At 35.9% G+C, this 72,089-nt stretch overlaps 1 long non-coding RNA gene across 1 annotated transcript; it reads left to right on the top strand.

Annotated features, from left to right (window-relative positions):
• Positions 1-30,242: 30,242 nt before the first annotated feature.
• LOC120225566 lies at positions 30,243-57,458 on the top strand. Its single transcript, XR_005526832.1, has 3 exons — positions 30,243-30,376; positions 46,897-47,089; positions 57,317-57,458. It is a non-coding gene; the product is annotated as an uncharacterized LOC120225566 (long non-coding RNA).
• The last annotated feature ends 14,631 nt before the right edge of the window (positions 57,459-72,089 follow it).

Raw genomic sequence — 72,089 nt, 5'->3', positions numbered from 1 at the left:
TGCAAAAGGAAAGTTTGCTCTTGGGGCAGTTGTTTTTTACACTTACCCAGTCATGAACACAATACCCTTAAATTGTATGAGTTTTGAGTCTTTCTGAACTGCCATCACAGATCCACCAGGATTCTTAGATCTTAAGAGACTCAGGACTACCATATGCAGATAGGGAGACAAAGAATGGCAGTGGGCGCAGATGGGATATGTATCCCCTCTGCTCAAATGCATTTTCCTTGTCCCATTAGACTTCACTCACAAAACACAAGTTCAAAGGTAAAATTATTAAGAATTTGAAGGCTGTGACAACAGAGCATTACACTAAACACAAAGTCTTGGGGCGCCTTGGGTGGCTCAGTCAGTTAGGCATCTGACTTCAGCTTAGGTCATGATCTCGTGGCCCATGAGTTCAAGCCTCGCATTGGGCTCTGTGCTGACAGTTCAGAGCCTGGAGCCTGTTTCAGATCCTGTCTCGCTCTCTCTCTCTGCCCCTCCCCTGCTCATGCTCTGTCTTTCAAAAATAAATAAATGTAAACTAAAAAATAAATAAATAAATAAACACAAAGTCTTACCAAGCAGAGGACCTTCTGCAAATGCCCTGGTTGGCTATCCAGGAACTTGCTTGTGCACATTGCCATCCTACCTGAGCCCCAGAAATTTTGTTGTAAAACATGGTTAGTGATTATATCTACTGGTAGAGTTAAGAGAACAACTGCTATTAAACTTCTTACAAGATGCCTATAAGTGCATTTTATTGTTGGATTCTTTCTATACTCAGACGAGAAGTACAGTATAAAATAAGGGTTCATGAGAATTAAAAATAGATAGGTGTATTCCAGTACAAAAAAAAAAAAAAGAAAATTTAAGTGGGAGAAAACAATTTGGCAATGATTAAAGGTAGATTTCAGGGGAAAGGGACACGTTTTAAATAGAAGAAGGAGAAAGAATGATTGATGGGGAATGGCTCAAGAAGATTAGAAGAATTAGAAGAGGTTGGGTCCATAAATATTAGCATGAAGTTGGCCTTTGGGATAAAAATAAATGCCAAGTTGTCCTCCAGATGGGTCACAGAGAATTACCATGACCACTAGTAGCATCTAACCATCCTTTATTTTAATAAATCTTGCCCTCTCCTCAATTGCTGAGAAATTTCTTACCTGTCAGGCATCCAAAGATTATAAAAACCACTAAGGTGTGAAGCCATGGAGATACTTACAAGCAAATGAGTCTTACTCAGATTTTGTAATGCTAGATTTACATGTAGTTTTAAGACTTATTTTGTGAATTAAAATCTTATTTTGTTAACTTTGTTTCTTACTAAATTATATGTATATATCTTCCTGTATAAAAATCTCTTTTTAATTTTCTACAATGTGTTGGTGAGAAAAATTAGTCTATGTACAATGCAAGAGGTGTTTAATTATGATATTTTAACATTAAATGGACCATGATGCAAAATTTGGCATAATTTCATTACCAGATTGAGTAGATCTTAATATAACATATTGTAGGAGGATTTGCATGCCCCTAGAATACTGGTAAGAAGAAAATAATTTATGACAAAAACTGAAAAAAGTTCTAGTCCATTTGACATTTTAAGTTTTGTAATTTTGAATATTTTCTCTTTTTTTTAAATAACTCTTTCACACCACTGTAGAATGATGAAGAAATGGTTGCCTTTTGCTTTGGCCTGTGGGTATCAGCTACAGAATTGCTTATATTGCTTGCATATTTTGACCTGACATCTATGATGAGAAGATGATATTGTTTGCAAGTATGTAGAAGTATTGCAAGGTTTAGAAGGCAATTAAAAGCAGAGTGCAACAAGGAAACCACAATGTCTATTGTACCTATGGCTGCAGTTAGGATAGAACATTGCTGAAATGAATCATGTCCAAAACATAGAAAGTGTTGGGATGAAACAATTGAAAGTGTTATGAAGGGGCGCCTGGGTGACTTTCGCTTAGGTCATGATCTCGTGGATTGTGGGTTCAAGCCCCGTGTCGGGCTCTGTGCTGACTGCCAGCTCAGAGCCTGGAACCTATTTCAGAGTCTGTATCTCCCTCTCTCTCTCTGACCCTCCCCTGCTCACGCTGTCTCTCTCTCTCTCTCCTAGAAATAAATAAAAATATTTAAAAAAAAAGTATTATGAAAATGTAACACTAATAGGAAAAGGAAAGTCATAGGATTTCAGAAAGTAAAACAGGAAGGGTTTTAGATGTCATCTCACAGAAAGTTCTAGGGTCTCTGTAGATCTTCCATGACAAAAAGTTTTTCCCTCATAAATATGTTGAATAAAGTTATCCTAAACTTGTTTCCTAAACCTGTAAGAGATTATAATACATAAGTGTGCATCAGGACTTTTCAAATATGGGGAATAAGAAATATTTGTCACGCTTCGTAGACTTCCATGTCCCCATCAAAATTTTGAAGAACACCTCTTCCATGTTGCATTTGGCAAACATTGTTTATTTTACGTGATCTTCAGGTCAGTAAGTGACCTTTTAAAAATTATCCAAATAATTAACTGCAGTGAGAGAGGGGCAAAGGATACGCATATTGTAGGACACAACTTCTATATGTTAAGCATTTGATGTATACCTTAGGCATTATTGTCCCCATTATAAATGAAGATGAAGGTTCCAAGAAGGGACACAATTTTTAGTCACAGGGCTATTAAATAGAAGAACTCTGATTTTGTTCCAAAGTTGATCATATACTCATTCTACTGCAAAACATAAAACAAAGTTTTAATTCAATTTTTAATTTAAAAGGTATATTTGGATTTGAGTTAGTAATGTTGATTAAAAAGCAGTGACAGTTAATAGGTCTATAGTACTTGCTAATTTCCAGGCAATAGTATAATGATTCTAATAGCATACATTCTATATGATTTAATATGACAACGGGGCAAAGTAAATACTACAAAAGACATGTAAGGTAACCTGTCCAAGGTCCACAGTTCATAAATATTGAAGCTGTTATTTGAAGCCAGTTTTTGTGTTCCAAAATTCTAAATACATACTGCATCCTAGAGAAACAATATAAAAAATTTTAAAAAATAAGTTGTCATACTTTGAGTCAAATAACCAAAATCAACATTCCGTAATTTTTAGAACACTTGCTATATGCCAGGCATTGTTCAAAACACTAGGGCTAGAATGCTAAACCAGACTAAGTTACTTTCCTTCATGGAGCCTACATTTTCATGAGGTAGAGAGTAAATTTTAAAACAAAATAGATATATATATAGATATAATAATAAAGACTAAAAAATATAATAGATAAATAGAGTTTTAAGAAGGGGGTGTGCTAATGCAGAATTTGTATCTACCTAAGTTCACAGGGTGCTTAGGGATGCTTCACCTACAAAGTGCCATCCATCAGAGATGAGTTCTGAATGTTGAGAAGTACTCCAACTAAAAGTCTGAAAGAGCAAGTGAAGAAAAATTGGTTTAGTAAAGACCTGCAGTAGATGATCTGGGGGGAAAAAACAGCAAGCTGGCCAATAGATTATGTTGAAGAGATGGATTCTTTTCCTAAATGAAATGAAATGAGAAGCCTTTGCCAAGACTTTGCAGAGAAGAAAAAAATTGGCCTCAACAACCAGCCCATATCCATTGGCTCTGACCACTTAAATATTCTTCAGCTGATTCAACTGCCCATATCTGCACCTCTTTGGGGTTTTCTCTGAAGTTTTGGAAGGAGGAACTGCTCTCATGTTAGTAAGCAAATGTACTGGAAATCCTGAGGCAGCCCCTAGGCAATGACTGCTGTATATAAACACCACAGTTCTCTCACCCTTTTTTGGTGGGATAACTCCAAGGAGCCATTTTCCAGAGTTTCTTTGGGAGATTAAGTTTTAATAAGCCACAGAGATAGCTGGCTTTATTCCGTTCTTTTTCCACTTTAGATTTACTTTCTAAAATGATGACTCTGGCTGCTGTGGGAAGAATGAACTGAAAGCAACGCAGGAATGATGGCCTATTCCAGTGGTCCAAGGGAAAGACGATAGTGGCTTAAATTTAAAAGTGGAGGTGGAAGAACATGGATACGTTGAGAATACACGTTGAAGGTAGGGCTGGCAGAACTGCTGATACGTTGCTTATGTACGTGACAGAAGAGAAGATTCATTAATCGCTCTTAAATTTTTGGCTTGAGCAACTTTGTTAATGGTGATGCCATGTACTGAGATGGGAGATTGGGAGGCTAGACTGCCTGCAGAACGAATTAATATTCTATTTGCAAAATGCTAATTGTAAGTTGAGTTAGGCATCCCAACAGTGGCGTCAAGTAGACAGATGTTTGAGTTTGCTGGTGTGAGGAGGAGGAGCTGTCAGGGCTGGAGACATAGTTGTAAAAGTCAGCTATGCCTGACTAGTCTTTAACTTTATGGGACTGAACAAAAGCAACGAGAAAGAGTGTGATAACTAGAGGAAACTTTTGAGGACAAAAAGGTTTGGCCAAAAGGTAAAAGGGACATAACAACAACAAAAAGTGAAAAACGTCCAGGGAGTTGAGGGACAGTTAAGCAAGAGTCCCTCATGCAGCAAGGGCTACAAGAAAGTTTGAACAAATAGAGGCAAAATGATTGGAATCCTCAACTGTGTCATATGGTGCTGACAATCCAAGGAATATTTTAAAAAATTTTGACCTTTGCATTTGGCAGGACAGAGCTTATTTGAGACTTGATAAGTCATTTTGCTGAGCTGGTAGGAACAAAACCTTAATGAAGGGAATAAAGACAAGAATTGAAGGTGAAGCAATTGATAAATAAATTATAGACCAGCGGGAGATTGTTAAGAACAATAAGCTGAGGGGCACCTGGGTGGCTCAGTGGGTTAAGCATCTGACTTTGGCTCAGGTCATGATCCCACGGTTCATGGGTTCGAGCCCCACGTCGGGCTCTGTGCAGACAGCTCAGAGCCTGGAGCCTGTCTTCCAATTCTGTGTCTTTCTCTCTCTCTGACCCTCCTCTGCTCTCTCTCTCTCTCTCTCAAAAACAAATAAAACATTAAAAAATTTAAAAAAAAAGAACAATAAGCTGAAACAGGAATCAGTATCTGGAAATACATATAATCTTCATCCCCGGGCACCTCCTGATTCCCAGTGATACCGTGTTTGCATGCTGATAGGATGGAATCATCAAAAGAAGAGGTTTGGATGAATTTTTTTAGTAGTTTGTTCAACAACAGACACTCGCACTCACACTCTTAGAGCATGACTAAAAAATAGAAGTACAGCAAAACCTTGGATTGTGAGTAATGTGTTCTGCGAGTGCTCCACAAGATGAGCAAATGTTTCTAATAAATTTTAACTTGATAAACAAGAGATGTCTTGCAAGATGAGTAGTATGTGATGCCGAATGATCACAACTGAGCCAATGGTTCTTCTCTCTCTCTCACTGCAGAAATGTGGGTGATCGTTTCCCATGCTCAGATGCTTGGTCTCAGGACACAGTGTTTGTCAGAAATCAGTGAGTTTTCAGAACACTGGAAAGTGCCTACAGTTGGAACTAGTGTATTTTTCATCATTTCAAAGCACCTATGGACAGTCCTTCGCTTTTCCACACAAGAGTAAGCATAGGAATGCTTTGCTTCATTCTAGTTCAGCCTGCCTATAATATAGACCCTTTCCTCTGATGTCTTATTGCCAGTTACATTAAATACAGTATATGACAAGAGTTTATTAATATTGCACTATAGTCAATATCCGTGCTAGCAGATATAATGGTTCCAGTGCAGAAAAAGGTTGAAAAGAAAGGTGGTAAGAAAAGGAGATGATAATGATGCAAGTTAAGAAGGAAATCATTGAGAAGTATGAATGAGGTATAACAAGTGGCCAAAATTGCAAGATTGTGTAAGAAGTTTACATCTGCATCTCGTCTGCAGAGGAGGAGGAAAAAAGGCAGAGGAATCCTTCCCTTCAAATGAGATTAAGGAGATGTGTAAAAAATGTGGGAAACAGTGCAAAATTTTGTAGAAAAGCACCACCCAAATAAGGCTGTAGCAATGTGAGCAATGAATCTGTTTAATGACAATGCAATATCACATGTCCCTGAAATCCTCCAAGGGAGGGAAAAGCAGTTGTCATTGGATAGTTACGTTGCACAAAAAGAAAAAAGATTGCATTGAGCCAGTAGTAGTGGTTCCGATAGTGATAATGAAAGTCGTCCTACCCAATCACGCTCCTTCCTCTTGACTGTCTCACACCAGTCAGGATGGTTTTCAAAGGCAATTGCAGGTCAATTTTTTAAATATATTTTGTATTTTCTTTATTTATTTTGAATTCTATTACAGTATTGTAATCATTTTTATGTGAATATTTTTGGGCTGTGGAATGAATCATCTGAGTTTCCATTATTTCCTATGGGGAAATTCGCTTTGATATACATGTGTTTTGGATCACAAGCATGTTTCCTCAACAAGGTATGCTTGTAAACCGAGGTTTCAATCTATCTCGAAAGTATATTTTGGCTGAATGCTGAAAGGTTGCATGTTAAGTCAGTGATAAGCTAAAACTAAGATTGAAGCCCAATACCTCTCTTGTTTAACAAACACCTATGATTGAGGAATAAATAATAAATTATAGTCCAAGGGCTTTGTAAGAGTGTTGTATGGTGGCAGATGGTAGGTGCACTTGTGGTGAGCAAAGCATGATATATAGTGTTGTCACATCACTATGTTGTACACCTGCAGCTAATGTAACATTCTGTGTCAGCTCTACTTCAATAAAGAATAAATAATAAATTATGCTTAGAGTTAAGTATTAATCAGATTCCATTTAAAATTATATCCACCAAATTTAAGTTTGAGAATACGATGTAGATCAATTGTCCCTCAGCACTGTCAGTGGCTAATTTCTTCCATGGTCGCTAAACTGCTCAGTGCAATGCTAAAAATGCTTTCATTTTCAGATAGCACATGTGAGAACATCACTCACCTTTTTGATACAAAGCCAAATATTTTTATTCAGGAAAAAATGTTATTCCAGTAACATGTTTTTTTAAAAGGAATGTTATACCTGGGGCGCCTGGGTGGCTTGGCCTTTTAAGCATCCAACTTCAGCTCAGATCATGATCTCACGGTTCAGTTCATGGTCTCTGTGCTGATAATGCGGAGCCTGGAGCCTGCTTTGGAGTCTGTGTTTCACTCTATCTCTGTCCCTTCACCTCTCAGACTGTTTCTCTCTCAAACAAAAATAAACATTAAAAAAATTTAAATATTATAAATAAAATAAAAGGAATTCTTTACCTAAAATTCATAGCTTGAGCAGTTCTCAAAAACCTTTGTCTTTAACTAATATAGTTATATTATAAATATAATATAAATAAAGATACATCATGTCAACAGTCATTGTTTAAATTTTTGACCTCCATAAATTCAAACTAACACCAAAAAGTCTTTTCAGAGCATGTTTGTAGAGTGTGTTGTTTTGAAATTTGGTTAGTGAGAACAATACATGTTTGGAGTGCCTCAATTTTCTCTAACATTCTCTTCTTTTGTCGTGTTCCTTATATAATTATAGTACTTGTCTAAGATGATTTTTCATGGATGTTGCACTATCATACAGGTTTTCTGGGTTTTCGTATTTGTGAGATGAAAGGTTGAAGTGACAAAACAGGTACTCTAATTTTAATTCAATCTCCGAAGCTCTTAAAAATTCCCAAACAGGATTTTTTTCATAGAAAACAAAAGCAACACAGATGGAATTAAATAGGTAAAAAATAATCATTAGCATTTTATTTTTCAGCGTTACAAATTTTGAGTATACCAACATTACAATATAATGTAATGTCTATTGTTTTGACTGAAGTTATCATTTAAGGTTTACAAGCATATTTTGACTCAAAAGAGATATAATGGACTTTCTAAATTTATTTAGCAAATGCATTCACTTCTGCTATTTATATTAACTCACATCTATTTCCTTTTTGATCTAAATACTTGCCAGCTGTTAAACCTATAATCTGTTACACATATAAGTTAATATATATGTTTAAGCTACAAACTACTTTGTGTGTTTCTAGCTCCAGATCAATTGTCTCTCCCTCTCAAAAATAAATAAAACATTAAAAAAACAATGTTTTAAAACAATGAACCAATTTATATTTTTCTATATGTTTTAAAAAAAGCAAGATATCTTGGTTATGAGCCTGAAGTCTGACAATATTTAGAATAGTAAATGCATTTACTATTATAAATATTTAAATAGATAATGCAGCTGTGCATTAATCCCTCTTGTCTAGTTAAATAAGCTCCTCTTCTACCCACATGACCCTCTCTTTTAAGCTCATTATATGTTTTCTTGAGCTACCTTCTCTAATTTAATTTTAAGTAATATTCTCCGTGATGTTTTTTAGCATTTGTAAGATCATTTTTAAATCTTGTCTAAGACCTCGCTTCTGCATACCAATTCCATAATCTCTGCTGTTCATAGCCACTTACATGGCCAAAGCTATTTTCTAATTATGTCAAAATTATCTCAGTTGTCTCTAAAGAGCTATTTATCTTCCAGATACCAAGTGACAACATTTGTTCCTTTCCACCCTTTGCCTCGCTCATGAAGAGTATCAGCATTATCATGATTATCTTCCATATTCCACCTATGGAGTAGCAATGGGCAGCCTAAATAAACTAAGACATTCCTGTGGGATTTTTTAAGATATGAAATTTGATGTGTTGTCAAATGGCCAGTATGTTATTATTCTTCATTTCTTATTGAGATGAACATAAAAGTAATAACATATTTTCCGAGTATATTTGATAGTTTAAATAATTTCACAACTATCTATTTTTATATTCTCAAGAATAATGGGGCATCATTTAATTAAAGCACACATGGCATTGTGGAAAGAACAAAGCATGACTGACTTCTCAATTCATCACTACTTACTAGTATGACCTCGAAGAACTCAAATATATTGTCATTTCACTTCCTCATTTATTATAGAGGGAGATATACTAAAGTCTACTATATGTATTTTACTATACTATTATAAGGCTGAAGTAAACATTATATGGAAGAGGACTTTGCAAATTATAAAATCATCCTAAAATTCAAGAAGACATTTAGACAAAACAAATATTTATAAACCTGTCTTGCTGGTTTAAAACTTGAGAATAAAAAGATTTAGTTGGAAATAAAATACATGTCTCTTGCATCATAAATATTTAGAATTACATCGCCCGAATTATAACACAGATACTTAGAAAATATTCAAATGCTACACTGTTTCTAAGATAGTGGGAAGAGAACTGAACATCTCAACTTAAGGTTTGGGTTTTTTTGTTGTTCTTTTTAAAAATGTGTGTGTGTGTATTAAATAATGTGGCATCAGTGCAAGTCTACATAACATAATTAATGAAAGAGAACTGTATTCTTTGAAATAGGCATATATAAGCATTGACAGAGAAAACAACACATTTTATCTATATGTAACACGACAGACAAGGAAAAAACTACAGATAGATTGTGGACTTAATGATTACAGAACAAGCTCAAAACTTTAAGAAATACAGAAATAAATATCTTGGAGATGAAGGGAAACTTATTACAGAGGTTGCAGAAAATGTTAACCATCGATTAAAGGAATCGATGCAGGGGCGCCTGGGTGGCTTAGTCGGTTAAGCGTCCGACTTTGCTTGGGTCATGATCTCGCGGTTCGTGGGTTCGGGCCCCGCGTCGGGCTCTGTGCTGACTGCCAGCTCAGAGCCTGGAGCCTGTTTCAGTCTGTGACTCCCTCTCTCTCTGACCCTCCCCTGCTCACGCTGTCTCTCTCTCTCCTAGAAATAAATAAAACATTAAAAAAAAATTAAAAAAAAAAAAAAGGAATGGATGCATTCAACTATATTAAAATTAGGATCCTTTTATTATTAAAAGACACCTGAAATAAAGGAAAAGACAAGCCAAAAAGAAGATATTTTAACACATGGAACTATTTTTGAAGTTTGAAGAATATATGTTCTAACACATATAACTATCTTTGAAGTTCGAAGAACATATAAAGAATTCCTACAATCAACAAGCAAAAGAGAAACAATTCTGGAGAAATATAGGCAAAGCCCAAGCATATCTGAATAAGGCAAATAAAAAAGACCAAAAAAATGTTCAGAAGTGTTTGACTGTTTTATTAATTTGAGAACTGCTAAGGCCAAAAAATTGAACCATGTAACACAGTCAATTGGTCAATATAAATACGTCTAATATTGGAGAGAAGTTAAATAAATAATTAAATATATAGTCATCACATATTTTGATTATGATGCAAATTGTTAGACTTACATCAAAAATGATTTGACAGATCTGATGAAGCTGAGCCCACATTCTCAGTGGCACAGCAGTGATGTCCTCAACAGGAGTGATGCAAAAGTCAACTTACACACTGTTCCCTATCGTAGCACACTGAAACAAGCCTAATGCCCATAGAGACTGAAAGGAACACGTAAACTGTTTTATATTCATACAGTGGAATACTAGATGGTTATAAAAATGACCTAGAGCCACATGTATCACCCTGTATAAATCTTAGTAACGTAGCATTAAGTGAAAAATGCAAGTCATAGCAAACCATGTAAAGTATGATTGAATATTTAATTTTAGACTTGGGTGATACATTATGAATATTTCCATAATATTCAACACTGATAAATGATTGAAATAAAAGAGCAGAACACACGAATCAACAAGCACCATACCTTAAACCAGGGACTGTGATTAATTGAATTCTGCTCGCATGAAAAGATAAAGATAAATATCACAAATTGTGTGGCTTAGAACAACAGAAATGTATTCTTTCACAGTTCGGAAAGCATATTTGCAATCAAGCTGTATACAAGGTAGTGCTCTCTCTAAAAGGTCTAATCTTCCCTTTTGCCTCTTCCAAACTTCTGGTAGTCACGGTCCAACCTTTTCATCTCCTGGTTTGTGACAGCATGATTTCAGTCGGCCTCAATCTTCATATAGCTGCCTTCTCTCTATCCATGTCTATGCACCGAAAATTCTGTCTCCTTATAAGGAAGGACGCCAGTCACTGAATGTAGGGCCTACTCTAATGACAGTAAGACTTCACCTTAAATTGATTTCATCTACAAAAACCTATTTCCAAAAATGGTTGCATTCACAGGTACTAGAGGTTAGGTTAGGATATGAAAATATCTTTTGGGGGGCAAAATTCAACCACAACAGCCCTATAAACTATTTTTAACCGAATGGCTAGATGGCTCTAAAATGAAGTCACACTCAATCCAAACAGATCGACATATTTGTAATAGGTATGGCCTCTTCTTAAAGTTTCATTTTTTTCAAATATCATGTGGAGTCATTAACTGTATTTGGTCTCCTCTGTGAATCCAAGTATAGGACTATGTTCAATAGACATTTAATAAATTACTGATTAATGGAAACAAGAAAAATTACTAAATTCTGTTATTTTTCTATATTGGGATACATGCATGCCACATCTTCCTTATTCACTATCAAGTTTAGAAATGTGATTATAACTGATACAGAAAAGGAGACTAGTAACCAAGCAGTGACTAGAAACGTTTATTACTATAGCTAGATTAAGCTTCTTGAAAACCAGTGTTATATTTTATGTTTCTATGGGGCATATTTTACATCCTCCTGACATTTCATATACCCTTATAATAAAAGATCAATGATGGAATAGTTGTTCCCTCTAAATTTAGATGAGGTTTATTCTTCTTGTCCATCTTCATTTATTCATTTCATAAATACTTATTGATTGCCAATATGTGCCAAACAATGCAATGAAGATAAAAAATGATCATGAAAACCCTGTACCTTAGAGTTTCTGATCATTTTCACGTTTGCTATATAATTTTTCAATTAAAAAGATAATTTCTTCCAAATCATTGTGTTCTTTTCCTTATTTTGTGTATGTTGCATTATTCATGCCCTATCCGCAAATGAAACAGGAACTAATAAAATAGAAACTCCTTGAAGACAGACTCCTTTGGCTATTTCATGACTATTCCTTGAAGATCCTGTAGAGCGTAATGTGTTGTGATAAAGTGTATATGTGCCGCAACATAATAAAGAGATAACAGAGAAGAAAGAAAGAAAATTAATTTATAACCTTAAAAATGAAAACTTTTATGTTACAGAGAATAGAAGTTGATATTGTAGTTTTCTGCAGCAGAATTTAAATCATTGTATTATATTTGATAATATCACACACATCATCATCCACCATCCTTCAATATATACCAGTTGCCAAAAGACAGATTAACAATACCTGGATCAATAGGGTAGATTCACTATGTAATTAGGACAGTAATTAAGAATGTGAAAGACACACCAATACTTTTGCCACTGTGAGAACCAAAAGAATGCCACTCACAGAATTTAAACTGTTATTGCTTTTCCTGAAAGGAAAAATGTACAGATTTTATTCCAGGTCAGCTAAAAACTTGTATTATGCCTAAGAAAGTAGAACATTGCCACAGCCTTTTATGTTACCTTGGAAAAGGTTATTTCAACATTATCATTAATTTATTAGTACAAAACTGGCTAATTTCCCCAAGGTTCTTAAAATTTGAGAGCACATCTTTGAGGCTTCTGAAGTGCAATTATTGGAAAATGAATAAAAAGCTTAAATTGGAATAAATGTAATAATCTTTGTTTGACTTCTCCTAATATCACAATCAATCCAAAGAGAGTAGTTTTACCCTGTGTAGAGTTTAAAATGAAAATATGCCTCTCTCCCAGCTCAGCGTTTCAATATATGTATGTGTATTTGTGTGTCTAATTTGTTTTAAAAACCCATAAATACATTTATAAAATAAGTTAATCATACCTTAATAAAAAGAAAAATAATTAGAGCCCAAAATTCCTAAAATTATTGGTAGATCACCTTAGGCTTGAGGAGATATACAAAGGCCAGATACAATTTTAGGCCATTCTCTATTCTTGTGACTTTGACCCCAAGTACCATTTAATCTCTAAACCTGATGGATGTGTCTGGATCATTAGGAAGCTTTGAAGACTCTTTGGTGTCTGAAATGCAAATTCCTCACTGACAGTCTATGCAAGATGACCCAGAACAACACCACATTCATGAAAGCAAGCTTGGCCAGAAGTCACATCTGAGATTTTGTATCTTTCTCATGTGCTCAAGGAAGAGAGGGAGGGTGGAGTTTGAAGGTTGGGAATGAGGATGGAAAAGAGAAGACAGTTGAGTGGGTAAAATTCAAATACTCTTTTGCTGGGAGGGGAGTTGTGAATGCCATATTTTAAGATCTTTTGTCTTATCTAACATGTTTCCTTCAATCACACAGTAAACCAGAGTCAGGGCTAAACAGTTTGTTTGCTATGATTTGTTTCCCTACTTTTCTCTGGCTCATACAGTGGATATCACTTAACTTCCCAAAGACAAGAGGCACCTTCCAAATAGAAATTCTTTTTGGGGTAGGTGATACCATGCAGTGTCTGAAATGTAGTATCCTAAGCCTTGTGCTATTCCTTAGCTTATATCACAATTAATCTTCTTTGGAGGCTTAAGGGTGAAACTTTGGCACCCTAATGCTTGGAATGTACCACTGGCAAAATATGTCCATGATATACTTAGATATACTTGAAAAGCCCAGTATTTTTATTTCTTTATCATGAACATAGAACCACACTATTGAATTATGTTGCTTGTAGCTCATTATAGGAAACATGATATCATCCTTTATCATTGCTTAACTAGGAAGCTTGGAGAAGTGTTCCAGGCTCACTCTCTTCAGACTGAAGATATAATATTCTTGACATTAAAGAAAATACCCTCATATAAACTTTCATTTAATTGTATTTTTAGTCAGGAAGCTTAATCTAATTTAAAATTCTAGAATTTATAGCTTGAATATATAGATTATTTTTTAATAAGAAAGAAAATCAAGTTTAGTATCATAAACCCAAACATTTACTTTAAAAAATTAAAGAGAGATTTTATAAAGAAAGACATTTCACTGTTAATAATTTCTTAGCTAAGGAAAAAATTCAGCTATATTCTTCTAGTGTTCCCTTTATATATTCAATTTTCTTAAATTTGGCATCCACAAAAATGACCTGAACTATAAGAGGTTATGCACAATAGAATTATCAAAATGCTTGGAAATTAAAGATTTTAAAATCAAGCTAACGTTTTCTGGACAGTGTTCCTACAAATATTTTGAGCTATACTATTAAAGAATACCAAGCACTATAAATATTCTTCTGTAAATCTAAATTAAAGGAAGAGTGTCTTTAAGCTATACTTTTTGATGCGTTATTGTTACATTAAATTTAAAAACAAACATTTCAAAGTACACACACAAAAGAAAACAGATTCATAAATTACCCATTTTAGTGAAAAACGGCTCAGTTAACAGTAAATCTAACTAATAAAAGGCTTTTTTGCAATTTAAAGCCAATTGGCAAAATAATTACCAGTGAGTGGGTGTTTTTCAGAATTGCTTTTACCCTTCCCAAATTGTTATGCTTCCCCTAAAACGTTTTTCATGTACTAAACTCAACATACCAACATCCAACACCCCACCAGAATTGTGAATGGTATGTATTGATTTCTTTTTCTGAAGCCTGTTTTGTTCTCTCTTTATAATCTTTATTCTAAGTCTCTTTATTTCTGGAAATTTTAGGACCAGTAGCAAATCAACATTTGATTTGGTTTGATTTCCTAAGACCCAACAAATAAGAGCAGTTTTTTAACTGTTGATAGTTGACCTAAAAATAGTCATTTTTATCCACTGGAGTTTTTCCAAACAACGGAAAACAAACTACTGAAATCATTCATTGGCATTCATTTTGACAATTCTTGTTGAATAGAGCTAAAAGAGAATAAATACCCAAGTCCTTCAAATTTTTAAACTTCTTATATTACATTCATTATTTGCTTAGTTACTTTTAGATAATGAGAATTGTACTCTTGATGAATCCAGAAAAAAAATTATTTCTCTCATCAAGTTTATATATACAGCCCTACCTTATTTTATTGTGCTTTACTTTATTGCGTTTTGCAGGCATTGTGTTTTGTTTCTTTTTACAAACTCAAAATTTGTGGCAACCCTTCATCAAACAAATCTATGGGAGCCATTTTTCCAGCAGCTTTTGCTCACTTTGTGTCTCTGTGTCACATTTTGGTAATCCTCAAAATATTTCAAACTTTTTTCATTATTATTATATTTGCTATGGTGATCTGTGATCACTGATCTTTGATGTTCCTACTGTAGTTGTTTTGCAGTCCCAGGAGCTGGGTCTATATAAGACAGCACATTTAATTGATAAATGTGTGTATTCTGACAGCTCCACCAAGTGGCCATTACCCTGTCCCTTTCCCCCTCCTTGGGCCTCCCTAGTACCTGAGACACAACAATATTGAAATTAGGTCAATTAATAACCCTACGACAGCCTCTAAGTGTTCAAGAGAAAGGAAGAGTTGCATTCTCCTCACTTAAAAGCAAAAGCTAGAAATAATTAAGCTTAGTGAGAACAGCATGTCAAAGCCAAAACAGGCCAAAATCTAAGCCTCTTGTGTCAGTTAGCTAAGTTGTGAATTCAAAGGAAAGGTTCTTGAAGGAAATTAAAAGTGCAACTCCAGTGAACACATAAATGATAAGAAAGCAAAAACAAACAAACAAACAAAAAAACAACAAAGGAAAAAACAAAGAAAAACACACACAAAAAAACCACCTTATTGCTGATATGGAGAGGGATTTAGTTGTCTGAATAGAAGATCAAACCAGCTACAGCATTCCCTTGAGCTAAAGCCTAATCCAGAGCAAGACTTAAACTCTCTTGAGTTATATGAAGGCTGAGAGAGGTGAGGAAGCTTCAGAAGAAAAGCCTGAATATTAGCAGAGTTTGGTTCATGAGGCTCAGGGAGAGAAGCCTTCTCTTAAGCATACAAGTGCAAGGTGAAGCAGCAGGTGCTGAGGTAGAAGCTGCAGCAAGTGATCCAGAAGATCTAGTTAAAACAATTAATGGAGATGGCAGACTACACTAAACAACAGATTTTCAGTATAGATGAAATAGCCTGATTCTGGAACAGGAAACCACCTAGGACTTCCATAGTTAGAGAAGAGAAGTCAATTCCCAGCTTCAAAGTTTCAAAGGACAGGCTGACTCTCTTTTAAGGGGCTCATGCAGCTCATGACTTTAGGTTGAAACCAGTGCTGATTTACCATTCCAAAAATGTCAGGGCCCTTAAGAATTATGCTATATCTACTCTGCCTGTGCTCTGTAAATGGAAAACAAAGCTTTGATGACAGCACATCTGTTTTACAACATGGTTTATGAAATATTTTAAACCCATTATTGAGAACTATTGCTTAGAAAAAAGATGCCTTTCAAAATATTAGCACTCATTGATGGAGCACCTGGTCACCTAGGAGCTAATGAAGATGTACCACGAGACTAATTTTTTTTTCATGCTTGCTAACACATATCTATTCTGCAGCTCACAGATCAAGGAATAACAGCTTTCCAGTCTTATTTAAGCAATACATCTCATAAGGCTATAGCTGGCATAGGGAGTGATTTTTCTGAAAAATCTGGGAAAAGTAAATTGAAAGCCCTCTGGAAAAAAAAGATTAACCATTCTAGATGCAATTGAGAACATTTGTGATTCATAGGAAGGGATCAAAATGCCAGCATTAACAGGAATTTGAGAGAAGTGGATTCCCACCCTCCTAGGTGACTTCAGAGGTGGAAATAATTGCAGATAGGGTGGAAATAGCAAGAGAACTAGAATCAGAAGTTCAACCCAAAGATGTGACTGAATGACTGTAGTCTCAGGATAAAACTTCATAGATGAGGAGTTGCTTCTTATAGATGAGCAGAGAAAGTGATTTGAAAGTCTACTCCTGATGAAGATGTTGTGAAGATTGTTGAAATGACAACAAAAGATTTAGAATACTACACAAATGTAGTCAATAAATCAGGAGGAGGGTTTGAGAGAATTGACTCCAGTATTGGAAGATGTTCTACCATGGGTAAAATGCTATTAAATGGCATTGCGCGCTACAGAGAAATTGTTCGTGAAAGGAAGAGTTCATCAATGCCGCAAACTTCATTGTTGTGTTACTTTTAAAGATTGCACACTCCAACCTTCAGCAAACACCACCCTGATCAGTCAGCAACAGCCAACATTGAGGCAACACCCTCCACCAGCAAAAAGATTACAACTCGTAAAAGTTCAAATCATGGTTAACTTTTTTAGCAATACTTTCTTTTTTATTATTCTAATTTTTTTAAGTTTCTTTATTTTTGAGAGAGAAAGAGACAGAGCATGAGAGAGAGAGGGAGACAGAATCCAAAGCAGGCTCCAGGCTCTGAGCTGTCAACAAAGAGCCAGGGCGCAGGGCTTGAACTCATGAACCGTGAGATCATGACTTTAGCCCATCGGACACTTAACCAACTGAGTCATCCAGGCACCCCCAATAAAGTATTTTCTAAGGAAGAGATGCACATTGTTATTTTAGGCATAATGTTATTGCACAGTAATAGACTACAGTACAGTGTAAACATAACTTTTATATGCACTGAGAAACCAACAAATTCATTTGACTTGCTTCATTACAATACTTGCTTTATTGCAGTGGTCTGGAACTGAATGAAATTGTGATATCTTCAAGGTATGCCTGCATTTGTAAATTGCAAAACAAAGCAAAAATATATGCAAATCTACTCTGCTAATGTTGAACACAAGTGGAATAAACAGATTGAGGTATCCATTTATTCATTTATTCATTCAGTTTTCTTTTCTTTGTAAATTCTCCCTTCAATATCTGTATGCCTACATGTGCCAAATTCTTTCATGATGAAGAACAAAACAAAAACAAAAACACTGAAACTGCATCTAGGAACTTGAAGTCTTAGGTGCACATGCTGGCACATAATTGCCATAAATCAAGTGTTTTGTTCTTTCATTCATTACATGTTTACTTAAGTCTTTCTGTGCACCTGTCTCTCTGTCAGGGGTTGGAGATTTAATAGTGTAAGGGCTGTGTACAATAGTGTACAAAACTGTCACAGTTCTGCCTTCATGCATTTTCACATCATCAGAAATTGTGGGACTGGAGGAGACATATGGTTATAAAAATCATACAAATAAGCAGCATTTTTAGACTATAAGAAGTATTTGGAAGAATAGACAAATTGTATGTATGAATAGGACATAACCTTGTTTAGACTGAGGGTGAAGTTATCCATAAGGAAGTGACTTTAGTTAAGTGCTGAAGTTTTATAGCAAGTTAGCCAATTGAGGGGAAGGATGAGCAAGTGAAAAATAACTTTAATAGAGAGATGGTTGAAGTCATATTCTTGATATGCTGATAAGTGACACTAAAGGATTATGTGGAAAATTTTAAATGTGACCTTTACTCACTTTATGAAAGGAGTCTTTCCTTTTAGGATCTTCTGATTTTTTTCAGTATTTATTTATTTTTGGGAGACACAAGCAGGGAATGGGCAAAGAGAGGGTGACAGAGGATCTGAAGAGGGCTCTGCATGAGCCCAATGTGGGGCTCGAACTCATGAACCCTGAGATCATGACCCTCGCTGATGTCAGATGCTCAATGGACTGAACTACCCAGATGCCCATGGTCTTCTGATTTCTTTAAGTAAGCTGGCCTTTACTTTCACTTCACATACTCCCATTTAATAGGTGAGATATGTAGTGGCCACTTTAATCATTAGTATCGATAAATGGAATCAATTAAAATGTTTTTATAATTTATTTCATATTAATCTCATGAAAGTTCAACAGAATTCTCCAAATTATCCTTTGAAACAAAAAGACGCATTCCATTCATGGAAGATTACATACTATTCACAAAGGTGCTAGTTAAATTTCCCAGATTACTCATGGTTTTGTTACTTAAAACTCATGGCAACAGTAACATATCTAATACAAGATCAGACCAAAATCATAAAAATGGAGGGAAAAGCAAGAATATCAGTTGCAGAAATACCTAGTCCTATTAAATTCCTATGATTGGTTCCCAGAGTGTACTGTCATGGAGAACACTGAATGTAATTGGACAGTGATCTAGTAAAAAGTGTCAATAGCAGACTTGGCAGTAAATCACTCACTGTTCTCTTGCTCTTAACTAGGATTTATAGAACTGTCTTGTGGAACACTAGCATTTCTCAAACTGCAGAAAGAGAAAGTGAGAGAGAAAGAGAGAGGAAAGGAGAGAATAAAAGAGAGAGAGAGGTTACATTTTCAAATAACTGTGAGCTAAAAAGTTAGTAACTTTGTAGAATCTCTGGATATTAGAACTAACATGTACAATTGCCCCAATTAATGTGACCTCACAAGCATCACTTTTTCTTAATAAACAACTTTAAACATCTTAAGGGATATACCTAAGAACACACAGTTTGGGAAACACTGGTTTCAATGACTTCTTATGTTGTAGCTTTCTTCTGCAAAGAGTCTGTCTGAAACTGTAAATAAAATTGTTCTTTGCATTAGTGATATTCACCAAATATTTCCTGCTCTTCATTTTTCAGAAACATAGTGTGTGTGCATCTGCTTAGGGAGGGAGAGAGAAAAAGAGATTGATTTTAGGGAATTGGATCACATGATTCTAAGGTCTGACAAGTTCAAAGGCTACAGAGCAGGGTGCTAGGCTGGAGACGTAATAAGTGTTATGGTGTAGTCTTGAGTCCAAAGACAGTCTGAAGGCAGAAGTCCTTCCTCCTCAAGGGATCCTCAATTTTCCTCCTAAAGGCATTAGCAGATCAAATACGGCCCACCCACATTAGAGTGGTAGATCTGCGTTACTCACAGTCTAATGATCTAAATGTTAATCACAGCTAAAAAATACCTTCATAGCTCTATATAAAATTGTGTTTGGTCAAATATCTGGGCACAAGAGCCTAGCCAAGATGGCACATAAAATTATCACAAGAACAAATAATCTCATGCCAGTTTGAATACAGAAAGCAACTCTATTTCCTAGTAAAAAATTAACTTTCAACAAACTACAATGACAGATAAAAGTTCATCCTTGAATCCAACTAAATAGAGTATGCTTTCTTTGATCGCTTGACACCAAGGGTTTACAAACTGTTTATGGGTACCTGGGTGGCTCAGTCAGTTAGGTGATGAACTGTTCAGGTCTTGATTTCAGTTCAGGTCATGATTTCACAGTTTGTGAGACTGATCACCGTGTCAGGATCTTTGCTGACCAAGCGGAGCCTACTTGGGATTCTCTCTCTTCTTTCTTTCTAACCCTCCCCCCACTTCTCTCTCTGTCTCTCTGTCTCTGTCTCTGTCTCAAAATAAGTCAATAAACTTAAATATATATATTTAACTATATATAGTTAATATATAACTATAGGAAACAAAGCTTTTCCTTTAAGCCCTCATTGTTTCTTATACTATACCTCTAAGATAACACAGTTGGCATAGAGTGGCTTTGACTTATTTGTTTATATGCTTGTATCTTCTGGTAGAATATTAGCTCTTTGAGACCAGGGATGATATCTTGCTTTGTTTGTTTGTTTGTTTGTATCCTTGGTACTCATCCTGAGTTCGTAATAAATGTTTATTGAGTGGAATCCATATTTTGAAGTTTGAAATGCTTTCACATATAGTTAACATTTGCTCCAACCATATTGTATTCGTTTCTATTACTGTTGTACCACATGAACATGAATTTAATTACTTAAAGCAACATTAATATATTAACTTATATTTCTACAAGTATGAGCAGGGTGCATTCCTTTCTGGAGTCTCTTTTTTCTTCAGTTGTTGAGAAAATTCAGTTCCTTTTGGTTCCATGACTGAAGTCCTGAGCTCCTTGCTGGCTATCAGCTAAGAGCTGTTCTCAGCCTGTAGGGGCTCTCTGCATACCTTGGCGCGTACTTCCCGTCCTCTATTCCAAAACCAGTAAGAGTGATTGAATCTGTTTCATGGTTTGGCTCTTACTGCTTTCTCTGTCATCAGACCTCTGACCATCACCCCTTCTTCTTTAGCTATAGAAACCTATGGAATTACGTTGGCCCACCCACATAATCCATGATGAACTCTCTGTGTTAATTCCATCTACAGAGTCCCTTTTGTTATGTAAAATAACATATCACAGATTCCAGGGATTAGGGTGTGTGCACTTTGGGGTTCATTATCCAGTCTGCCATATGAAATGGCATTATAAGAATCTCTATTTTAGGCATGCCTGGGTGGCTCAGTCAGTTAAGGGTCCAACTTCAGCTCAGGTCATGATCGCACAGTTTGTGGGTTCAAGTCCCGCATCAGGCTCTGTGCTAACCTGCTTCAGATTCTGTGTCTCCCTCTCTCTGCTCCTCTTCCTCTCATGCTCTGTCTCTCTCTGTGTCTCAAAAAATAATAATAGTAATAATAAAACGTTAAAATTTTTTTAAAGAATCTCTATTTTATAACTGAATAAAGTGGGTGAAGGGAAGGGAAGAAGAAGAAAAGGTGATGTGCTGTCTTGTAGTCCACAAATGTTAATCACAGACCTTCAGCTCTAATCAGCAGTATTAGATCTTTCTAGTGTACTAAACTATCATTTTGTCATCCACAATAATAATTAGAGGAAACTTTCTGGATTTAGCTGTGGAATGAGAGTCATCAAGTAAAAACAAACCCTATTGTGGCTCTTGAGATATGTGGGTTAAGCTTATATGTATTTTATAAATAATAAATACATAGATATATGCAGAGTGCATATGCATTCAAAATAAAGGTGAATCATAACTAGAAAGAAAAGCAGGAGAGCAGGCAGCATATATGCTAATGAGTCTTATTCTTTGTTTATTTCCTTCTTTATGGTTCGGCCACAAACCTTAACACCGAAAGCAAAATTGATGTCAAACAATGAACTGTTTGCAGAGTATAAACACAGATAAATTTCTATCCACTGGACTAACCATATAAGACTAGGTGAAAAATAAGCACTAGAGACTATGGATTGGATAGAAGGTTTGTATAGATGGACAATAGCTACCTTATGGTTTCACAGTCACTTACTTCATGATGAGAGCTGGCATAGCTACACATCTTAATAAATTCATATCAAAAAAAGGCATATGTTTTCAGAAGTAGGAGGCTATTTCTTGACATACTCTAACCTTCCAGATTACATTTTAGGCATAAAGTATAAAATCTAATAGCTGTGCTTTGTACTTAGTATGTGGTTTGTTGCTACCTCTGTTCAAGAGAGAGAAAAACAACATAAGTACACTAACAATGCCTTATCCAGTTAGGTACTTTCAGAACTACACAAAACAAAAACTCATGTATTATTCATTTTAAATTGTGGTCATTTCAATAGAAGCAGCTTAGTGTCTATCTATAGCACAACCTCAAAAACAGTACCACACACACACACACGCACACACACAATCATATTTCTCTATGTGAAAAAAGAATGTAGACTTAACAGAATAAAACCCATCTAAAACTGTATTATTAAACACCGTAAATGTTAACTTTACATTAAACAAAATCATAATTATATTATAACGATAATACCAGCCAATTCACTTTTCATAAGTCTAGCGAATGTATTACAAAACCAGTCAGAAAAAAATCAGTTTTGTTTCATTTTTATTTTTTATTCTTTTCTTAAAGTATTGAAATAAAAATGTACAAATTTAAAACTACACACTTACCACTTGATTATGCCCATTAGGAGAGATCAAAGCATTGGTATTCAAAAACAAAAGATAATTCCCCAAACATTTATGAATGGAGTGCAGTCATATATACAATTGTATAAACACTAATGGCTCTGTCCGCTTGACAGTAAATCAACTGGTTAAACAGGGAACAAGTGGCCAAAGCTCGTTTTGTTTACATGATGCCAAGTGTTTGATATTTTGTCTGTACATAATATTGATGATTATGCTGTTAATTTATACCGCTAGAGATTTTAGGCAAAGAATATACTAGAACATTCTAGACAGAGTCGCATTCCTATGAAAATCTCCCCATACAGAGCTCCTCTGTGTCTAGCTTCTGCAGCCAACAGAATCATCCTCATATGAGAGATGTGGCATAATGAAGTTTGAGAGCTATGCATGAAACAAATCATCTTTCCTCAGTGAAGCAGATGTGTGGTGTGTATGTGAGTGTGTGTGTGTGTGTGTGTGTGTGTATGGTGTGTACATGCACAAAAATATTCCAAGGAAAAACTTCACCTGATTTCAAACATTGTGGTTGTTGTTGTTATCTTTATTATTATTTTGTTTTAATTTGAGAGTGCTGATATTTAATACATATACACATTCACAAGAGGTAGTGGATTATAAGGAGCACAAGGGTTTGGGAATTAGGATAGCTGCACTTTAGCTCCATCTGAAGATGGCCTTTTCATGTTATTGGGCAAATCACTTAACCTCTCTAGATCTTGGATTCCTCATCCTTAAAAAGAGTCTTAAATGAGTTTATTATCTCTAAGAAATTGACTCATTCCTGGCAGACAGTGTGTATACTTTCAGATAACGTCAGATCTGTCTGGTTTCTCTGCTATAGCCAGCCTAGACTATGCCACAAATAGCAGCTCCGACCATCTGGGAGCTAGGAAGTAAACCTGCTTTTCATACATGACTTAGATCAGAGTTTTTTAAACTTTTATGTACATAAGCATCACCTAGAGGTTTTCTTCTAAAATGCGGGCTTTCTTGTCCCAGCCTCAATGACTTAAATTCAATAGACATGTGGCAAAGCCTAAAAAATCTGCATGTTAATTGTCATCCAAAATGATCCTGACGCAGGTGATCTTCAGACTAGATTTTGCGAAAAACCTGCCCACACTTAACAGAAGCTGTAACTGCATGGTGAGCATCATCTGCCTAGTGAGCAGTTAACATTTGTCCTTGGATTATGGCTATAACTCAAATTGAGTCGCTGGTATAGTCCTGATTGTGTAGCAGGTGGTTTAGTCTGGTTTCCCCAGAAGAGAACACTGAGAGCGGAATTTGTGTACAAGTGTTCTCGGGAGAAAACAGAAAAGGAGTCGGGCTAGCAGAATAGCTTAAGGCGAAGAAACAAAGCAAGGTGAAATCGCAGGTGCTGAGGTTGCTGGAGTGTAAATTACATTGCATTTTGTCCCATGTCAAGGTAAGGCAGCTGGGCCCTTAACTATGACACCGGTTTTCTCATTGGCTACTGTATGCCCTGTGGGAACAGAAACCCGTAGGCATTTTCCTCTCTGGGATAAGTGGCTCTTGCACCAAAAGGACAGTAATCTGAGGATGACTGTAGATTTCAGCCCTGAGGAGAGGAGCCGATGGAATTTGGGAGTACATTTTCCAAGGATATAGAATCGGGTGGGAATCCACAGCGTCCACTCAGCTGGATGGCTCACATTCTAGTTGATCTTCCCTTGTTAACTCTGTTTAAATATTAAATACTTGCAAGCTAGACATTTCTAGCAAATGACATTTGGTTGGTCTGAGAACTCTGAAAATGGAAATTGAAATGAGAAGGAGTTCAGAATATGTCACCCCAAAACATGCTGCTTTGGCTTGTTGATTATTTTGAGTTAAAGACAATTGGTAAGCAGAAGGTGCAAGAAGGACATGTTGATCTTTTTTTCTTCCTGGAAGTAGGACATAAAACTCCATGTGGAGGTGCCCTTCCTGTGCTGGAAGGATGGAAGGCTGCATTTGAGGGAGACAGGGACTGAGGCTGAGAAATCTGCACCAACAGTCCTCATTAAACTAATCCTTGCCTTTTTCCTCTTCCCCCCACTCCCAACCCCCAGAGTGGACTGCCCCAAGGACAAACCCTTTTGTCTTTGTTTACCTAAAAGGATTCAACACTTTCTGTCTGGTCACCTCTCTGGGTCTTCATTCTCTTGTAAAAGCTCCCTTGTAAAAATTCAACCACATTTGCATGCTTTTCTCCTGTTAATCTATCTTATGTCAGTTAAACTGTTAGGCCCAGCCAGAGAATCCAAGAGAAGAGAGGAGAGTCCTCCCCTAAGATAGCCAATTCGCTTGGACTTGTTCCCGTAAGTGCTTCTGCCGGGTTTGCATTTCCTATTTCTGACCTCAGTGTGACTTCTCAGTACCCCATCATAGTGTCTCATCCACTTGTTGCCACAGAGCGTTCAAGGCTGAGGATATAACATTGCTTCCTGTTTCTAGTGAACTCTCAGGAATTCCCAGCCCCAATCCTGGGGCCACTGCCTGTGAAGCACAAGCTTACTTGCTGGCCTTTCCTCACAGTCACTCTTTGACTGCCCCGGGACAAACTACCCGTCCATATAAGTCCGGTTTGATTCAATTCAAATAAACCAAAATCAACTGGAATCCTTGGACCGGCTCAGAATTAGGTTTGGCAAAAAGAAGTCTTTGTAATTGCATAATGGTGGAAAAGATATGCTTATGTAACATTATAACACTGAACTTAAAAAGTCTTAAAATTCCTTATTTAGTTAATTTAATCCAATGCACAAAACAGTCTGTTCTCTAAATCCTACATAAATACAAAATGCTAGTCAGAACTATTAATAAAGACAGTAAAAAATGATCATTAGATTTTTTTAAAATCAAGTTGGAAATTATTTCATATGCCTTTAATGTCTTACTATTGGAGCTTTTGAATAACATATAAATCTAGAAGTAGCTGCAAAACTGCTTTTCAGAGAAAACATGTTTTGAGATTGTATTCTGTCTCTTTTGCTCTGTAAAGTAATGAAGGTATTGCAAATCAAAGCTCTAACAACAGTTAGAGCTTGCAGTGGTATTGCACCTCTAGTAAGTAGTAATGAATAGGGCTAACGCTGGATATATTGACCTGAAATGCACAACTGAAGAAAAATTAGAAGTCAAAATATTGAAGTTCTTTTAAACGTTTATTTATTTTTGAGACAGAGAGAGACAGAGCATGAGCTGGGGAAGGTCAGAGAGAGAGGGAGACACAATCTGAAACAGGCTCTAGGCTCTGAGCCATCAGCACAGAGCCCAACGTGGGGCTCAAACCCACAGACTATGAGATCATGACCTGAGCCGAAGTCGGACTCTTAACCGACTGAGCCACCCAGGCGCCCCTGAAGTGTTTTTTTCTACACGATGACAATTTCAAGGTACTTGGAGGTAGTCACATAGTTATGTAATATTTACTTTTTTTTTTACAAGAATACAAATCTGCCTATCTGACAAAAAACTAAAACACTGAAAGCTGTACCATGTGTGTGTATGTGTTATTTAAAAAAAAATGAACTAAGTAAATTTGAAGATCTAATTAGCTTTATTCAACATTCACGAATGGGACAGTATCCCATCTAGCAAAAAAAAAAAAAAGGGATCAAAAAAAAAAAAAAAAAAAAAAAAAAAAATAAAAATAAAAAAAAAAAAAAAAAAAAAAAAAAAAAAAAAAAAAAAAAAAAAAAAAAAAAAAAAAAAAAAGGGATCTCCAAAAAGCTGTAGAAAAGGAAAGACTTTTAAAGACAGAAAAGGGATGGGAAAAAGAAGTTTATTAGCAAAAAAATGTGTTTCAGGCAAGCTACCCTTTACAAGCAGTAAGAGATCTGTTGGGCAGATCTCATCCCTAGTGTTGACCTGGTACTTTTCAAGTTAAAGGTTACATTTTGAGAGATGCAGAAACTGCAGTTAGGTTCAGTATTAAGTCTTGGTTTACTGACTTGGGACCTAGCGTAGGCGACACCACTTTGGTCTGTTGTCTCCTTTTTGACAGCATATAGATGAAAATTTCTTCAATATTGGAGAATACACAGAATCAGCTAATCAGTCTCATCATTCCTAGACACATAATGACTTGGTTAGTCACCACAGTTATGCATTGCAGGGATTTTGATCAGTTCTATTTTAAAAAAGCTCTTCCACTGAAATTACTAGTTTGAATATTTTCTTGCCATATATTTGACTGATATTAGGATGAAATTAATTGGTTGCTTTGGTTCATCTAGGAATCTAACACACACTGGAACTTAACAAAATCAGTTTTTGGCATCTCCAAGCATTTTTCAAAGTGGTATGAATTGGCCAACAATTTATTGATGACAAAGAAGTGCTAGATTCCAAAACAATGGAGGTTGAAAAAATCAGTTTTTGTGAATGGAAAACAAAACAATGTAGGTACAGAACCTTTTCGTGAAGGCAAAAAATGGTGAAGTGGAAATTGCAGGAATTCGGTTTAGTTTAGAATAGCAGATCATATGGCAAGCAGAATCCTATTTGAAGAGAAAAGTGTGGTCTTAGTTATACACGTTAAAGGATTTTAGCTTTCATTTGAGTGCATTTTTATGCTAGAATTTTAGGTGTATCTACTAGATCACTGTGAATAGGGCACAGAATGCTTTCATAGACTGTTTTGTGGCATGTCTGTATCTGCCAAATTCAACTTAATTGCCTTAGATGTTTTGCCATATAGATAGGCCAAAGTAAACCATAGGGATTGTACTTCTTGTAATACTAATTACATTTATTTTTTCACTGCTTAAAGCTGGTCATAATAGTCATAAAATCTAACTTTTCCCTATTTTGGATAATGCCAAACTTTTGTGCCAAATAGCTTTGTTAGCTTAACACCAGAGATTCCACAGGAATGATTTACAGTAGCTCGTATAGACTGAAGTGCTTTTAAATGTTAAGCTAAGTTACAAAGACAATTGAGAAGTCAAACAGAAGGGGGAAGTTTACCTATCTGTCTGTCTGTCTGTCTGTCTGTCTATCTGTCTACCTAGTAATCCTTATAGTTATCAACACACAATGCACACACATACACCCACACACAACACACAATGCACACAATGCACACAATATCAACACAAATGCACACACATACACCCACATATACAAAGGAAAGTGAATTGAGTTTTTTAAATCACAAAGACATATAAGGGCATAGTATATTTTGGGGCTGTCATTGTCTCTAGTCACTCAATTGGCTTTAAATAAGGAAATACTCCCAAACTGCAATAGAGTCTACATTACATTATAAGGTGTTTTCATTCGCTTGAATTTACTAAGGTTATATTTTCACCTAAGAATTAATGTGGATGGGCTAAAATTCTCCAAGAGAATTTTCTTCAAAACCCAAATTTTATTTCATCTATCTCGGAAAATCAGCCTCTATTATGAGTTAACATGCTCTATTACATTAACAATGATGTGTAAATCCAAAATAGCATTAAAGAATTTGAGCCACTTAAAAATTGACAATTCTCCCAGTTGAATAATCAACAGTATTGCAAGAATTAGTAGAGCTCTAATGCTCATTTAAATCTAGAATTTCAAGAACCACTCAGGGACAGCTTGTGATGAAAGCATATGGAAAGGAATAGGGAGAAAGTTGCTTCTTTTTGTCAGCTGACTCCACGGAAGGTAAGTTTCATTAGACCTATGCTGCAGGGAAATAAACAAGTCTTTTCACAGCTTGGCAGCTGTCCTTAAGATTTTAGTTTCCTCGTTAACTCAGGATTCAGAAATGAGAAATAGAATTTAAATCAAAATCAAAATTTGTAAGGAAAAACCAAAACATGTTCTTGAGAAGAATTTCATATGGTGAAATATTGGGCAGAAATGTGAAGCTCATCGTTCTCTTTTAAGGATTTTTTTTTTACTTTCCATATTTTGCAATTGATTTCAAGTTGGTATATCCTTTAACCTCTAAAAGTTATTTAAACATATCATTAGTTTAGACATGAGAATTAAAAAAGCAATAATAAGATGATAACAAATGATGGTGTAAGCTAGAAAATTAAAACTTTAAATTTCACTTCTCTTTTGCATTATCTACTTAGGTATCTTTGACAAACATATCTCAATGGTCTGAGATTTATAGCTTTTAAAAAAGAAAGTGCAGGGGCGCCTGGGTGGCTCAATCGGTTAAGCGTCCAACTTCGGCTCAGGTCATAATCTCATGGTTTGTGGGTTCAAGCCCTGTGTCGGGCTCTGTGCTGACCACTAGTTCAGAGCCTGGAACTTGCTTCAGATTCTGTCTCCCTCTCTCTCTGGCTCTCCCCTTCTCTCTCTCTCTCTCTTTCTTTCAGAAATAAATAAAACATTAAAAAATTTAAAAAAGAAAGTGCATTCTACAGTTATAGCTAATAAATTTGGTGTATATTAAATATTATAGGTAGTGAGCATATATGCATATCTCTTACTAGATCTCAAACTCAGTGACAATCAGTTTACTAGAAAGTCATATCAAATGATTTTTAGAAAGAAGCACAAGTTATTGATTCAACATACGTTCCAAAATAAAAATAAGTATGGTGTGCTTATGACAACAGATGTATATATAAAAAAAAACAAGATGATTTTAGTTGACAATCTGTTCAATGATTCAGCAGTATCATGTCGTTCCCCCCAAAATGTTTATATTATATAATTTTGGCCTGCACTGAAAATATGAGTCTATAATGTTTAGATAGTAATCCCAAACCTTCTTTTTTTTGTTGTTGTTTTGTTTTGCTTTTACTGTTTTTTGGCAAATTGTACCTACAATATAGAGTTCTCTGCTATGTGAGAGTGGTGGATTCAGGATAGCTGTAAAATTTTTGCCATTTCTTCCATTAAGAGGTAGAGTCTATCCCCCTTCCCTCTGAACCTGGAGTCACCCTCTAACATGTTTTGATCAAAAGAATCAAGCAGACATGACATTGTCTATCTTTCAGGTTGAGTCTTAGACCTGCAGATCCTACTTTGGGCACCCATAAAACACTTCATCTTGGAAACCAGAGGCCATGTTGTGAGAAGGCCTTACCCTGTGCAAAGACCATGTGGAAGGGTACTGAGGCACTCTTGCCTATATACCCAACTGAGCTCCAGAGTGTTGGCATTGGCTATCAGTCACAATATGGAGCCCTGTTGGATACACCAAACCAGTCCACCCCCTGATAACTGGAGTCCCAGCTGACTCCACATGAACCAGGATAACCATACAGCTGGTTCGTGTCAAACCATAGAATCATGAGGGGTATTTAAAAAAGTTGTTTTGTTTTGTCACTCATTTTTTAGTGATGATTAACTAATTTTCAATTTACCCATTACCAGTTTATTACATGATGATAGATAACTGAAGTGACCTTTAAGTATTGTAGAACAAATGGAGTATAGACAGGGAAGAGGTCGAAGTCTGTGACACCCACATGACTCATAAGTATCAGCATGGGCTCTGAGGTTACTGTTACTGCTCTCAGATTGGTGTCACAACGGCAGGAATCCTCAGCTTTGTTGCTTCAGGTCTTAGTGGCACAGTCTGTGAGTCAGTGTGTGTTCAGCATTCTAAAGCTCTTTGGAGACTTCAGTTCTTTTCTAAATCCAGGAATGGGGTTGGGACCTGAACAACCTGTCTAATACTTTTCAGGCCCTGTTTCTGTGACCTGACAAGGTTTCATGAACTTGTTCAACTAAATGGTGGTCTAGTCCAAATCGAGTAAGTCAGCAGAATCCACAAACCTTTCATTCAATTGACTTTTGAGTTACATGGTTCTCCATCCCATCAAGAGCTCTTGAAAATGTCACCTCTCTAGAGGCCTCTTGTAAAATAACCAAATGGTTTTTGTTTTGTTTTCAAGGGAGAGAGAGAGAGAGAGAACATGATGTAGGAAAAGGGGCAGAGGAAGAGAGAGAGAGAGAAAGAGAGAGAGAATCTTAAGCAGGCTCCATGCTTAGCACTGACCCTGATGTGAGGCTCGATCCCATGACCCCGGGATCATGACCTGAGCCAAAATCAAGAGTTGGACACTCAACCAACTGAGTCACTCAAGTGCTTCCCAAATGGTTTTATTATAGTCAGAAAAGGCTAAAGTATTCCAAAGTGTGTTTTATAAATGTCAAGTTCCCATCGGAACTTCCTGATAATGTAATACTGAATAGTTTAACGATGTTGTAAAAAAGGGAATAAGAAGCAAAGAGGGAAAGTATTATTAATTCTAACTTAAGTATTTTATGATTATTGGTTCATGTATTCATCAACTAGATTTTGTGAAGTTTACACATGAATAGTGTTAATATCTAGTTGTGGTGACAGACATATAAGCAGTTAACCCTAGTATAACTCAAGATGAAGTAAATGCTAAACAAAGGGACTTAAGCAACTTCCTTTGTCCACCCAGAGAAAAGAAAAATTAATTTTGACTTCAGAAATTGACTGGAGAAGATATAATAGGGTTTGAGGAAAGCTTCTTGAGAACAGACCCATAGGAGTTTGTTTGAGATATTAGGTAAGAAGTGTTGCTAAGCAATGAAAAAGGTAACTAAATTCCAGATTCAGGAAATGCAATGAAAAGAATGGAAAATACAGAGAAATTGGGGTACCCCTGGGTGGCTCAGTTAAGCGACCAGTTCTCGGTTTTAGCTCAGGTCATGATTGCACAGTTTCTGAGACTGAGCCCTACATGGGGCTCTGAGCTGACAGTGCAAAGCCTGCTTGGAATTCTCACTCTCCTTCTCTCTCTACTCCACCCCTACTCTTGCTTTCTCAAAATAAATAAATAAAGTTAAAAAATATATAAGGTATTTGGGAAGTTTGATATGAATAAAGAAATAGGAAGATAAATATGAAATGAGAAGATTGGAGCCAGGTTTCATCAGCCCTTGTTATGCAGTGTGGATATTTGGGGAGAGGGAGGGGATGGGTGTAAGGCATCAGGGGATATTTTCGGGGGAGCAGTTGGATGATATGACCAAATTGGCATTTTGGAAAGATAGCTGGTGACAGAATGGAGGATACTCTGAGGAGTGAATACCTGTGTAGCCTGTAGAATGTTTAGGAGGCTCCTGCCTCCTATAGTTCAATAGACAAAAGATGAAAATATGTAAGAGTGAGTGGGAATGAAAAAGACGATAACCATCAAAGACTACTTGACCAAACTTAAAGTTGATCGTGAAAGTGAGGATAGAAATAAATAACTTGGAAGCTTCTAACCTGAGTGGCTAGGAAGATAGTTTTGTAATTGTCCTGGTGAAGAAGATAGATTTTTGGTACAAAAAGGGAAGAGAGACATAATGAGAACATGCTGGTTTTACATGGAGATTATAAGCAAGCATTTGCAATTCATTTGTAAAACTCATAAGAAAAAAAATTGAGAAAGTGACATCAATTGAAGATATGTCTATTGTTGGAAGAAATTGAAGCTATGAGAAGAGAGGCAGGGTAAAGAAAAGGCTAGAATAAAACCTCTGGGGATCTGGTCAGTAAGGCAGAATGAGAAACTCAGGAAAGAGTAGTGTCATTGATCAAGGGAGAAGTTCATGGACACCCATGAACACCCATGGACATGGGTGATGCATAGAGCCAAATATTCTGAAAGGTTGCAGATGATCCAACCACAGAATTGGATCCCAAAATGAGAAGAGATGACTTAGGAACTCTAGGAAGCAAACAGAAATCCATACTTCAAGGTAATTAGCAGAGACAGGAAGAGAGCATTATACAAATGGGATCTGAGGTGCACAGATTATCAACATATACAACAGCTTCTTAGAAGAGATCATTATAAATGATCCAAAAATGCATCTGAGTGTAGAATAATGAATTTTAGATTAGTGATTTACAACATGAAGTATTGCACTTAAGGAATATGCTATTATAAATTCCTAAACGATATTGGCACTGCTAGAACAGAGAACACATGGACTATTTAGAAGCCACATCTGGGTAGTTTTCATTTATTTTCATCTAAAGTTATAGCCAAATTTATCTTAAACATTTTGTTGTATAATTTTATATGATTTGAATATGTATTGGGTACATCCAAGTGAAATGTATAATTAAAACTTGATTATGATTTCATTTAAAACTGTATTTCCTTAAAAAAAAAACTTGGAAATTAATTCATTATTTACACGTCACACACATTGTTAGTGGTCTTAAAATCCAATGTTCAAGCTCTTCATTCTACCTCTGTAGCATTAGAATGCAGAGTAAATAGAGTGTGTTTTTTCATTTTAATGCTTAACACTATTCATTAACCAAGAATTGTTTCTCATCCATGAAAGGATCACAAAGTTTCAAGCTTGTAAACACTAGGGCAATGACACAGCATTTTGATTTTTGATTTTTTTCTTGAAAGAAAGGCCTATAGAATCCCCATGTTTATAAAGAAAACAAAACATGAAACTGAGCAATACAAGCAAGTTACTTTCAGAAAGAGTTTATCAAACTCTCTGTACATGGCTTTCCATGGAGTTCAAAGTGCCTCTTCCACAGAGTCACTTCTGCCCATGGTATTTTAGCTAAATTCAAAGTAAGTAGCAGTTTCATTTTATGCAATAAATGTTTTGAAGGAAAAAGCTCTAGTTTTTACAGGTAGGTAGTTGTAGATCAATCGTGACCAAATATTCCAGCAAGTATCCCAAGAAGTCAAATCTGTGAAAGTGAGAGAATGCTTCCACAACAGTTTATAGTTCAACTGTTCTATTTAACTATAGTTGAAAAACTTGGGAAAATACCTCAAGGGAATCTGGATATTTTTCACTTGTTTGTGATTAAAAACAAATTTAAAAAAAAGTCTCTTTTAACTGAAGACACTTAATTAAAGCTAAAGGAGAAAGCTAACCACTTAACAGCAGGGGTACTCATGGATATAAATGCTTCATTAATTGAATAAAAGATGAGAAGTTAAACCTTTCCAAAAATATTGCTATGTGTTTCTGAACACATTTCATCAAGTGTATTTTTAAATCAGTTGTCAGGATAGTCTAAAGTGATACCTCCTATAGTCATGACTCCAAAATATTTTGAGATAATGCATCAAAATAAAGGGGTGGGATAGAAGTGAGAATACGACATTTTTTTGTTGTTATAGAGCAGAAGGAGCCACTGTCTGCTCATGTGTATAGCATATATTTCATTACAAAGCAAAAACATTCATTCATTCACTCATTCATTCACCCAACCATAATGATTTCCTACCTACAATGCTAGGGCACATGCTAGGTGCTAAGTATGCAGTAGTGAACAGCAAGGACACTCAACAACAGGCAGGTTCGATTTCATTTGATAAGTGCCATAAAGGAACTGAAGACAAAGTCCCTGAGAAAACCAAGGTGATGCAATTAATTCAGTCTTGGAAGGAAAAAGAACATTCTTCTGTGGTAGTTATTTTTATGCCTATACCTAAGAATTAAAAGGAATTAACCAGCCAAAGGAAAAGGGGAAAAAATGTCATAGGTAGTCTTAAAAGACTGTAGTGTATTACATTTTTTAAAAAAGGCTTTTAAGTTTATTTATTTATTTTTGAGAGAGACTGTGTGAACAGGAGAGGGGCAGAGAGAGGGGGAGAGAGAGAATCCCAAGCAGGCTCTGTGCTTCCAGCGCAGAGCCGATGTGAGCCTGAACTTACAAACCCAGAGATCATGACCTGAGCTGAAACCAAGAGTTGGACGCTTAACCGGCTGAGCCAGCCAGGCGCCCCGCATATTACAATTCTTAAGAGTTTGTTGGAGCAAAAATCGATTCGAATCAGTCAGTACCAGACCCAGAATTGGTTAGCAGAGCTCCACTGACAGGAGCTAGTGGCAAGACTTTGAGAGGGAAGACATGGAAGTCAAGCAAGGAAATTACTTGATTGGCTATAGCTTAGGCAACTTGCCTTATTGGAGCAAGGTTTGTTGGCTGTTTGTGACTGGTTGTCCCTAGCTTTTGGTACCTTAACCTTGAGGCATTTATGGGCTTCCTCATTTAACTACTTTCACAGCAGAAAGAATGATATGTAGAAAAACCAGAAAGCAGTGAGACGTGGGCTTTCTGGAACTGCAAGTGGCTCCACGTGGCTGGACAGCAGCAGAGTAAGGGATGCTGATGAGAGAAGATCAGAGATAATGTACAGGCAGGGGCCGTGCAATGATAGGCCTCATAAACTAAGCTCATGAGAATGGATTCTACCTGAAAAATAATAATGGGTGTAATCCTTGTGAACAACTGTAAACTTTGAGAAAAGCGATTATATTTTCAAAATATCATTACATAAACTATATAAGAAACACAACTAAGTGTACAAAATCCATTTTTTACATCTACCCAAAAAAAACAACAATGGACTGGAAATATTACCAATACTATCCCCATGTAAGCTGAGTTCACAACATCACAGATTTCATGCAATGGTTGTTTTCAGGATGATGGTACTCATCACCCAGGGCACAGTCTGGCTATTTAACTCTAATGATACAATTTTTAAAGGCTAAAAATCATTAATAATAAAATCAAATAGTTCAGAACAGAGTATTTCTAAGTGAGACAGAAAGTCAGTTTTGTCTAAAGAATATAATTTTACCATATATGGGAGGGAAATCTTGCAGAACTGAACACTATGGCAGAAACAACATTTTACATGAAAGTGATACGATCATCTTCAGTCCCCCCCCCCCTAAAAAAAAGGGATTTGGTAAAGGTGATAATGGCAGTGTTAGCAACATCATATGCATCATATAATTTATGTGTTATTGGTGAAGCATGGCTTTGCCTACTTAGACAGGGAAATAAACACAAGGTGAACATTCCCCTCCACTTATTTTTAAGAAAAGAATAGTAGGCAAATGAAGAGAAACTTTCTCTTCCACTCACTTACCAAGCTGTTTTAGGAAAAATTCTAATCTAAGCAATAATGGAGGGAAATTTAGCAATAACAGCTAGTGCATTAACTTGATGAAATGAAAGCAGTCAGTGTACTGATAATACTAAAAGAAAAGAATGAAATAATAATAAGCTAATGGTAACAGAATGAATTCTTTAAGGCATAAAAGGTTTAGCTTCTGGTGCACTAATCACTAATGGAAGCAACGATAATTCTCCTCTAACAAGATATGCCATAAATATCACCTGATAAGCCTCAAACTACGTTTTAACTTTAAGAGCTGGATTTTTCCCAGAGATACTCAGCCACATAATACTATGTATCTCTTAAGATCAGTTATTGCACATATGCCGTGGAAGATATTATAAGATTTGTAGCAAAGCAGTTATGCTTTGGAGATAAGAATCCTACTTTCAAAAGGAGCAGACTTGCTTCAGTGTTCTTCAGTTTATTCTTTCTTAAAAGATTGTAAATATTTCTCTCTTGTGGATGAGACTGTTATTGATTCTATATGTTTTGTAACCACGAGTTACTGCATAATCCAAATCCTAGAGATGGATTACAAATGTTTCCACTTTCCATTGCTGCTTATTTTGATTAGCTGGAAATTGAGAGTGATCTTTGAATGGCCCTTCCCTGTGGGTATTTCTATTATTGTGTAAGGCCAGGAGGCATTCCTTTTTGGGTTTTGCCACTTATAGTTCTCTTTTTTTCCTAATCTTTTTCTTCACTGCATCACGATCATGCAAAGACAAGGGAAATAACAGCTTTCTGTTGTGACAACAAGACAAACTACTCTCCGTTTAAATATACTCCTGGCTAGAAAAATGTATTAAACCATGGTACCTATGGAAACACATTAAGCATTTCTTGAAGTTAAATTGAGGAATTTTACATGGACATAAACAGAGAGCATTTGTGTGAGTGATTGGATTTTTTCCTTTGAGAACGATAAGAGTATATCAAAATGTTAGAGCAACTCCCTGAAGTTGGGAAACATACTTAATTTCAGCAAATCTATTAAAGCCTGGAGAAAAAGAGAATCAATAAAAAATGCAAATCAATCCGTATATGAAGCATAACCTGAGAATATATTTTAATAAGCAAGTGCTTTGCTCACAAGCTTTTATTAGAAAGTATCTGAAGGCCAAAATATGATTTAAAGAGAAGCAATTGATTGTTGGTATTAATTATCTTAGGCATCAAAAAGTATTGGGGCACCTGGGTGGCTCAGTGGGTTAAGCGTCCAACTTCGGCTTAGGTCATGAGCTCACGGTTCATGAGTTCAAGCTCCACGTGGAGCGCTGTGCTGACAGCTGGGAACCTGGAGCCTGCTTTGAATTCTGTGCCTTCCCCTCTCTCTGCTCCTTACCTGCTTGCACTCTGTTTCTCTCTCAAAAGTAAATAAGCATTAAACAATTTTAAAAACTATTTTCATGTACATAATATCAGAATATTTTTTGTTTCCTATACAAACTACTCAGTGAACCATTTTATCATTATGTCTATTCTTCATTATCATCACTACTTCTCAGGATGTTTAAAGATATAAAAAAGTTAAAAGAGTATTTTGTTTTTTCTTTATAATGATTGTAATGATTGATATGACTCCTTACAGAAGAAATATCAAGAAACATCATTCCTGAACATAGGAAGAAAAGAAGGTTTTAAGAAAGATGGATAACTATATTGATGCTAATAAAAATTATTCCAGATGACAAAAGCAAAGATGCCAGCATCAAGATTTAGAAAAATTTAAAAAAATAGAAAAAAATAAAAAATAATCATTAATTATATTAAGGAAAATGGGGAAAAAAGAGAAAGAAGAAAGAAAGAAAGAAAGAAAGAAAGAAAGAAAGAAAGAAAGAAAGAAAGAAAGAAAGAAAGAAAGAGAAAGGAAGGAAGGAAGGAAGAAGGAAGGAAGAAAGGAAGGAAGGAAGGAAGGAAGGAAAACTTTTTCTACTGGTTAGTTACATGTATGAACTTGGCTAGGCTACAGTACTCAGTAATTCATAAAACACCAACCTACATTTTGCTGTAAAGGTTTAATGCAGATTCCCTTAGGATATATAGTCAGTTGACTCCAAGTAAAGGAGATTATCCTTGATAATGTGGGTGGGCCTCATTCAATCAGTTGAGGTCTTAAGAATAAATAAGGAGATTCCCTGGAGGAGAAGAAATTCTGGCTAAAGACAAAGCATTAACTCCTGCCGACCAGCCTGTCGTACCTACAAATTTGGGACTTATCAGTCCCCATAATAACAAGAATTAATTCCTTAAAGTAAATAATAAATCTCTTAATGTCTGTCACTCTGTCTCTCTTCTGCCTCTGTCTCCTCTCTCTGTCTCTCTTTCTCTCTCTTTCTCTCAAATGTAATATATGGTATAGAAGGTAGCTCTCTTCCTAAATGTTCTCCTTCTGCTATTGAGGCAACATTTCCCTGGTATCATCTGCGGAAGATAATTCACTCACAAGTATTGCTAAAAAAGAGGAATTTCTGCTATCATGTAATAACCAACAGTTTCCGAATGAAAATGTTCCATTTTTTACAGTTGCGTTCTCAGTAATTTATGTGCTTTTATCATTTGCCAAAAGATCAGAAAAATGCTTCCATAACTACCTGAGAACATTATTTAACATACATTCACACAAAACATATTGAAGTTCAAAGATAGGCCCCTAGCTTCTCAGTTTTCCAGATCTCAGGAGTGGAGGCTTACATTGTGTATCATTCTGCATTCTTGTGAAAAGTCCCACTCAGGTGTGTGATAAGCATAGAAATAATCATCATTATTTTCCTCTATCTCAATGGACTGACAAAAACATACCTATGTACTGTAACTGTAGACTGGTTTAATAATAATTGGGGTATAAGTATACTCATGCTATATAAATATTCTCATTAGTGAAAATATTTCTGTGTTATATATTTTATAAGTAAATATGAAAATGTGAGTGGCTATTAGGTTATCATGTCTTAAATATCAAATGATACATAAGTGCTCTGGCTCCTGTAAAATACTGTGCAGATGTGATAATTCACTGAGCAGTTACAGAAGGTATCATGTAGGTGATAGGATTTGACACAGGTTTTAAGGACAGGGACAACTTAACAACCACAAAGGAGGTATAGGAACACTGTATCTGGGGAGGGTTTTAAGCCGAAGCACAAAATGGCCGAAAGCCTTGGTGTACTTGGAGCTGCTACCATGAGAGTAGTGTAAAAGGAGGCTTCACATTTTACCATCTTAAATGCAAGAAAACAAAACAAAACACAACTTTGTGCTCCCAATTCAGGCTTCCTGTGTGATTACACAGCTGCCAATAAAGAAAGGTTTACTAAAAAAAAGAAGTCGGCATAAATTGCAATAAACAGTAACACTTTAAAATAATTGCCTAATCAATATTAATTCCTCTGGTATCTATTTAACAGCATTAATCACAGTGAACTCATTTAGTATTAATGTGAATGTCACAAGTAATTCAATTGGATTTCCACTGCAATTCAACATTAATTACCTCAACTGGGCCATTATTTTGAAGGGCTACCTTTAAAATAAACAGTAAACATGAAAATAAAAGCAATGAAATAATCCATTAAGGAATTATAGTGTGGTGCTATACATTTCATTTCTATATAACAAGATACTTGATACGTTTGAGATATTTTCATCAAAAGGTTTCATTTGTTAGTAGAATGTATACAGTCACATGTGCCCACAGAACTATGACATTTCACTTACCATATTTATAAGATAAAAGGTAGTCTTGTAGAAAAATTTATCAAATATTGAGATTTCTCATTTCAATTCCAATGCTTTGGTAACACATGTTATTTTACCTGTTGACTCCCTGTCTGCAAGGGGAGGTAGGTATGCATATTGCCCCAGCAATGATTCATGGCATTTGAGTTTTAGGGTATTTATGCTAGTTTGTCAGGTTTTTTTCCCCTCAATTATCTTACTATCAGGTGATCAGTTCTCTTATGTCACTTGTATATAAGCACTTAATTTAGCTGCCTGTTTTTCACTTTTTTCTTTCTAATATACTTAAAACTATAAAAATGGAAGGAAGGAATGAGGGAAGGAAGGAATGAAAGAAGGAAGGAAGGAAAGAATGGAGGAAGGCTTGTTTCAAATATGTGCAAAGTATAAGTTAGTAGGCTCTAAGTGGCAGAATTCAGGTCTCCAAATATAAAAGCTGTCATACACTGATTATACATAAGATATTTCAGCTTTGAAAAGCCTCCAAGTTTTCTTTTGACTTTTACATTGTATTCGAGGATGTTAAGATATCCTGATTCAAGTTAAATTGTTCTGAAATGTATCACAAAATGTAAATACTGTATCTAACATTTTATTTTCCATTTGTATTTCATATATAAGCACTCAAGGAAGGGAATGTGTTTTGTTCAACTCTGCATATCTTACAACACTGAGTAGAGAGCTTTGAAAACTGAACATTCACTAAAAAAAAAGAAAGAAAAGAAAAGAAAGTGAGAAAATGATTAGTTACCTCATCATAAGTTTTTAAATTTTTAAAAATTTATTTGAGAGAGAGAGAGAGGAGAGTGGCAAAAAGAAAAAAAATTAAGCAGGCTTTCCACTCAGCATAAAGCCTGACACTGGAACCCCAATGTAGGGCTTGATACCACAACCCTGGGATCATGACCTGAGCCAAAATCAAGAGTTGGATGTTCAACTGACTGAGCCACCCAGGCCCCCTATCTCATCATAGGTTTTAAATAGAGACAACTATTGGGGCTCAGAAACATCAGGGCTTAATAAACCAACCTGAAAACAGATGGCAGGGATGTTGGAATCAAATCTGAGTAAAAAATGAGCTCTATAGTATATTAACTATAGATTGTTGGTCATGACACTTAGAATTTTTCTGACCCTCAATCTGTCTGCCTATAAAATGAGACTAAATATACCTACCAATAAGTGGTGTTGTGACTAGAATAATAGATATAACGATTGTTATTACTTTGTTTACCATTTATTCATCCAGCCAAAAATTTATATATATATATATATAATATTATTAGCTATAAAAAATGAAGGGAAACTTGCCATTTGCTACAACATGGGTGGATCTTGAAGAGATTATAAGTGAAATAAGTCACAGAAAGACCAGAGATGGACAAATACTATATGATTTCACTTTTGTATTGACTCTATTTTAAAAAAAAAAAGAGAACAACTTGAAACTTTGTATGGTAACAGATGTTAACTAGATTTATTATATCACAATATGCACAAATATTGAATTATTATGGTGTACACCTGAAACTAATATAGAGTTTTATGTCAATTACATCTCAATTAAAAAAATACTCATTGAATGCCTTCTTTATTCCAAGCATAATAGGTGTTGGGGATAAAAACAGATCAAGGCCTTCCCCGCATAGAGCTTATATTCTAAGTGGTGGTTGATACTAACCAGATACATTATACATCATTTCAGATCCTTATGGGTAATATAAATACATACATAGTAGGGAAAGAGCAGGAGAGTTGTTTTTGTTTATCTAGTATTTAGGCAGGGTACTCAGGAAAGCATTTGGGACAAAGTGAGGGAGAAACCCAAGTGGATATGCGAAGGGAGAAAATTCTGGGCAGAAAGAACGGTCATTATAAAGGTGCTAAGGCTGAGGATTCTTGCTATAGTGGAGCAACAGGGAGGAGGCCAGAGCTAGCATGGCTGGACAGGAGTGATGACAGCCAGTGACAGGAACTGAGGTCACAACATTATTAGGGACTTTGATCTTATACATCTTTAGACCATGTGAAGAACTTTGGATTTGATTCTGAGATAAGAACACATCTGATGATTTGAACAGAGATGCGATTTGACTCACAAGATGAAGGAATGACTGCTTTATGGGAGACACTGAGAGCAGAGGCAGCATGAGTAAAGGAAAGGGCTTTCTGTCTCTGTCTCTGTCTCTGTCTCTCTGTCTCTATCTCTCTGTCTCTCTCTCCATATATATATATACACACATATGTATATACACACATACATATATATATATAGTTTGTTCTTTTATTGCATAATGGATTATATATCATGATATAGGAAACACACACACACACACACACACACACTTTGGACTAAAACAAGATTCTATGTATATTTCTATTTGTTTTGGTGAAGAATTTAAGCTGCAGGAACATGCTTCATCTTTCCATTTCCCTCCTATGACTTTGTATTCCCACTGGAATCCTTCCGCATACATGTGCGCTCCTACTTCAGCATCAGAAGCATAATTTAACCTATTGAAGCTTTCCTTTCTTTGTTTGTAAAATGCTCAGCTCTGCTCTCTAGGTTGAGAGGAAATTGAATAAGAGAAGTGGGAATACATTGAAAACTGTTAAAGTGGCCACAGTTGTCTGATGTAATCAATATATTATAATCGATTACATATTGTTTTTTATGGTTATGTAAAAATACCTTGTGATTCTTATGGTCCTTTATTCTATGAACATCTCCTTAGAAACGAGAATTTTCAATGTGTTATTTCTTTTTGAATATATAGCTTTATATGAAAGAGAATGTTGTGTTCTCTTGCACTTCTTCTACCTCAGGAGAATGTGTTGGGGGGCAGGTTGCAGATGCATCTGCTGAGGGAGCAAGCCCTCTCCAAATCCAGAATAACTAGACATTGCAATATGACATAGCATACTGCAGATGGGTTAGTGTTATTGTCTTGCGTGCAGATAAGTGTGGTGGAAAATGTTTCTTCATTGTGTTTTATAGCTTGCCAGTAGCAGCTAGACTCTTTATTTATTTATTTATTTATTTATTTATTTTTTATTATTTATTTATTTATATTTTTGGCTGGGGGTGGTACTATACAACTAACTTTTATAAGTATTGCTTTTGTATTTCCTATAGCTTCATCCGATTTATATCAGCTTATGTTTTTGGATGTCCTTTTATAACTGGTTTTGCTCTTTGATTCCTGAATTCTACCATATTTTCCAAAACATTGTATATGGCATGTTAATCTGACTCCTATGTTACATCCAGAAGGCCATGCCATTTGATTTGCTTTTTAACAGGTGGTAATAAATATTTTTGAGCCTCTGAACAATTTGGGCAGGCCTATTGATGGTTAATGAGAAATTTGTGAAACACTAGGTAAGGTTAATTAATGTCAGTACAAATTGTTTTCTTTTTTCTTTCTTCTTGTTTTGTTTTTGCTTTTTTAAAATTATAATCCTGCCTAATGAGGAGGGACTAATTAACATGTTAGAGTATGTTTATTTTTGATAAATGTGCAAACCTGTTCTAAGACAATTCAGTAGTAATGACATTTCTATTTCCAGAATAATACTTTTTGATAATCTTTTCATACTTTGCATCTGGTTTTGCTTTCCTTATACCAAAGAGACTATTTAAGCTGTCAGTGAAATATCTACAATACTTACTTATATTGTTTTATTTTTGTAACAGTATAATTGAGATATAATTCACATACCATACATTTAAAGTGGGCAATTCAATGGCTTTTAGTATATTCAGAGCTCTGCATCATCACCATACACAATATAGTGTATTTTAATCACCTCAAAAGAAACCCCCATACCTTTTAGCAGCCACTCTCTACTCCTCAGTTTCAGGCAAATACCAATTCAATTTCTCTTTCGCTAGATTTGCACATTCTGGACATTTCTTCTATATAGAACCATACAAGACATAGCCTTTGTCATGGCTTGCTTCACCTACCACAAAGTTTTTAAGATTCATTTATGTTACAACATGTAACAATGCTTCATTCCATTTTATTTCCAAATAATACTCCATTGTATGAAGAGAGCACATTGTATACCTCCATTCATCAGCTGATGGACATTTCGGTTTCCACTACTTTTTTGGCTATTATGAATACAGGTGCTATGAACATTCATACATTTTTGTGTGAATGTATGTTTTCATTCTCATGTGTACGTACCTATGAGTGGAACTACTGGATTATATGGTAACTCTATCCTTAACTTTATGAGGAGCTTCTAGATTGTTTCATGAGGCAGCTGCACCATTTTACATTTCCACCAGCAGTATATGAGTACTAGAATTTCTCCACATCTTTGATAATACTATTTATTATTTATCTTTTATCTTTTAGCCATCCTAATGATTATAAAGTGGTATCTTACTGTGATTTGAATTTGCATTCCCTTATGGCTAATGATGAACATCGTTATATGTATTTTTCTTGGACATTTACATACCTTCTTTGGAAAAAAATGTCTATTCAGATACTTTCCACTTTTAAAATATTGTGTTGCCTTTTTTTTATTGAGTTGCAATTCTCCTTTATGTATGCTAGATACCTTATCAGATATGATATTTATAAAAATTGTCTCCCATTCTGTTGATTGTCTTTTAAGTCTCCTGATGGTGCCTTTTTAAAGACACACAATTTTAATTTTGATGAAGTCCAATGTATCTATACCTTTTTTGTCTTACTTGTCCTTTTGGTGTCATACCTAAGAATTCATTGCCAAATCCAAGGTCAATGAATGATTATACCTGTGTTTTATTTTAAGAGTTTTATAAGTTTGGCTCATACATACATGTCTTTGAACTATTTGAGTTATTTTTTGTATATAGTGTGAAGTAAGTATACCAGTTGTTCCAGTACTGTTTGTTGAAAATACTATTTTATCCCAAGAAATTTTTATCTTAAGGTAAAGATAACCAACTATCAGGGATTCAGGTAACAATTATTATATCCATTTTATTCAACAAGCATTGGTGAATCACTTACTTTATCTATTTGGTCTTGGACTTTATGCTATGAAACACTGAAGTCATTCTTCTCAGGCAATTACAACTCAATTAGTTGCTGTATGAATTATTAGGGCTAAATAAAATAACATTCCCTACACCACCCACTATAAGTTTCACCTGCCTTTTCTCTCCCTCTCCTTTGTGTGTGTGTGTGTGTGTGTGTGTGTGCGTTCGCACATGCACATGTGTGTCTATGTGTGTGCATGACACGAATTAAAGACATTGATGTATACAGATATTATTTAATTATACAGCAATATCCTCAATTCCAACACCTAAAATTATTCATATAATTTTTCTTTTCTCTTCCTAATAACTTGAGAAATTTGTTTCACCCAAATGTGAATAAAAAGCTTTTTGGTATTCATTGGTTTTTTAATTTGATCTTTTCTCTTTCTATTCTGGTTTCTTAAGTTCCTCCTTTCTTATTTCTTATCAAGTTATTTTTACAAAGAGATAGGTAGAGAATATCCTCTATTTTCTGTGCCCTTCTAAGAAAAAAAAAGCTTTAGCATTCACAAAAGCTACTCAAACTGTCAAGTATAGTTAGTTTTGTGAGATTATGAATACTGAAACTGACCTCTGCAATATTTATTCTATCTGGTTCCATATCAATGAGCTGATTAGGACAGGTGTGATACTTGACATTGTAAGCACAAGGCTGAGTTTGCTATAGGCATATTGTCTCATTTTTCACATCATCTTCAAGGTATTCTGGTTCTATGGAAATAGTAGCAATTACAAAGATAAGGATGGATAAGAACAGTACCAGCACACTTGTGTAAACTTCCCCTTGTACTAATAACCGTGTATTTAAAATCCCATCTTCGACTCTCACAGATTGTCTTGGTCAATGCCTACAGTTGTTATGGAAGTATCTTTGTGATTTCCTGGAAACTATAAAAGGCTTTGCCTACATCAGCAGCTGCTGGTCATATGGCATATCTGCCTCTAACGGCAGCTTTCCTGAATACAGAGGCAATCCCCACTGGAGATCTAAAATGTTAAATCAATTTCTTTTCAAAATCTAAACCAAAGTAACTGATGTTTGATGTTGCTGTTAAGAATTTTTAATTTTTGCAAAGCTCCTGGGAATTCTTCGAGAAAGCCACTCAGAATATAAGTGCATTCTATTGTCTGTATTACATTAAGTCAAACTCTCTACATTCATTTACCTTAAAGAGAAAGATGCCTTCTTAATAATATATGCATCCTTCATTCCTTAGCAAATATGTGCTTTGAGATAAAATTTGCCCATATCACAGAACGGTTTCTGGTCAACTCATAGGGAAATAAAAACTGTATGAACACTATCGGCAATGCTACTCTCCTACCTGGGAAGTCAACTCAATTTTGCCTATCATGAAGGTAAGGAGTGGACTCTTGTCAAAGCCAAAAAGAAGTACCCTCTTGTTCTGTATTCCTTTTTCTGTAGTCTTTTGTGAAGGTTTGGGAGAACCACACACATAGAGCACACAGAGAGTGAGAGTTTCAATCACAGTGGCAGGATGCTTGCACACCCCTCACTAGTGAAACCACAGACAGGAAAGGAAAACCAGCAGAAACATTCTGTGGGACGTATGTAAAGAGTGATTCTGGCATTTAGAGAAAACAAAATCTGCTGGAAATTTGGCGAAGGATAGTTCTCTTGAACCGGCTTTAATGCAGTGTTGAGTATTCTTCCATCCTCTGCAGCTACAATTGAAAACTAGGTTCTCTATCCATCTAAGCATGCATTAGAAAAGACCCAAATATGGATTTATGGATACACAGCAAGCCCTGAGCTTGATGATTCTGAGAGTGAGCTTTGCGGTCAGTACAAGTTTAGCTATAATGAACGGTGGTGTGTGAACATTCATGTCCAACTTTGTATTGTCCAGCAACAGTATTTATAGTATATGAGAACTTGGAATATTCTTTTGATAATCTCTGCATATCTGCAAAATGGCTACCTTAATAATACATACTTCCTAGGGTTGCTTTGAATATTAGATGAGATAATGGGTATATAATACACAGCATCATACCTTGCATAAATTTACTGTTACCGTAAAATAACATCTTTCACTAAAACTGTTGCTGGTGGCAAAAAAATAAAAAAATAAAACAAAACTCATCACAGAATTTTCAGATTTTAAGATAAAATAAAGAAGAAACACAGGTGTTTTGCACATTGAAGATCAGGAAAAACCACTAACATTTTTCTCCCATCCTGCAGGAGTTTGTAAAATCTATAAGATCACTATGTAACCACGTAAAAAGAAAATGTCTGTCACGCAACAATACTTTTGAAAAGTTCAAAAGAAAAAGGTCAAAGAGTGTGCCCGACACAAATGAAATGTTTTCATTTCTAGTTAGTTAATTAGTTATACACTAAACTGTTGTACCCTGCAAAAGCCTTCAAATGCAAAAGGCAAGACGGCACGCTTCCAAAGATGCAGAAAATGGATGATTGGCTTCCTTTAACCAGATTTAAATTGCACCTAGCTTCTGTGAGTCAGGCACATGTATTGATTTAATAATTAAATGCCATATTCTCATTCCCTGTTCTACCCATGCGTTTTTCCTTAGGCAGTGAATATGAATGTTGAAGAATTTGAGAGTCTAGACTTCACTGGGTAGTCAAAGTTGGTAAAAGAAATGTACTGTATGGCATACCAAAACTTCTCTAAGAGCATTTGCACTTCTTGTAATCGAAAATTTAGCAAGACGTGCAATCCTCACTGGATTCCTCAAATGTCACAGACGTTTCTAAAGGACAAAGGTATGTTTGCTTGTTTTTTCACATTGTCTTAGCGGTTGTTGAGGGCTTTCTTAGAGTAATAACATTTCAAAACTTGATATTTAGATCTTATGTTCCCACTCCCTCATTTTAAAGATGAGGAACTTAAACCTGAGGGTTTAAAGAAATCATATGCGTTACACACACATTTGATTCAAAGACTGCCTTTTAGAAAGAAAGAAAACATGGTATTGGTAAAAGATGAAAATCCTTTCAATGTATCTACACATATCTTTTTACACATAACACATGTACTTTTAAATATTAATTTGATTAAAATTATAAAATACATACATATTTTAAATCCCAAAGGAATACATACAATATTATGTTATATGTTGTATATTATACATTATGTATTTATATAATATAGGTATTCTTCCTATATATATGTACACATATATATGGCTAAAACCTGTCTCAAATTTTTTTAGTAACGATAATGTATAATATGCTCAATTTTACTTAAATATTTTCAGAACTTTATATCTGTATAACATTCTATGGGTGTTATGGAATTCATAGCTGAAAAATAAAACAAACATAATTGAATCTACACTTAAAAAACAAACAAAACTAACAACAGAGACACCTCGTTCTATCATCAATCCAGTACGACTCAGACTGAGGCAAAAAGGCCAGATAAAGCATAAACATGATGACATTCTCCCCTTCATCTTCATTTCTATCACTTTTCCCTATGTTCCCCTTCTCCAACAGCTAACAATCCTAACATTACCCAGTTACAGCCACGTGTCACAGGTGAAGATACCTATGTAGGGGAAGAAAGTGTCTACTAGCAGTGTTTGTGCCTCAGCAAAGTGGTCAAAATGACCCATTATATGAATAAATAAAATGTGTAAAATACCTATACACATACATTTTAACCACAAATACTTGGTGTGAGATATATGCTGGTCCCTGCTTCAGAAGAATGATTTAAGTTACTGTGACATCCTTACCTTTTCGAAAGTATTGCCATTGCAGTGAAGTCACTGAGCACAATTCAGGTGAATTGAAAGTCAAATTTGTTTTGAGGAAGGAGCAAGCACAGCCAGAGAACAAAGTGCTGGGTAATTAACAGTACAGCCAAAAAGGAACAAGTAATCTTGAACAGGGGTGGCAACCCATTTTAATAGGAATGGATCTGGATATAGGATCAGGAAACCTGGGGTCAGATCCCAGCTTAGCAACTTATACATGCAACTTCAGAAGAACCATCCAATGCTTAGCCATGAAGTGTGCAAAGCTGACTATAATATGCCTTTCAAATAGGTAGAGACAATAGTGAATGAATCATGGTACTGCTGTGAGTAAAATGATTCAAGGGAAAAAGTAATGGTGATGTAGGAAGATGGAAAAGAATACCACCAACTCTCTTTGGGAGTCAGATATGACTTCACTAAGTGGACAACTGAAAGGGTAAACAGTGGTTTACCAGTTTGGAGACAGAAAGGGAATTTGGGACAAATAGACCTATATGTAAAGACACACTGCAGTGAATGAGTGATAAGAAAAGGAGTGTAAGAAGGTCAGTGGGTGTGCAGGCTACTAGTTATAGCGAAGTGAAGGAAGGATATAGAGTCAGAGACCTGGGAAAAGCTGGATTTTAGAGGGCTTTGCTTGATATGCATTAGTCTTTTGACTCTATCTTATGGGCGTACCAAATCAGTGATAGGTCTTTAATAGAGAGATTACGTGGCTCAAACTTGTAAGTTGAGGATGATAATCTTACCCACAGTACAGAAAGATACTTGTTTAAAATTAGGTGGGAGACCATTTGCGATGGTGTAGGTAAAACACTGAAGGCAGGTGAAAGATTTGACTGACAGGTACCTTGAAATGGGACAGAGAAGACAAATTCCAGAAATAATTTTGGACTAGAATGAAAAGCTCTGATACCCATTTGAAGTTTGAAATGAGGGGTGAGGAGAATGGAAGTCTACGATTAAATGTCTTTTGTTGGTTTTGGTCGGTCAGTCGGTCGGTTGGTTGGGTAGTTAGCTTTTTGCTCTTGCTGTTGCTGTTTTGTTTTGTTTTTTTTTTTAAATTTTTTTTTAAATTTTTTTTTATGTTTTATTTATTTCTAGGAGAGAGAGAGAGAGACAGCATGAGCAGGGGAGGGTCAGAGAGAGAGGGAGTCACAGACTGAAACAGGCTCCAGTCTCTGAGCTGGCAGTCAGCACAGAGCCCGACGCGGGGCTCGAACCCACGAACCGCGAGATCATGACCTAAGCGAAAGTCGGACGCTTAACCGACTAAGCCACCCAGGCGCCCCTGTTTTGTTTTGTTTTGTTTGTTGTTTTTTGTTTCTTTTTAGATTGGAATACTGTGTGAATGGTGATGGCTTTTAAGAAAAATGTCATAAACTGCAGAAGTGAACAAGTTGGTGTTCAATTTATTGATTTATGTTTTGACATACTGAATCTAGTCACCAGAGAGAGGTCTCACAAATAGCTGAAAGTTTAATTTTCGAATTTACAAGAATGGCCAGGGTTAGGATATCAAGTTTTAAAGGCTTCCTGGGTGGCTCAGTTGGTTAAACATCTTACTCTTGGTTTCAGCTCAGGTCACGATCCCAGTTTGTGAGTTTGAGCCCCACATCTGGTTCTGCACTGACAGTGCAACTGTTTAACCAGGAGTTAAAGGATCATTAGAGAAAGAGGATCATCAGTCAGGATTAATTAATAGGAATAACCAGAGAAGTATTAGATTTTGGGAGTTCTCTGTAGGCAAAAGGCCATAAAGGAGAACAGCTTCCAGTAGTCTTTCCAGTAGTACAGGGTTGTCAATAGCGCAAGTATAGCAGAGATTAAGTCAGTTGGAAGCTCTGATTTAGAGATCAAATCAGGTGAAAACTCCAAAGAAATCATGTGGGAGAAAAATGCCCAGAAAACAATCTTGGAGCCAGACAAGAAGTGCATTATACTGGAAATATGTGATTTTATTTGAATAAATAATTATATGTTCTATTATGTTTTGCAAGTCACATGAAACATGATCTCAGTACTGACAGAAGTGTGTTAGGACTAGAATATTAAGTACCATTCAGTGTTTTACTACCATCCTTGGTGCCTTCATATGTGACAGAATTTTCATGCTCATGAGGTATTAAGATTTTATTTTTTTAAATAAACCCAATGGGGGCTCGAATCCACAACCCCGAGATCAAGAGTTGCATCCTTTACTGACTGAGTCAGCCAGGAACTCTGTTATTTTTAATATTAGTGTTAGAATATTAAGCTGTCCTCTAATGTCCATGAAGGACTCAAACATTAGCATTTTGAGTTTTCTCTGCAACAGTGTTTTCCACTGTGGAAGAAGTGAGATTTAAAAATTTAACAAAATACCCCCCAAAAAGTATCTCCATAAAATAGATTAGAAGTGTGCTCATGCATGAGAAAAGGAAGTCAGATTATAAATTCCACGGTGTAAAAACAACTCTGCATTTCTGTGCATTTAGTGTTAAAGGGTTGAACATATGATCTCTCTACCCATACGTATATTCGCTGCTACATATTTAGTGGAAACATATTCAAAATAATTCTCTGCATCTGAAATCTAAAATCCAGTTTGCTTAGGTTTGATCACAAGTGGAAGTTGCTCTATTGTATGTACAAATTGAATCAGAGTATAAAAAACATACCTATATATAGTAAATGCTGAAGCTGCCCATGGCTTTGTTTCCCTCTTATTTTGGAAAACAATATAATAATTCAGGATGGTGGGTTTTTTTTCTCTAATGAATATGTACGTAATACCCCCAACTTACTATGTTGTTTCTGGAGACACACAACCAGAGGAAACGTACCTCTGCCAGTTTGTCTGTGGTTTTCTGGGAAGCTTTGAGGTTTTAACTTTGATCTCTCCCCTCACACACTGAGATTTTCTCCTGACTCCACTAGCCCAGACAGAATCTCTACCCTTGATCTTTAAGGTAATCTTAAACATACTCTTGACACCAGCATCACTCAGTGGTAAAAGTTTCCCTCTTCACTGTGCTATGTTTACTCTTCAGTTTCTGTGGTGTCCTTTGCTCATCTAGACTCAAAAGTGGCTTCTTTAAACTTTCCCACCTGGAAGAGTTTCCCAGCCATTTAGTTCACTTGTTTCCTGCCTTGACTAAAGTATTTCGAGGTTCCATTTTTGTTTCCTCAACTCTTTTAACTCCTTGATACTGAGGAAACTAGACTTTCTCTTTGATCTGTCAAAGAGGTTTTAACAATGTTTGACCACAGGGTGAACTCTGCTTAAAGTGTCTTCATATTTTTATGGAGCTTTCATTCAATGTCCTTTTATACTGGTTGTCTTCTTACCACCCTGCACCTCAGATGTTGAAGTTTTGTTTTGTTTTACTTTTTAACTCCTTCCTGTCAAACCTGAGATCAGAAATTAATCTGCCGTCAGTCACTTCTAGCTTTATATGCCATTCATATGATGTGTTACCTCAACTAAGGGTATTTGCCATTGAGCTCTCTGTTTCACAAGTGGATAAAAAGAGGGGTCTGCTCGACATAAAACACAATAAATTAAAAATGTAATTACTGGCACTTTGGGCAGAGAATGTAAATCCTGTCAGCCTATAAAATCATTGTCATTTTGCCATCGAATAAAAAGAAGCAGGTCATGGACAAGGGAAGGAGATATTTGTTCATCTACTTTGGTGTCAGTCTCTCATGATAAATATGTGGAACATATCACTAATACTTTCATGCACTTTAACCACTACAAAGGACTTTCATAGATATTATCTATTAGTTCCTCACATCAAAAAAAAGTCTGACTTAGCTGTTATCATTTTTTCCTAATTTAATAAATGAACTCAAATTCAGAAAAGTTAAAGTTTCCAAAGGCTCCCAATTAGAGGCAGTTGGATCTGGAACTCTGTCTCAGGTTTGTCTTCTCACATCTTGTTTACTTTCCCTGACATCACAGCTGCCACAGTTATGATTTCCTCATTTCTCAAAACCTACCCTTTTCCCAGTTACTTCTTCTTAACCGATGCGTTGCTTTCACCATATGGATCTCAGACAGCATTAAATGTGTTTAATACCAATTGCAGATGGAATGCAGACTTAAATATTTTAAATGAATCTCTGAAATAAGTTGAACTCATTTACTTGGTATTTATCCCAACCAAGATATAGGTCTGGGCCTGAGAAGTAGTGCCAGGCCATAACCACACAAATGCCAACATTAATGTCCTTAACTTATTATTCCTCAAGCACTGCTGTGTGGAGGTTAATACTAGCTGTTTTGCCACATTTGCCTGCCTCTGTAGCTCATTTTTTGAAGCCATCCCTTTCATTAGCTGGAGGATTTTCACTTAGATCATCTGAATATTCCTAGAGTTGATGGGGTTCCTCTGGCACCAACATCCATTTACAGAATCTCTCATTACTAGAGCTTCAAACAGGAAGGTGCAGATTTCTGAAATGAATTAAATTCATTTTAAAAGACCTGCAAAAGTTATCATGACCTCCAAGGAATTAAATACAGAATTTCTACTGCTAATTTGTTAGCTAGTTACAGGCAATCATTCATTCATTCTGAAAACATTCATTGGACTAAGTTCTTCCAGTTTTCAAAGTCATCCCTGGGAAATATACTCTTGGATATTTCATTTGTTTCTCTTCAGGGTCCATTACAAAAACAAACAAGAACTATTACAATGTGAAACTCTAAGCAAGTTTTTAGAGGGATGAAGAGGAACAAATAGGAAGGTATGGTCCCCTGGTGAAATTACACTTCTGAGATTGGTTTAATTTCGTTTAGTCTTTATATTACACTTTGTCTGAAGTTACCAGACAGGGTAAAAGAGGCTGAGTTAAACCCAGTGCTGGAGTCTGAATATACTCCTTGCTCTAAAGACTCACCAGGATGCCTCCAACCTTCTCTGTTGCCCTGAGGGCTGAGTCGAGGCCTAGTTTTCACATTTGAACAGATGAGTAGCAATTCTTTTTTGGGTCTTTCTGGCAATCTGCCTGATAATATACTACTGCCTGGACCAAGGGGATCTTGAGGGTCCACTATCATTCTCTCCTGTGCAATCCACTCTCTCAGCCCACCCTCACACTCTCGACCAGTCCTTCAGTAGTTCCTGTGTACACATGGGCCACTCTACACAGCCAAATGGGTGCTGTCAGCTGTATTTGATGGCTGTACATACTCAAAGGTTCAGTATCAAGAAAGCCCCATTTTTTAGCCCCTTAGATAAAGGCATATATTTATCAGTACCTGTGTATCCTCACATAAAAACAAAATTCTTCCTATATTGTGCATTTTAACGGAAGAGGGCTTAATGAAGTGACGAAATTTTTACAACTTGAAACAATGCCATTTACTGTTTCATCTCTATTAAGATATTTTAAAAAGTCAGCCTCACATAAAACTGCAGGTGTTAAAAAAAAACAAAAACAAAACAGAACTCTTGCATTTAAGAAGCATACCTATAGAGAAGGAGGCAGTCATAGGATGAGGAAATGTTACATGACCACAGCTGGCAGCTAATCATTTAGACCATTTTGTTTCAGAGTTTGGAAATGACTCGAGGTTTAGTAGGAAAGGGTTTATAGAGGATATGGAATTTAAGGTGGCTTGAAGGCAACTGTGAATAAAAGTTAAAAATCTGAACTTAGGTTTTAAATCTAGTCTCTGTCATTTCATGGCTCTGTGCCTCTGGAAATAAATTTAATATATTCAATCTTCAGTTCTCTTAATATTTAAAATAAACCATTGTTTCAGAGATTCATTTGGTGAATCCACGTAAAATCACCAACCATAATGCCTTATAGATATTAGACTCCCAATTATGCTGCAGGAGCATGGGTGAAGCTTTCTTTCATAAAAGAGAAAGGGAAGTACAAGCAAGGGAAGTAAAATAAGCAAAATAACAGAGGTTAAATATGACAAAAATAAATTTGGGCTATTAAATATGCCACTTTGATTGTCGTAGGGGGGCAATACAAAGGAGAAGGGGCCCAATTGTGACACCGTCCCCAGAAGAAGTCTGGATTTGACTTTTGAGAAATGGTAACTGACAAAAGGTATTTAAACATGAATTTACATTCTTAAAATTCCTTAAAAAAAACCGTTTTGAAAGCACAATCAGGAGTAGCAAACAATATTTTCTAAATAATTATACATTTATAGCCCCAAATATTTTGTGACGTGTTTATTTAAAACAGTCTCCAACTATATGTCTCACAGTTATGTAATGATGCAATGTACAGAATTATTTAAATTAATATCAAATTATGGTTTCTCTAAGAGAATTAAGAACCCAAGGGTGAAACTTTTTCTGAGTACTTAAGAAATTTATTTAGTTAGAATTTGTACTCTGACAACAAAATTATCACAGTAGTTGATGCTCCCCCAAAGCATTTGAAAATCAAGTGGGACACAGCTTTCAAAAGCATCAGAAAATTGTGATCCAGGCTGTGTGTTTTACTTGCCTAAGATGTCTAGGAGGCAAGTCAGGGTAACTTTGCAATTTCAGTCAGAGTGATGCAAGTGTCCAAGAAGAAGCTTGAAAACAACTATCACAAAGACTGTCTTTGGACACTGTCAGCAACATACATCTCCTGTAACAAGTGTTTAGTCTTAACAGTGGCTGATCCTTTGAAGAAGGAGTGTGTTGGCAGGGGCTCTGGGGTGGAGGAGATGCTAAGACTCGAGAGCATGATCCCAGCGTCATGGCTTGTATTTCTGAAATGAAGCATCGTATATTATAATATTGCCTGTGACTGCTGAGCCTGTCCTGGCCCTTGAAAGCATCCAAGTCTTTGGTGCAGTCAAATTCTTAGTTACTTGGCAAAAACTCTGATGAAGAAAGTGAGAAAGATGTGTTAATATTTAATAAGCCTACTGATCGATTGCTGTGCCTCCTAAAATGTTCATCTCTTTGACTGGTGGGAAATGAACTTCATTAGGATTTCTCTGCTACCTTATAGCTCCTTGTTAACATTTCCCCTTTTGGGGCTCTGAGAAAAAATGGATAGCTTCTTTCCATGAATCTCTGCCAACCACACTCTCCTGTACTATTTTCCATATCCATTTGCTCAGAAAAGTGGATGTAAATCTCATTTTGCAAAGAAAATATTATCAGTTCTTTGTGATCTAAAGTAAAATTTGTGAAATGGTATTTTATGATTCATAGAAGTAACTAGTAGATTGATTTAATATATGGAAGCTAGTACTATATTTAGTTTCAAGCTATGAATATCAAAAATATTAAGCACACTTTTTCATATTTCAGCTTCACTTTTATTTGAAAAAGAAAAAGAAAAATGTAGAACCTTAAAAAATGGAAACTACCAGGAAAAGATTTGTCTATATAAAATAATTATTATGAAAAGTCATTTATTTAAACCGCTTCAGATAGAAAAAGGAGAGTACAACACATATAAACCTAGCTATAAATCAGAAATTAAAATGTTCCTTAGTAAAATAATTATTGGTGTCATACTTCATATAGAAATTATTCACATTAAGGCTGAACTTAATGGTGGGACAAAGATTGTTAAATGTATTGATAACTAAATATGTGGCAAGAACTTGTGAAATGTCAGCGTGTATTATCTCATTTGAATCCTCAACCGCAAGAAGTATGATCTGTACTGTAGCCTCATATTGTCTCTATTTTATTAATAAGAAAGCTCAGGAAGAGATTACTTAAGAAACTTACCCAAGGCCTCACTGTTTAAAATAATATTTCCAGGGTCGCCTGGGTCACTCAGTCAGTTGAGCATCCAACTTCAGCTCAGGTCAGGTCATAATCTCACTCAAGGCTTGTGACTTTGAGCCCTGCGACAGGCTCTGTGCTGACAGCTCAGAGCTCAGAGCCTGCTTCGGATTCTATGTCTCTCTTTCCATCTGCCCCTCCCCTAGTCATGCTCTGTCTCTTTCTCACTCTCTCTCAAAAATAAATAAACATTAAATGTTTTAAAATATATATTTCTAAAGGGAATTTAAACCAAAGTATTCTGTTTATGGCGCCCAAGCTCCTAAAGAGTATATACTCACAGTGTCAAGCCGGAAAAGGATCAGGTGGACCCCTCTTCTGAAAATTCACTTATTTTTTTAAAGTTTATTTATAAATTTTTTGAAAGAGAGAGCATGCAGGGAGAGGCATAGAAGATGAAAAGAGAGAGAATCCCAAGCGGGCACTGCACCATCAGCACGGAGCCCGGTATGGGGCTGCACTCACAAACTGTAAGATCATGACCTGAGCCAAAGTCAGATACTTAACTGACTGAACCATCCAGGGGCCCCTAGAAATGTACTTATTTTCAGAGAAAGTAAAAGAAAGCACTCAATGAGAAAAGCTGACCAGCAAGGAAAAGGTTGTTTTAGAATCCACTAAAATGAAAAGCCAGACTTCATTCTGATTATTTTATTTTACTTTTTTAATGTTGTTTTTGTTTTTGTTGTTGTTGTGTTTTGTTTTGTTTTTTTTTCTTCTGAGAGAGACCGCGCGAGCAGGGGAGGGTCAGAGAGAGTGGGAGACATAGAATCTGAAACAGGCTCCAGGCTCTGAGCTGGCTGTCAGCACAGAGCCCGATGCGGGGCTCAAACCCATGAACCGTGAGATCATGACCTGAGCCCAAGTCGGACCCTTAACCAACTGAGCCACCCAGATGCCCCCATTCTGATTATTTTAATAGTAAAGAGGATATAATTCAGGAAACAGGAGACAGACTGGGCAGGACTTCTTCTTGTGTCTTCATTCCCTTTCTGAAACAGTATCATTAGTATTCAGTTATTAAAGATACCATTTCTACTCTTGTCCTTTGCTGGTAGAATTATCTTGGTTTCTAAGCATTTGAGAACCCAGGCTGATGCAAATGAGTTTCCATCACAACTCACAGCCAGCTGGCTACAGAATTTGCAGGGCCTGGTACAAAATAAAAATACAAGCTTACTTGTTCATAAATTATTAAGAATTTCAAAATGTTTACAAGAGAGCATTAAACTGAGAGCCGTGTGGCTGCATAGCCAGTATGCCTGTGAAGTCCCTTCTCTACCCATAGCCAAAGACTGAGTGCCTGTTCTCTGAACTTTTGCAAGAAGGAGGATTTTTGACCATTTATATTATCTGCCTTTGGCTAAAAATTTCAGCTGTTGGTAATACACAAACTTAGTTCTCTTCCCTCATTTGAGACAGATTTAATTTTAACATTGAGTTATAACTTTCTTACTTCTTTCGAGACACTGAAGGAAAAGTACTCAGTATCTTCTGAGAGAAAACAAACAAGGAAAGCTGCAATGTCTGGATGATCTTCAAAAAGAGAAGTTTTGAACAAGAAAACATGTTGATGTAATATTTTATCCATTTTCAATGTAATCTATCTCTGGGAAAATAATATACATATCTTACGTATCTACCTAAGAGCAAATAAAAAATAACCACAGTTTGTCATTTTTTTAATAAAAAGAACAAAACTATTACATGGTTATTTCAGAGGGTATCACACATCTGGAGTATATTTCCTATATTGGGAGTGGGGGGGTTTGAAGAACAAAGATGAAAGGGAATAACAGAAAATCTTTTTTCCTATACCTCACTCACAGTTTGCCCTGCCTCCAATTTTGCCATCTCACCATTTTCCAAGTAGAATTGGCAGGATAGAAACTAGGTAATCCTGAGGGGTAAACTAGAGAATATGAGAGAACGCAAGAGTTGTTTGCTGACCACATTTGCACCTAGAAGAAGACCTCTCAGCTAGAAGTTAGTCAAGAAATATGTATGGAGGTTATTAGTTTCTTTTTTTTAAAAATTTTTTAATGTTTTATTTATTTCTAAGAGAGAGAGAGAGAGACAGCGTGAGCAAGGGAGGTTCAGAGAGAGAAGGAGTCACAGACTCTGAAACAGGCTCCAGGCTCCGAGCTGGCAGTCAGCACAGAACTGCGAGATCATGACCTAAGCGAAAGTCGGACACTCAACCGACTAAGCCACCCAGGCACCCCATTAGTTTCTTAATAATATGAAACTTATATCCAATATGAAGTGATAGGAAGATGTTATTGTAAGTTACAATCGAGAGGAGGGATTCAAGAGAAGAAAAACTGGATTCCTCTTGAGCAGTCACACTCATCAAGTCAGACTTGATCTAGCAACTGTCAGGAACCAAGCAGTCACCTACTGCAGTCATCAGAGCTGCCCTGTAGGATATGAACACTCTGAAGGCAAGCCCCAAGGAGCACCACTATCTGACCTCCTGATGGACCTGACTCTGCCTAGAGTTGTGCTCCCAGCAATGCCCTGGAAACTATCAGTGACACAATACTGTTGAATATTGAATAACACTTCATTAACATAAAAACCACTACAGGAAGTTGTGAGGACATGCTAAGAGGAACCGGTGAAAGAGAGAATGTTAGATGAAAAGGGTGACTGATAAATTCACAAAGATGTACCAACAAACATCAGGACAATAAAACAATATCTTTCATTTTGGCCATTATTTGGAAATGCGATGTTGAGTGAAAGCACTGAAATCGTGTTTAAATTATGATATGGACTTAATGCAATATACATGGGCACAGGTATCCAATTGTTCCAATCCTTCGTTGAATTGTGTTTCTGAGTTTAACTTGTAAGATTTACGCATTTCTCCTTTCCTAACCTTCCCATTCTTCATGAATAATTTTTTGGTAGAATCCCATGTTTTCTGATTATATAGAGACTTAACTTAGTCTTGCCTTTTGTTGAATGTTGAATATTTAAATACAGCTTTCATTTCAACTGCAAACTTTTTCTTGTAGGTAGAGTTTTTTATTCTGAAAAGAATAAACCTCTTCCCAAATGGCTTATATTTATATTTAAAAGCAATTTATAAGGCAAATAAATCTGACATAATAAGGTCAGCCGATATAACGCTAAAATATTTTAATATCTGATAGTCTGTGAAAAAAGAAACAATGCTGAATCTGCTCTTAAGATTCATCATGTCATATAATGGTTTTACATAAAGATGTTGACTTCAGTGTTAGCAAATCCACATAGCTTAGGAAAAGAATAACCTGGCCTGAGGTAGATTCAGCATACGCCTTGTTTCACAATATGTTTTTAACATAGTTTTCTCTGAACTTTAGTAATTTTCCTATTGATTCAACATGTCTACTTGAATTAGGCATATCTGATATTCTGGCTACTATCTTAGACGCATCTTTGGGGGGCTCTAAGATGTAACTGGGGCTTAGGATTTCATTATCTAGGCTTATTTCATTCTAATATAATAAAATTCAGCAAATGACAGCACTGACATGAGACTGAAATAATCAAACATCCAGTTATTTCTGAGGAATCAGTTAATTACATGCTAATGCTGACTGAGCTTATTTTTGCGTATGTGTTTAGTTTTTTTCAAACGGTTTATGCATTACACATTCTTTTTGCATATGTTCTTAAAAACACTTCAGTACAAAAAATAACATTTTTTCTATCATAATTTGTTTTATCTTCTCCAAGAATTGTTCAGTGCTACAAATAAATTATATCCATTAAGTGAATTCAGTCACTTATTGTGGTAATACTTGGGTGACAATTAGTGTTTTCTTGCTATAACATTAATATTATCTAAATCATTTAGTAATTTTATGTCGCAAGTGGCTATTTGAAATACACATCAATTTACTATTAACTTTTTTTTATAACCTGAAAAGGAAGTTTTCATTACCTAAGGCAAAAATTATAAGCAATTTCAAGAGTCTTTTAAATTAAAGGATAATGGAATCCTTTGAGATACTTCTGACAAGGAGCATGTTCTCCTAGTGAGGGTCAGAGTTCAATTCCTAAAGTCATCCATCACATTCTGACTGGCAAGGGCTGAAGAGCTGCAAAAATGAACAGGAGAGAGGGCACCCTTGCTGACCTCCTAAATCACTTTCATGCACACAGTTCAGTAAATACACGTACCCATTCACAAACACCACACACAAACAGCTCTACATTTTTAAAAGGGCCTTTGTGATTGGAAAAAGCCAGTTTTAATGCAATTGAAACATCAAAGGATTTTATATATTTGAGATTTTCTTTCAAACGCTTATTTTAATTATATGACAGAAAACCACACTTCATATCTTATTTCAGATACAAATAATTCATTGAAAATATTTATTGATGCCTTTTTGTATGCCAAGAGTTTTGAGAGTCATGAGCGATGGCAAAAATGCTTAGGTAAAGTTTCTTATCTTTAGTTGGTCTGTCAAAACATATCTATTCAGCACTAGGAGTTCCGAGGAACCGATAACCTAGTGGTACTTCCGAACTAAGTCAGGAATTTTGTGTTAACTTCAAGTGGTTCCACCTTAACTACATTTTTAAAATCTCTTTTTCTAGTGGTGTGGCCTTCACTTTAAGGAACCTAATGGTTTAGGGAATTCTCATTTGAAGTATCTTACCGCTATCTGCTTAGCCTAAAGTTTTACTTACTAAATTACTTACTAAAATACTTACTAAAACTTGTAAAGTTTTTCTGGATTTCTTTATTTCCCCAACTAAAATGTGGGCTCTGTTTTCATGGAGACCAGCCTATCTCCATAGCTGATATCCAATGACAGGCATAATTTGTCATTAACTATTTGCTAAGTTAATTAATTATATAGCTACCCCCCCCGCCCCCCCAATCCTGGGCCTGAAGGAAGCCTTCTCATAAGTGAAAACAATTGATTAGGTACAAAACAACATTTCTCTCAGAAGTTCTAATACACTTTTTTTTTTTTTTATATTTTTATTTATTTCTAGGAGAGAGAGAGAGAGACAGCGTGAGCAGGGGAGGGTCAGAGAGGGAGTCACAGACTGAAACAGGCTCCAGGCTCCAAGCTGGCAGTCAGCACAGAGCCCGACGCGGGGCTCTAACCCACGAACCGCGAGATCATGACCCAAGCGAAAGTCGGACGCTTAACCGACTAAGCCACCCAGGCGCCCCTAATACACTTTTCAAACAAGAGTCAATCCACATCTTTCTGACATATGAAATAGGTGTCAGATATTTAAATGATTTGTAAAGCAAGTAAAATAACTAAAAGGATGTTTTTCTCTAGGATTATGAAATTAAGCCTATTTTCAGTTTCCATTCCATCTTCAGTATGAGGGAAAGATTAGACTGAATATCTCATGGTTAACAGCTGACTTTCACTCTCTCCATGTTCATATATTCATCAGGTCTGTCACAGTTTTGGGCACTGTACTTTAACACATATTTCTAAAATTAAATCAATCAATTTCAAAATCCTTGATTCTTCACCAGTGTTTTGAGTCAGGAGATTGCCATTAAAAGTTGGAGAATGAGGGGCTCCTGGGTGGTTCAGTGGTTAAGCATCTGACTTGGACTCAGGTCATGATCACATGCTTGTGGGTTTGGGCCCCACATCTGGCTCTGTGCTGACAACTCAGAACCTGGAGCCTGCTAGAACAGTGATGGTGATTTGGTATTAATTACAGTGTTTTCTAACTTAACAACACTCGATCTCTACAAAAAATAGTTTAATTTCCTAGAATGTGTGAACATTAGAAAATTAAATAATAGAGTTGGCTTATGCTGTCTTTAAAACACAACATTCTTAGGTTGACTTAACAAAATTTTCTTAAATAATAATAGTACAAAATACTCATATGAGAAAATTCTTTTTTAAAAATTTTTAATGTTTTTTTTTTTTTGTCAATTTATTTCTGAGACAGAAAGAGAGGCAGTGTGAGCAGGGTAGGGTAAGAGAGAGAGGGAGACAAAGAATCAGAAATAAGCTCCAGGCTCCAAGCTAGCTGTCAGCACAGAGCCTGATGCAGGGCTTGAACCCACAAACCGTGAGATCATGACCTGAGCTGAAGTTGGACACTTAACCAACTGAGTACCCAGGTGCCCCTCATATGAGAAAATTCTTAATTGGCATAATTACTTGTCCAGAATTTTAATTATTCCTTAGAACTCACTATCTTAAAATTTATTTAAAAATTTTTAAAAATTAATTGAAGAGAAAATAACCTCAATAGTTTTCCTAAGGTGTGAAATTCACATATTTTAAATTTACAATGATTTGAAGCATCAACATATTGCATGTAAAAATCAAGACTTGTAGATATTCTTACTAATTTTTTTTCTGGTGGGACTTATGAAACTGGATAGAAACCTGTAAATGCATACGTCTTCTCTCGCCTGACAAGAGGCTGATAAAATATCTTTTCAGTTCTGGTGGCCTGATTTTATTCAGCTGTAAGGTTATGGCACCCCCTAGCCCAGCCTAGCAGCATAGCAATCAATTCTGGCAGAAACGGAAGTTTAAAGGGAGCTTTAAAGAATGTATGCAAAACCTGGGAGATTTTTAAAACATAGTCTCAATTCAAGGAGGTATTTTATTTTCTTAGGCAGTAACTATTTTCTTCAGTATTGTTTAAAATTTCTGGCATATAATCTGTTCTGACTCTGAATTGTACCAATTGCTAGTGAAGTACAAGAAGCTGATTTATTCTAAAGATAACATGGAACATAAACATATCAAGCTGATTTTCACTGGTTCTCTAAATTCTCCCCCCACCCCTGAAACCCTGGATCATCAAAGAGCTAGACACCTGGAGTGCAAGCATGAGATATAAGACATGGCTGTGACAGTTATTGACAAATCTTTTGTTAATAGGCAACAGTTCCCTGGAGGAAAAAATAATGTATATATACATATACATTATTGAAAAATATATCTGAATATGAAATATGTGTTCACCATTCAGAAAAGATCTTTCCCATTACTATTTTATTTGTATATCGTACATTAAGGAAAGAGTTGAGAAATGAAGAATTCTGACGTTCTTGTAATAAATTTAAACTGTTTTGGCTTGTCCTATTTTTGAATCTTCATTCCTTATTAAGCTACAATGACTATTTCCAGCATATCTTAATAGTGCTGCTTGCATAGTACCTGTCAGTAGGAATTCAACAATATAAACCTTAAAGGGTTTGATGGGAATGTAAATGGAACACCAATTTGCCAATGCAGCACTCAAGGCTCTACTATCCATGGAGTTCACAGGATTCCGATTAGTCTGACATTTTTTGCAGACTTCAGGAAAAGAACTATTGTAAAAGTTGGAAGCAAACAAAAGGCGAGTTTTCTTACCTTACTTAGCCCATTTTAAATCTATTTGCTCCAGGAATACTTGAAAGGCATCTTTCTTTACTCTGAGATACTTTAAATCTAGATACTGTAAATCACTTGGTCAATGTACATTAAATTTAATTTAGTCTGACCACCAGTACTATTCAAAGACCAGCAAATTGATTGTGTTACTAAAAGGTGATCGCATTGATACTGCCATTTAATGAACCCCATGTCAATGCACACTATTTTAGATCACTTAGTCAACTGCACTCTAATTGAATTTATCATTTGAAACCTTGACTTGATGCTAATGGTCCAAAATAGCTGAGTCTTTTCAGAGTAGTCCTGTCTACAAAATGCCATATATTGATGTTTTCCTGCAACAAACACTTGTCTTTCTTGTCTTTTTGGCAAGGCCAGTTGTCAGTTATTGAGGTACAATTATAAGAAAACTTGCATTTAGAAAAAGATATTATTGACCTCTGCAAATTGACTGCAATATCAAAATTTAAAAGTAGAGCTCAGGCAGACTTAATGGGATATATGCAAATTCTCCAAATACAAGCCTGAAACTGTCATATGGCTGCTGTTATTTTAAGATACACATGATCTTCTTTTTCTCTTCTACCCCTTTTATTTTCACTAAATGGAGGAGGCATGTTTGCAAGACTAGTCTGGATTAAAAGAAACGGCAACAGCATTTGCTGGGTTCCACCACAAAGTATCATCGCTGGCGCCAGTTGGTTTTATAAGCCAGAGATGGCGAAGAAAGTGAAACTGATGTAAGGTGACATCAAAACAGGAACAGGGAGTATAAAAAAGACATGATTTCTGTAGGTTTACAAAATCAAGGCAGCATTGTAGAAATTAGAAACGAGCAGAGAATAGTAACTGATTATGCTTTAATTTTTTTTTACGTAAGAAGAACCTAATTTAGTGTTGCATTGTAGTTCAAAAATAGCTCCGCATAATTCATAAGGTACTGTACTTGAGGAACACTGAAGTTCCTCATTATGTTAATGCTTTTTGATAACTTTTATTGAACATAAGCATTCCCATGATTAAATCTCTTAATAGGCATCTCTCTTCAATACTGGTTGCCATAATTTCAAAGCTGTGCTATCCACATTTCTGAACCGAAACAAGATGATATCTGACATGGCTAGCCAAAAACCTAGTGCAAGAATAAACATATGGGAGAATAATCTAATTTACAATAAGATTTCCAATGAAAAATTATCATGTATACAAAGTTTTGAGCAAAGAAATAAGGATTATTCATCATGGGTTATACTCATGTAACCCCAAGTGAAATAAAAAAGTTAAGCATATCTTTGAAACTACCCAGATTTTCCAATTCCCCTTTCTTTTACATATATGTGCCCTGTTAAGTTCAGCCTCGTAGGACAAATTAGGTAATTATACCTATACCCATACCACCTCCCTCCTCATTTGTTATATGGGGTTTCGTAGAATCCTAATGGCCAGGTAGTTAAAAGTTATCCATGAGCAGGGATGTTTTTTTCAGTTCCCTTGTTTCTCAGATCTTGTACAAGATGACACGAAGTGGTCTGGCTGAATGCCTTGTATGCAGCAGGTTTGCCTCATAGCTGAGGGACCCTGAACTAATGAAGCCCCAACCTTCTGTAATGATTGTAAGCAAATCTGCCTAATTTAACCCAGAGGGGAACATAATTATCATAGTGGGCAGCATACTAACCTGTTCTTTGTTCTGAGAGACACACCATTTCTGCTTTCTCGGCTGCTTGGTATACAAACGTCCTTAAAATGAAATCTGGAATGAGAGAATCAGTAAGTGCCTCTGCCGCACAGATATACAACAGATTCACAGAGAATCATCTCTTCAAACTCTCCTTCTGAACTCAAATAGAATGCATTTTCTATTCTCATATGCTACCTTACGTGTATTTATGCTTTCATCAGTGTATCGGGAATCCCCAAGTCAACTAGAAGCTCGCAGAGAACAAAACTATTTTTCATTCTATCTATCTATCTATCTATAAAACTATATATATATAGCCTTATATATATATAGTTTTTTTTTAAATTTATTTCTAGGAGAGAGAGAGAGAGAGACAGCGTGAGCAGGGGAGGGTCAGAGAGAGAGGGAGTCACAGACTGAAACAGGCTCCAGGCTCTGAGCTGGCAGTCAGCACAGAGCCCGACGCGGGGCCCGAACCCACAAACCGCGAGATCACGACCTAAGTGAAAGTCGGATGCTTAACCGACTAAGCCACCCAGGCGCCCCTATATATATATAGTTTTATATATAGATATATATATGATGCATAATACAATGTCATAACCTGATTTGTGCTCAATGAGCATTTGAGTAAGATTATTGATGATAATCAAGATTATTGATGATGATGACTGATTGAGTAATTGGTTGATGGTGGAAATGATACTAAAACTGAAAGTTGCAATTTTCCAGAGTTTCGCCCTCATGATGCCAACCATTGAGATTTTTACAAATTCAAAGAATGTTTGATGTAGAACACAGAACTATATGAACCACAGGGTCCCACTCTTTAATTCATGCATTTTGTTATGATGTGGAAATAGTCTTTGTCTAAGAACCTGAGACTGTAAAACATATGCATGTTTAGTTAGAAGAAATTGTGAAGAAAATACTGTTGAGACAAGAAGAAACAGAAATTTAGAATAAAGGAGGAAATAGAGTTAAAATGAAATCTAAACCAAATTCATGTTCACTTTCTGGCAGCTAATGGCTAGAAAGTTTGTTTTGCACTGTGGAAACAGGGCCTTGATGCTTCATTGATTGGCAAAAGTGCCCAGAGTAGATTTTTCTGGTACACATATGCAGTTTGAAAGTTTCATTGTCTTTAAAATACTGCTACTAGGGACTCTTATAATATAAAATTAAAAGCCCTTTATAATAAAAAAAAATTTAAAGCATTAGGGATAATCAAACGACTGGATAGAGAAAGAAAACATAAGCTTCCTCTTCAGAAATAATAAATTGCTTGCCTCAATTATATATATCATCTATCAAGTAAAATGTAAGAGGGAATACCTTTTTGCAACAGCTTTAAATGTATCTTTATATTTAAGGTAAATATTAAAAGAATATCAACATACGTTTCAAGTATGATAGATCTTATCTTGTATAATAAAATAAATGAAAGGTCTGCCAAACTCTGAGCCAAGAGAAAGTCGGTTCCTTTAGAGAGAAAGAAAGAATCATTTGAGATGTAAATATCAGACAAGTAACATACAGCAGCAAAGGGAATTTAAAAGGAGTTTTGGAAAGAAATGAACAGTTTCTAGTTGTTAAGGTAATTAACCTTTTCTCAAGATCATTAAAAAATGTTTTTCCTGCACACTACTAATTTTCTTTCAGGTTATAGGGGTCATTGTCTAGCAGAACAGAAGGGAAAAAAATTGAGAGCCAGTACTCATCTACCTAGTGCAAAGGGGACACAAACAATTTTCATAATCAGCGTTAAGTTCTTTCTTTCTGGCCTGTGTCTTCCTACCCTGGAATCCGAGTGCACGGTGGTGAAATACAACTGTAGAAATAACACCCATTCAGGTATTAATTACCAGTGAAAATTATCAACCTAAAATAGTTCCTTCACTATTTTGAATATGCCCCACTATCTCCATACTACTTCATATAAGGAGTGATGTTCTTTTTAGCATCCAATTTTGCATGAAGCAATTTGTCCGATTGCACTGCAGAGAACTTTCTTTTTGATTCCATGCCTTGTGGAGTTGATTTCTAAGCAATAGCTCTTCATGAAGTAATCTCACAAAATAGAAGTGCTAAAAGTCTAAGGTGAGGGAATAAATAGCTATAACACCAGTTCTAGCTGAGTGCATCGTCATGCTGACCTCCTTAATTTCATAATTGCTTTAGCTTTTCCTGTGTAGAAGTTTTATTTTCATGGGTACTGGGCAACTTAAAATATTTCAGACTTTTGTAAGAACGCTTTGGTAGAAGTTGAGCTCAAGAGCACAACTTCATATGTATCTAAAAATTATAACTAAATCTGACTAATTAACCATGTGAGTTTCTGACAGGCTAATCTAATATACCTAGTTACCATATTGTTCAAACTGTTTCTTTACTCAATGTAAGGACAAAGCAGATAGATTATTTGTAGTGTGATTTTCAAGAGTTCAGCCATCCTGAAAATCAGACCAACAAATAATAAATTTGATGAAATTAAATAGAACCGTGGATCTCATCTATAGATAGAAGAAACATAATATAGGGGAAAACAGAAGTTTTGAAGTAAGATAAGCCTCAGTTTCTAAGATTCCACACTAAAGCGTATTCAGTTGCCTTATATAATAAATGCTTTATTTAAAAGGATGTATATGCACATGTACTCATGGAAATTTGAACAACCCCTCTTTGGTCTCAAGAACTGACACACAGCTGAGCTCTGAGCTGAGAACCTGATCACAGAGAAAACCAGGGCGTGAGGCCTGAATGTGAGTGCTCTGTTTATGAAGAAGACTTATTTAAAAAATAAATAAATATACAAAATAAGACATATTCGCATTTAGCATATCTGCATTTTTGGTTTTTGGTCTCTTGAAATATCTGTAAATGACAAACTCACTTATATTTCTATTTTGAATTTTTAAAAATTTTTAATGTTTTATTTATTTCTGAGAGAGACAGCATGAGCAGGGGAGGGTCAGAGAGAGAGGGAGGCACAGAATCCGAAACAGGCTCCAGGCTCTGAGCTAACTGTCAGTACAGAGCCCCACGCGTGGCTCCAACCCAGGAAACGCAGAGATCATGACTTGAGCCCAAGTCAGACGCTCAACGGACTGAGCCACCCCGGCGCCACTATTTTGAATTCTTGAGAGACAAAAATGAATGTTCCCAATTATCTTCTCCTACCTGGTTTGCCATTGCTGGTCAGGCTCTGAAAGAAGCAGGCACCTATTTAAGGTCCCAATAGAGGTGTCTGGCAATGGAAGGAGCCCTCTGTCGGTAGCAAATGTGACAGTGTGAACCTGCTACCTAAGAACTGATGGTTAACATCGTAATTTGAAATTCTACTCTTGGAAGTGTGGCGAGGACTGGCATAACTTCACTGAATCAGTGTAGCACTCAGCAACTGATAGCTATGTTATAAACTCATGCTTAAAGGAGTAATCATGAATGGGTGTGATTTAAGAAGTGCCGCCAAATATTTATTTCCTCAATTTAGCATGCCGTCTTTTAGAAAGAGCCTCTGGAACAAGTGCTCGTTTTACCATGAAGTCAGTTGCTGATTCAATTTCCTACTCTGTGCACATACTGGTATTTTTAAGGACAAACACAAGCATTCTTTACTATAAAGGCCTTCACTGGCTCCCTATTTCCTTCCAGATAAAATTCCAACTTTTTAGAATGTACCTTCATGTTGGTTCAAGCTTGATTTCATGTTTGGCTTCCACCTTATCTTTGGTATTCCCTTTTCTTATCAACTTCAAACCATATGTTTCACTTATAAATTTTTTTTACCTTATTAGATGCTGTAATTACTGAGGCTCAAACACCATGCCAAAAAAAAAAAAAAAAAAAAGAGTATTTGATCACTAAAATTCAGTGAAACTTTCTGGCAGAGATTGTTCCTGGGTTTTCTATTGTATCTATGGTAGCTGTAGTTATTAAAACTCAACTATCTGTGAAATGTAACGTATACCTCTTCTAATATAACTTTCACAATGTCCTCATAAAGGATATATTATACTAATTTTGCAGCTAAAGACAGAGGCTCTAGTAGGTTAATAAGCTTGCCCATTGGCTAGTCAAAAATCAAGTCAGATGAAGTCAATCCTTGGTCCATTTGCCTTAAATTATTTTTATCTATCTATCTATCTATCTATCTATCTATCTACCTATTCATTTATATTTTAGAGAGAGAGAGCATAAGTGGAGGAGAGGGACAGAGGGTGAAAGAAAAAGAATCCCAAGCAGATTATGACCTCAGGCGAAATCAGGAGTCAGATGCTCAATCAAGAGAGCCACCCAGGCTCCCTAGGTCCAGGTGACTTTACAATTCCTTTACTATCACATTGGAAATGTCCATAAGAATAGAGAATCTAAGGGTCACCCATAGTAGAAAAAAATAGAATATTAGTATCTTTGTTAAATCTTGAAGGAACATCAAATCTGGGACTATAATCGAGTTAGACATTTTGGCTCCTACCCTCCACTAATCTTAATTCTCAAAAATGAGATGTGGATACAAGCTCTACTGCTTATTATCTCTATTCTACTTACTCTTCCTGTCGTAGCCCAGTGTCCATTTTTAAAAGGGGGGCAAAAAACTTGTTTGCCTCCAGCTGTGACCATGATGTGAAGAGAATCTGACAAGAGAATCAGGATAAGGTGTAAAACTGGGTAAGATAATGATTTGTGATTACCTCCTACAGAGAAAAGAATGAGATCCTTTTTTATTTTATTTTATTATTTTGTTTTATTTTTGCACGAATGTGTCAAAACTCTAAGATATTCCTTAATTTTGTTTTATTAGTATTGCTGCCTTTGAAAACAAATGCTTTTTTGTTGTTGTTTGGCTTTATTATGAATTGGTTGTTGAAAGTAAAAAAATAAGCATATTTTATAGAATATAATTTTATATGTCAAAGACATTTAGCAGTTTAAAAATTTCAAGTATTCCTCACAATAAAGAGGTTCAGGGCATATTCAATGCAATAGCATGTTACAAAAAATCTTCATTATTAATTTTCCAAAAGATATAGTACCAGTTTATAAAAACATGAACTTATCTCTCATATAGATATATAACATGATATATATTTTTAATATATAATTAAACATTGTAAACTAATATTAAAATATAGATATGCAAACATTTCATACGCTTGATAAGCCAAAAATTCCAGTTCACTCCTGACAGGTATTTGCTAATTGGGTTGTCTTTAACCTTTATAGAAAACTCATCAGATTGTTTCACAGATACTTGTATACCTATCTTTTCCTCTTGAAACCTCAGAGTGATTATTAGTGACAGATTCTTTCTTTTTGGCCAAATTCTAGCCAGGCTTTTCTGCACTTGCTTTTCATGCAGGCCTTGACTGTTGGGTATCCATGTTGATTCCTGTATGATCCAATGTTAGCAAAATTCCTACTAAGTCATTTTAGCCATCTTCAACTTCTGATTAGTTATAATATCTGATTATCATGTTCCTTGTTCTCCACCACCCCCTAGGTGCTATCTCCTCACTCTGGCCTGCCTTCAGCAAGAATCCTGTTAGGTCAGTAGAGATAGAATCACCCTTTATCCCGAATGTTTCTTTTTAGCAATGTTCCATTCACTCACTCCCACTCTGTTCCTTGGCTATGAATTCTCACTTTTCCATGTTGTATTTGGAGCTGAGCCCAATCTCTCTTCCCACTGCAAAGCACCGTTACCAGGTCCCTACATTTATTGTGAGGGTCCTGGATGGTCTGATTTACTGTTCTGTAACAAGTGTCACCGAATACATATTCTTTAACACGAGTATGCAAGGGCTCAACAAGGAAGTCTTTCATCCTGTGGAGTTGTTTTCAGTATTCAGTGAGTTAGCATAAATGCCAAAACCTAGCTTAGTGCCAGACACCTAAGAGACATTCAGTATTTACCTTCTATGGAAGTGTAATTTTCAAGATGATGATGAAATCATGGCTCTCATCAAACTTAAAATGAACACCTATCAAAGATTTTATTTAGTTCAGTAATTAGTGAGGAAGCAAAAAAAAGTCAAAATTCATTCAAATGAAAGTATCTTACAACTATTTTTATTCTCTACTGGACAATTCTATTTGCATTTCTAGGCACAAGCAACATTTACATTGTTATCAGTTTCCTAAAACATAACTTCCATCCCCATAAAGTTGTAAAAATAACCTAACCAATATGAAAGACAATCAAAGGTAGATTTAGGTAATACACAGAAGGTCCAGTAAACAACTTTCAACACTCCACTGAAAAAACACCCACAGGGATCTCATATGCCATTTCCAAGTCAAATTCTTGATAATTGCCAATTTCCAAGACCATTTTTTGACACTTCCTTTTCTACACAACTTATTTTTCTTAAGACTATGACTTTATTAATCATTGCGTCTTCAGTACTTGATATATGCTTAGTAGTCTAAAAATTGATTTAATTAATTTGTTAATAGCCACTCCCATGTATGTAGCACTTTCTTATATGCAAAAGAACTTTCTTGTGCTTCCTATCATCCATTCAATTATCTCACACAGAGGCCTTAAAAAAAAAAAAAACAATGGCAGTTACATAATTTTCAATTCAATGTAATAAATATTTAATGAACACCTACCACAGAATCCCTGAAAAGAGGGACGAAAGCTAACAAAACAAGCTTGATTTAGATCTCTTCACTTTTCCTCCCCGATGGCACACTGGGCTTTTCTTTCTTATCCTCTCTTTAACATTATCACCATGGAAACACTTCTGGAGTTATAATTCTGCTTTTTATAGGGTGTTTCTAGTCTGAGCGCCAAAAAACAATATAAAAAGCATCACTACCTCCCACTGGTTTATACCACCATCCTCCCAACAGCTCTCTGAACAAGCTTCTGGGATGTTGTACGCTGTTTCAAGAAGCAGTACAAAGCAAAGACAGGGACAGCCTTGAGATTACACACGTTTTAGAAGCCCCTTCCCGCTGTTGGCTGCTTATCTCAGAGACACTTTTCAAGTCCATGCTCTTTATCAGCTGACTTTCCCTTCTAATGAGTCAACACACTTTCTATCCCTTGGAAATTTTACCCTTAAACTTGGCTTCAAAGAAAAGGGAAATGCTCTCTCTCCAACTCTTCTTTGCTTGTCCTGGTGACTGGCGTTTTAGGGAGAAAAGGAAATTAAT

Source organism: Hyaena hyaena, unplaced genomic scaffold, assembly GCF_003009895.1.
Source record: "Hyaena hyaena isolate Hyena2069 unplaced genomic scaffold, ASM300989v1 scaffold_1431, whole genome shotgun sequence".
NCBI lineage: Eukaryota > Metazoa > Chordata > Mammalia > Carnivora > Hyaenidae > Hyaena > Hyaena hyaena.
Note: the sequence above shows the minus strand (reverse complement) of the source record. Positions and strands in the feature narration are given on the sequence as shown.